Here is a 54,817-nt window from a genome sequence, read left to right as displayed (position 1 = left end):
GAAGAATTCCATTATAGCTCAGTGAGGGCCCCAGAATAATTTAGCAATATTATATATAACATCTAACTGTTCAACAAGTTACTAAAACTTTGTTACTTTATTTAAACTTCACTGAGATCATTTAAGGTACAAATTACTATACAGTATACACCTGAAAAAACCTGAGATTCAAAAGGACACTGCATTCATTCTCCAAATATTTATTAAAGGCCTACTGTGTGCCAATCACTGGGTCTAGAGTATTGAGCAAAATTAATTCCCTCCAACTATAAAAAGAAGGGCATATTGTACTTTAAATGTCCCCTTACCAAAATGAGAGGCACAGTAGAGCAAGCTGCCTGGAGAGAAAGACCTCTTGCCAGCCAGGCCTCGTTTTAAATATAGAAACCCCCTAAAAATAGCCGCCCATGCAAGGGACTCAACAGGTGATTGGCAGGAACAGAGGGGAGGGGAACCGAGGCCTCGCTGAAGGAGAAGGAAAGGACAGTGGCCTTGTCCCCAGCTTCTGCCACCGACATGGCTTTGCCTCTGAGGTCCTTGAGTCGGGGCTTGGCCAGTGCGGCCAAGGGAGACCATGGCGGGACAGGAGGTGAGTGCAGCTGGGGCCTGACCCTGTGGCTTCCTGACCTTGTCCCTCGGTTCCCCCCACCCCCTGCCCCTGGGGCCTTCCAGGGTCCAGGCCTCCCCCTATCTCTCTCTCACCCCTGCCTTCCTCCCCCACCCTCCGCTGCAGCCCGCACCTGGCGCTTCCTGACCTTCGGGCTGGCGCTCCCGAGCGTGGCCCTCTGCACCCTCAACTCCTGGCTCCACTCGGGCCACCGCGAGCGCCCGGCGTTCATCCCCTACCATCACCTCCGGATCCGCACCAAGGTACACCGACCCCTTGCGGACGCGCGCAGGCGGCTGAGCCAGGGGATGGGGGACCCCCAGACTGACATCTCGCTCCCCTTCCCTCTCTCTCCACAGCCCTTCTCCTGGGGAGACGGCAACCACACTTTTTTCCACAATCCCCGGGTCAACCCTCTGCCCACGGGTTATGAAAAGCCTTGAGGCTTGGCTGATGCCCCCAGACACAATAAAATTGTGGAAGCTGTGTGTCCGCGGCTCCTTGGGGACCACGGGGCAGGGCGGGGCTGGTTCTAGCTGGGCGCATGCGCACAGTGCAGTGGGTGCTCCACGTGCTCTTCCCGAGATCCTGACTCCCGAGGGATTCGAGAGAGAGCATCCTTGATGGACAGGTAGGAGACAGCCCCTGCCCTTTCACCTATTCCTAATTAGGGCTCCAGGTTGTAAAAGGCTTTCACATACACTGATTTCTCATGATAACCCTGGCAGCAAGGTATAATTTCGATTCTCTTTTCTCCAGAGGAGGAATTTGAGATGCTCAGAGATAAAATGACTGAAATTCAGGCAGCTCACAAGAGGCCCGGAGGGACCTCCGGGCTGCAGGCCCTGAAGTACCACATGGTTGCCAGACACGCCCTGAGGGCCTCTCTGAGTTCCCGCTGTGTGGAGACAACAGTGATTTCAAACACAGATCTACAGCCCTGCATGAGAGGCTTCATGAGCTAATTCTGGATTTGGGATATTTCAGTCATGCTCTACACCATCATTCACGGGTCTTCTGTATTATTTGGGGGATGTTAGATGCTCCCTTTCTGGAAGTGTGGTTCTCCTAGCTTCCGGGGACCCCATTCAAGGGTTCAAGCTCTGGATATTTCTTTCAACTTCTGGGACAGTCAGCTCACTTGTCGTTACCAGGGAGCCTGAGCGGAAACCCATGACCAACACACACACACACACACACAAACAGAACTACTCTTGGCCTCCTAACACTGCTTACAGTGTGCTTATGCTCACAGGTCCCAATCAACTGAGAGAGTAAGAAAACATCTCTATTCACGAGCAGCCCCACCCGCCTAGAACAGCGCTGAGGTTCCCGGATTAGAGCTCTTCCTTACAGCATAGTTATCTTATAAGCATCCTCATTTAATGTGACAGTTCTTATACATAAGAGAATTCACACTGGCGTCATGCCTGCTTCTGTGAAAAGTGGGTCATCACCGAAGAAGTCTGGTGGATATGGAAAAATATAAAAATCCTTTGACCCCTTGGGAAGATGACTTGGCACCTGGTAAGATGCTTGGGCCAGTCCCCGCAGAAGTTATTTTCCCGGAAGTGGATTGGTAGGTGAAGCCAAGGTCAGCCAATGGGAATAGACATAAATGGGAAAGTGGATTATTCGGACAAAGGTGGATCTGGGGTCTCACTGTGGATATCTTCCCCGTTGAGTGCAGCAGTGTCTTCAGGCTGGTTATCCATCATTTCTTTGTATTGACGTTTGAAGAAGCCACACTACGAAGGGAAATAAATCAGAAAATCTGGATAAGAGGGAAGAATAGGAAGTTGGGAGTAGGAGGAAGCTGAGACAGAAGGGAACTAAGCAGCCTTGCATTTGTGTGTCAGAACACTTATGTGAACAACAGCTATCACCGATTGAGTGTTTGCTGTGTGCCAAGCTCTGATGTGTACACATCATTCATAGATTCTGCATATGCTGGCCTCATTTCTGTCTTGTTTCAGCCATTCTGTGATGTAGGCATTATTATCATTTCAAAAATGAAGAAAGAGGCTCAGAGAGGTTGGGCAACTTGCCTGACATTAAACAGTGAGTAAGAGCCAAAATGTGTACCTAGACCAGCCTGACTCCATTGTCTGAGTTCTTCCCTCTGTACGATCCTGTCTATGGGAGGGCAGGGTGGGATGCTGGCGGTCTCAGGAGTGGGGTGAAAACACTCACCTTGTACAGTAGGGCTGTGATGAGGGCCAGGAGCAGCAGTCCTCCCATGGAGCTGCTCACAAGGAGGGGCATGGGGTTGTAGACCTCATACTCTTCTAGCACCATCTCCACCTGATTTGGGGATTTGGGGGTCAGAAAGTATCAGGCCTCCCACATTCCCATTTTTTTTTCTAAACTGTGTCATACAGCATGGGGGCTCTTAGCTCCCCAACCAGGGATCGAACCCTCTCCTGCTGCATCCATGCATTGGAGGTGTGGAGTTTTAACCGTTGGACCACCAGGGAAGTTACTCAGTTTCCCAGTCCTTAACTCCCTTCCTTCCTTCATCAGGCTCTGCCTCAAGAGGTGACATACAGAAGCCCTCATGGGCTTAGGGATGATCCCATCCAGGGGCCTCCATCCATCCTTCCTCTCTGCAAACTTGCGAGCCCTGCCCCGCCCCCCAACCACTCAGCATCACAGACTTAGCATCAGGAGCCCTCTGACCAGCCCGGCCACTGCCTACCACACGGTCACTACCTGGGCTCTCAAAAATGCCTCCTGTCCTGAAATCTGGGTGTACACAGATCTGTTGAATGTGACTTCAGCCATACTCACGACCAACGTCTTCTTCTGCAGCAACTGCAAAAGAGAAGGGGAGAGCTGGGAACTAGCTCTATAGGGGGCAGGGGGCACGCAGGCAGCTCAGGGATAGAGAAACACCCTGGCTTGAGGGGGCCACAGACACTTCAAGCCCCATCTGAGTCGAGGAAGGACATACCTGGCTGGCCCAGCCGAAGCTGAGTTTGCCCTTTAGGATGAAGTCAAGCTCCTCCTGGATGCCGAAGGAGGGGATGTCACAGCGGAACCTCAGGCAGTCAGCGATGGAGCAGTTCTGGGAACAGGAAAGGAGTGAAGTTGAAGATCTTCACTTAAGCAGGAACCACAAGAGAGAATGAAATCTAGCTGATTTGGGGATGGGGAATAGATAAACCATTGGAGGATGTAAACATGGCTCTGAAGCTTAGCAATCCATTTCCCGGGAGCCTAGCGCCCAGCTGGTCTTGCGGTGGGACCTTTCTCACCAGCACAAGACTGCTTGGCATCTGGGTCTGGAAATCCGGCTGCTGGGGAGGTTCCCTCTCTGACACACAGGGGAGACTCTAGGGAAAGAGAGAAATAGCTACAGGATGATCTGCTGGTTGGAGGGTATGGGCATTGTGGGATCAGACTCTGGGGAGTGACAGAAGGGAGGCAGGCACCTGTGAAGGGGCCACCAACGCCACATCCCACACGGCCACACCGTTCAGCAGGACGGGGACCCAGAAATGAACGCTGATGGCCAGATCACGCTGACTCAGGTTATTCACCTGCAGAAGACAGAGACAAAACATGACTGTGGTCCCTGGAGCATCCCAAGTCCCACCCCTTTCCTGGCTCCTGCTCCCAGCTCTTCTCTATCCTTCCCGCACCAGCTCCCTCTGTCCCCACAGGAGGGGCAGACATGGATACTCCCTGGCCTCTCACACGATATCGATGCTCAGCTTCTCTTGTGCTCTTCTGGTCAGAAGTTGAAAAATTGAAGTACTTGGTGGATTCTTCTTGCCTGGAGAGAGAGAGGGCTTATGGGTGAAAACAGCCCGGGGACCATCCTTGGTTGCACCCTAGTCTGCTGGGAAGGGACCCAGTGGGTGACCCAGGGGATCGATGATGGTCCCCATGTGCCTGTGCAGCCTCAATTTTAGCCTCAGTCAGGGAACTAGATCTCACACGTGCAACTGACAGATCCTGCATGCCACCACTAAGACCCTGTGCAGCCAAATAAATAAATATTTAAAAGGGGGGTATAACAATATCATAGACCTAATAGGAGGGTTGGGCTTCCCCGGTGGCTGAGATGGTAAAGAACCTGCTGGCAATGCAGAAGACTCAGATTCGACCCCTGGGTCAGGAAGATCCCCTGGAGAAGGGAATGGCTACCCACTCCAGTATTCTTGCCTGGACAATTCCATGGACAGAGGAGCCTGGTGGTCTACAGTCCTTGGGGGTCACAAAGAGTCAGACACAACTGAGTGACTAACACTGCTACTAATAGAAGGGTTAAATTATGTAAATATCTGTAAAGTACTTAACACGAGGCCTGGCATGTCAGAAGTATATAAATTGTAAGCTTTCATTGTGCGTTTTAGTGTTTTCCCATGGATAGAAGGGGAAATTCACACATAGAGTTTGGAAGGGCAATGACACTGCTTGACCCCCTTTTCTAGTTCCCCTAAAAATTGGTACGTCAGCAGCAGCATCGAACTCTGCCCCATGGCAATATTATAAGCTTCTGACCAACTCTAAAGTCTCTGGAATTTAGCCAGGTAGGCGAGGCCCCTTGTCTTGCTTCCAGCCTGGCCTGGCCCCGCTCCCTCCCCACTTTCAGAACCGGAGCAGCAGGCCTGCACCTGCCTTTCCTGTGGCCTGCTGAGCCTGTGCTGGTACAAACCATCCCAACAGTTTCTCACGTCTCTGTTCTCCCCTGAGTTGTGTGAAAACCTGACCTTTCTTTGATCTGTGTGGTGACAGACCATATCCTGTTGGAGACAAGCTCCCCACTTCAGAGTATTCAGAAAAGCCTCAGCTCTTAATCTAGTAGATTCAGCTCAGCATATTTGTGTTTGGCCCAAAGGCTAGAGTTGGCTTCATGTTAAAGGAAGTCTGCACCTTGGAGAGGGAAGAGGGGATGCACAGGGGTGGCAAGGTGTGTGTGTCCCACCAGCAGGTCAATTCATCAGAGGAGAACCGAGAATTATGGGATATGGTGGTGCAGTGGATAAGAATCCGCCTGCCCACGCCGGGGACACAGGTTCAATCTCTGGTCTGGGATGATCCCACATGCTTTGGGGCAACTAAGCCCGAGCACCACAGCTACTGAAGCCTGCATGCTATAGGGCCTGTGAACCCGTGTGTGTCAACTACTGAAGCCCATTTGTTTGGAGCCTATGCTCTGCAACAAGAGAAGCCACAGCAACTAGAGAGTAGCCCCTGATGTCCAAAACTAGAGAAAGCCTACAGGCAGTAGTGAAGACCCAGTGCAGCCAAAACTAAACAAATAAATAACAAATAAATATAAGTAAAAAAAAAAAAAGAATTATGGGACATGGTGTGCTTAATCGCTTAGTTGTGTTGGACTCTTTTCAACCCTATGGACTATATCCCACCAGGCTCCTCTGTCCATGAGATTCTCCAGGCAAGAATACTGGAGTGGGTAGCCATTCCCTTCTCCAGGGGATCTTCCCAACCCAGGGATCAAATCCAGGTCTCATGCATTGCAGGTGGATTCTTTACCGTCTGAGCCGCCAGGGAAGCTATGGTGCTATGCTGCAAGTATATGGCTGATCAACAAGAATTCTTATGTGAGAAATCAGAGGGGCTAGCTTAGATACCCATCCTCAAAAGAACAGGCTAGCTGGCAGGGGGAGGTACTAGGTTTGGAGGAAGGTCCAAGGGGAGGACAGGGATTAAGTACCTGCTGATCACTGTGTAGACAGCATATTTCACTGGGAGCTCCAGCTGGGAGGTAGTCTTGTTGGATGTAGGTTTATTATTTTCACTGGAGGGAGAGAAGGGTGCCTGGTTGGGAAGGAATCCAGGAAGAGTCTCCGGCTGGAGCATGGAACAGGAGAGAGAGGGACACACCCTACCTGGCCTGAGCTCACCTGCTTACATTGGCCCTGAGATGCAACTTATCTCCTAGGGTGGCCTTGTAGGAGACATCAAATGTGACCATGAAGGTGCCCTGAGGGAGAAGAAGGAAGGGTTGAGGAGAGGGAGGGCCACGGTGGAGAGAGGGAAGGAAATGGGGTCAGGATGAGGGAGAAGATCAGTGAGAATTGGGGGAAGCTCCGACCTTAATGCCCTCACGGAAGATGGGGTGGTTGATGCTACAGCTGCTGCTCTTCAGGCCCTCGTTTCTGGTGGGCACTGCTTCACATGCCAGGCGCAGGGGACGCTGACCAGGTTGCTTCAAAGGAGAAGGAATTTTTAAAACCTTAGCCACATGCATATACAGGCTTGATGCAAAACAGTGGTGGCATTGCAAAGTCGTAGGGGAAGCTCTCAGTAAATGGTTCTGGGAGAATTGGCCCATACAAAACAAGCAAAGAAATGAACAAACACTGGATCCCTACCTCACTCCATACATTAGAATAAACCCCAACTGAATTAAAGACTTAAATGTAAAAGGCAAAATTATAAATCTCTTAGAAGATAATAGAGGGGAAGGTCTTTACAACCATAGAGTCGGGAAGTACTTCTTAAACATGATACACACATAAAATACTAAATACAAAGGGAAGGTTGGATAAAAATCAACCACAATCAAATTAAGACCATCTAGGGAAGGAAAGTCAGTTAATCCCAAAGGAAACCAACCCTGAATATTCATTGGAAGGACTGATGCTGAAGCTCCAATACTTTGGGCACCTGATATGATAAACTGACTCATTTGGAAAAGACCCTGATGCTGGGAAAGGAGAAGGGGGTAGAAGAGGATGAGATGGTTAGATAACATCACCAACTCAACAGACGTGAATTTGAGCAAGCTCCCAAGAGATAGTGGAGGACAGAGAAGCCTGGTGTGTTGCAGTCCGTGGGGTCGCAGAGTCAGACATGCTTTAGTGACTGAGATCTAGAGAACAAACTAGTGGTCACCAGTGGGGAGAAGAATGAAGGGAGAAGCATACAGATCAAGTGTCAGAGGTGCAGACTGCTGTTTATAAAATAAAAAAGATGCAAGGATATATTATGCAGCACAGGGAATATAACCAATGTTTTATAATAATTTTTAATTGAATATAATCTATAAAATACTGAATTGTTATCTTGTACACCTGAAATTAATATAAGATTGTAAATCAACAATACTTTAAAAGTTTCAGAAAAAAGGAACATACAATATGTTTCCTTATGGCAGAAAGCGAGGAGCCTCTTGATGAAAATTAAAGAGGAGAGTGAAAAGGCTGGCTTAAAACTGAACATTCCAAAAAACAAAGATCATGGCATTCAGTCCCATTGCTTCATGGAAAATAGAAGGGGAAACAATGGTAACAGTGACAGACTTTATTTTCTTGGGCTCAAAAATCACTGCAGATGGTGGTGCAGCCATGAAATTAAAAGACACTTATTCCTTGGAAGAAAAGCTATGACCAACCTAGACAGCATATTAAAAAGCAGAGACATTATTTTGCTGACAAAGGTCCATCTAGTCAAAGCTATTCTTTTTCCAGTAGTCATGTATAGATGTAAGAGTTAGACGATAAAGAAAGCTGAGTGCCGAAGTATTGATGGTTTTAAACTGTGGTGTTAGAGAAGACTCTTGAGAGTCCTTTGTACTGCAAGGAGATCAAACCAGTTAATCTTAAAGGAAATCAGTCCTGAATATTCATTGGAAGGACTGATGCTGAAGCTCCAATACTTCGGTCATCTGATGTGAAGAAATGACTCATTGGAAAAGACCCTGATACTGGGAAAGATTGAAGGCAGGAGAAGGGGATGACAGAGGATGAGATGGTTGGATGGCATCACTGACTCGATGGACATGAGTTTGAGCAAACTCTGGGAGTTGGTGATGGACAGGGAAGCCTGGCGTGCTGCAGTCCATGGAGTTGCAAAGAGTTGGACATGATTGAGTGACTGAATTGAACTGAACTGAACATGGTTCCATTTATATAAAGTTCAAATATTGGCAAAACTCAACAGCATTATCTAGGGATATATTTATGGGTGGTAAAGAAATACAAGGAATTGAGTATTACAAGGCAGAATAGTGATTACCTTTGCAGAGAGTATGAGGTTAGGATGAGGAAAGTTATATAAAGGGCTTCTGGAGGTTCTAGAAGTGCTTTATTTCTTTTCTTTTCTTTTTATTAATATTTTGACTTTGCCACACAGCATGTAGGATCTTAGTTCCCCAACCAGGGATTGATCCCCCGCCCCCTGCATTGGCAGTGCGGAGTCTTAACCACTGGACCACCAGGAAAATCCTCCCATCTTTTAAATGTATTATTATTTTAAAAAATCCTTTGGAGTGCTTTATTTCTTGATCTAGATGTTAATTGCATAGACGTTTGCTTAATATTTAGTTATTAAACTATATATATGCCCTGTGCACTTCTCTCTTTGTGTGTGTTGTATATTTCATCATAGAAAAAATTAAAGGAACCTATTATAACCCGGAGCAGGAGAGAGGTCCCAGCCACTGAAGGCCAAGGAAGCTGTTTACCTGGATTGCTAACGTGCGTCGATAGGACAGCCCTGCTGGGTAGTAGAAGCTGATCACTGTTCCATAGGAATCCTCGCCCTCATTGGACACCATCGCTATCACATTGAGCTCCAGGGAGCTCCCCACCACCAGGATCTCCAACCTGAACAAGGAAAGACAAGATTGGGAGAGAGACTCCGAGGAAGTAGGTTGGAATTGAATCAGGAGTAGGGGCAGGGCTGTGGGAACGCATGAGCTACATGCTGATGACCTTCCAATCAAAAGTGGATTCATGTTAATATATGGCAAAACCAATACAATATTGTAAAGTAATAAATAAAAAAGCACTTCTTCGTTAGAAGGAGAGGCAAAGGGAAACAGAGGGACTTCCCATCCTATGAGAATGGGGGCCCCCAAAGCTTTAGTGTATGGCTATGAAAGGAGACGGCACTCACTCACCCTGAGAAGCTCAGGTTGACACTGAGGTCCCCTTCACAAAGGTGATCTTGCCCACAGTTCTTCTCAAAGGGGAGCTGCAGCAAAACAGTACATTCTCTTCCCATCCGTGTCTCAGTCCATCCCCAGTCTCATTAGGAACACTCGTCAGCACTGAGCATTACTGAGCATCTACCCTGGGCTAGACTCTGTTCTAGCACTCACTGTCCTAGACTCTGGCAAAGAGGTGAGGTGGACAGTGCGGGAGGGGTAGTTAGAATATATATGAAAGAGAAGACAAGATCCTTGGCTTCAAAGAACGTAACATTTAGTTGAGGAGTCAAATTCAACTGGAACAAGCATTCAGCAAACATTATTAATAGTCAATAACGAGACACGTTCTGCACTCGGAAAGGTGGCAACTGCAGGTGAATTAGACATGGTGGTTCTTACATTCAAGGAGCCTACAGCCCCGAGGGATCCACAGAAGTAGAGGCAGATGGCTATCAGCACTGGTATTTGGCCTGGCATCACCATGACACGGTAAGAGGCCGGAGAAGAAGTGACAGGTGCTGAGCAGTGGTTTTCAAAAGAGAAGGAGATAAGACTGGGGCTCTGGGGAGGAGAGGAGATCTTTGAGGTGGAGAGAAGATGTTTTTCCAAATAAGAAATATGACATGCAGGAAAGGTATAGAAATCAACTGCCAAACCATGTCTTCATCTGCTTGTTCTGTTGCCCTTACTAGGAACACTGTGAGCAATTACAGGGACCTGTAGTCACTTGATGGTGCCTCCTCTTGAAAACAGAAAGGAGCTGTAGCATGAAAAAGAAAGACAGACAACATGGACAAAGACACAGAGGTAGAAATGAGAGAAGTTGGGTGACGTCCCCAGCAGGCTGATGGTCAAGACTCCATGCTTCCTGTTATATAACACAGGGGGCTCAGCTTGGTCCTCTGTGATGACCTAGGGAGTGGGATGGGAGGGCTGGAGGAAGGCTCAAGAGAGAGGCGGTATATGCATATTTATAGCTGATTCGTGTTGTACAGCAGAAATCAACACAATACTGGAAAGCAATTATCCTCCGATTTAAAAAATTGCATCTGACTAGAAATGATTGTGAAGTCACCACCTGATATCACTTATATGTGGAGTCTAAAATATGACCCCAATGAACCTATCTACGAGACAGAAACAGAATCAAAGATATAGAGAACAGATTGGTAGTTGCCAAGGGGGAGAGAAAGGGAGAGGGTTGGGTTGGGAGTTTGGGATTAGCAGATGCAAACTGGTATATACAGAATGGATAAACACCAAAGTCCTACTGTGTAGCACAGGGAACTATACTCAATATCCTGTGATAGACCATAATGGAAAAGAATATGAAAAGCGTGTATATGTATGGATAATTTGAGTCGCTTTGCTGTACAACAGAAATTAACACAACATTGTAATTCTACTATGTGTGTGTGTGCATGCTAAGTCACTTCAGTTGTGTCCCACCCTTTGTGACCCCATGGACTGTGGCCCTCCAGGCTCCTCTGTCCATGGGATTCTCCAGGCAAGAATATTGGAGTGGGTTGCCATGCCCCCTCTCCAGGGGATCTTCCCAACCCAGGGATTGGGAAGAATCCTCGTCTTCTACATCTCCTGCACTGGCAGGCAGGTTCTTTACCACTAGAGCCACCTGGAAAGCCCAATTCAACTGTACCTCAAAAGAAAAAAAAAAGATTCCATAGTCCACTACAGGGGGTGCAGGTTTGATCCCTGGTCAAGGAACCAAGATCCCATGGGCCAAGTGACACAGTCAAAATTAAAAAAAGATTAAATAAATTAAAATGTGAGCTTAAAAAAATAAAAAGTTTGAAGGGTCTGCAGAATGAGAACCAGAGAGTTTATGTTGGGGCAAAGTGGATAATCAGCTGAGATGTGGGTAGGGCTCCAAGCTGGGCCGGGCTGTGGTAATGGGGTGGAAGCATGTTAGATTTGATGTGGTTTCGTGGGCATCTGGGAGCCACCCTAGGTTCTGCAGCACACAGAGACACAGCGAGAGTCAGAATGTCCCTGGGACTTCCTAGGAAGACTCACGGAGGCCGTGAAGAGGTCCTGGGAGCCCACAGCCAGCACGGGGCGGAGGTTCTGAGATGAGGCGATGGGCTCCCCAACCAGGGAGAAGTTGAGTCGCAGGATAATGGGGTTCACCATGTCCTCCACACAGTCCTGGAGAAGAAGGGGCTTTAAAGACCTGTTCTCCTCCTCATTACTGGCTACACCACATCCACGCCTCAGAAACCCGGTTCCGCAGCCCCAACTTTCCCCTCTCCGCCCCAGGCTCCCCGCCTTTCCTGCCTCATTCAGGAGGGAGTGGAGGTGTCAGAGGCTGGCCTTGGGCTCCTTCCTCCCTCTCCCTCAACCCTCAATCCTCACTGGTAAAAGCAGCTTCATGGAGTCACAGTGCTCTCCCAGCCCTAGGGTTTTTCTTCGAGTCAAAGTCCAGTTCTTGGTCTCACCAAAAACAGCACGAGAAATCAGCCGACCTGGATCCAACGCCAGATCATATGTGACAGAGCATCGGACGTCACCTGAAGCAGAAGGGACGGAAGATGGAAAGTGAGAGAAACGTGAAGTTTCTGTTTTCATTTTTTCATGCAATGGAGATTCACTGAGCACTTTCTGTGGGCCATGGACCGTACCAGGTGCTGGGATACAGGTGGAGAAGATGGAGAAATATGGTCCCTGCCCTCCTGAGCTCGCAGCCTAGAAATGGAGACCAGCACAAAGGACATAACATCACAGCGTGATCCCTGCAAGGGCCAGATCCTCAGTGGTACCAGAGAGGGCTTGCTAACTCAGATCTGGCGATCAGAGATGCCTTCCTGGATGGACCTTGTCTGAGCTTTAACCTAGAGGATAAGCAGGGGTCAGGTGAAAAGTAGGGAGGGGAAAATCCCATATTTGGGGAACGGTGTCTAAGACCAGAAGGGAGAGGGAGGCTAGTACATTAATTAAAAATTATATGGAGGAGGGCTTCCTGGGTAGTTTAATGGTGAAGAATCTGCCTGTCAATGCAGGATACACAGGTTTGATTCTTGATCTTGGAAGATCCCACACACTGTGAAGCAACTGAGCTCATTTGCCACAACTTCGGAAGCCCTTGCGCCCTAAAGCCTGTGCTCCACGCCAAGAGAAGCCTCTGCACTGCAACTAGAGAAAAGCCCGTGCAGCAAGGAAGACCCAGCACAGCCAAATATAAATAAAAATTTTTTAAGTGTATGGACAGAATTCCCCTGCAGACCAGTAGTTAGGACTCCATGCTTTCACTGCCGGGGGGCCAGGAGTTCGACCCCTGGTCAGAGAACTAAGATCTAGCAAGACCCGTGGTGTGGCCAGAAAAGAAAAAGTGGGGGAGTGCTTGGAGTAAGGGAGGTTGGAGAGGCAGAGGGGCCAAATCAGCGGGCTCACAGTGGGCAAGAATTTTAGTCTTTATAAATGCAACGTGGGAGCGGGTGAGGAGTGGTGAACTGTGTTCAGGGCCAATCAAGGTAACTACACCCGGTGCAGAGTGGGTGGGGGAGAGCAAGAATAGCCACGGACACAGCTCAAAGTGGGTGGGAGGGAGAAGCCTTGTCCTCTGGGAAGGTGGAAAAGAGGGCAGACCTCCGATGTATCCTGGAGAAGGAACCTAAAGGCCTGGGTGTGGGAAGAGGGAGGGAGAGGGGCAGTTGGGTGGATGTGGAGGTGAGATCTGGGTTCCAGGCTCCATCCTGTCCTGAGGATAGGGCTGGGGGGGGGGCGCCTCTGGGAGGTAAGGGTCTGGTCTACCAGGAGGAAGCTCACCTAGGCGATCCTGTGAGCTTTTGTGGATGGTGAGACAGACTGTGGCGTGCCCAGCTTCCATGGTGGTGGTCAGCTCATCCCAGCACTGATACACAGCCTTTGTCACCTCCGGGGGTGTGAATTTCATAGTCACGTTCACTTTCAGCACCGGCAGGCTCCTGAGGGTGCATGAGGGGCTGAGGACCACCCTCTGGCCTCCGGTGGGGAGAACAAGGGAGAGGGCGGCTTGGTGAATCAGGCACAGGGGACAGGTGGCGGGGAGGGGGAAGTGGTCACCTGAGCAGCAATGCGTGTCCCCGGGCCCCCACAGCAAGGTCCACCAGCCCATCCTTCGTGAGGTCCTGACCCCCGCTCAGCGAACGCCCGAAATACTGGAGCCCGAGGGAGAGCTGGGAGCCTGTGATCCGCTGGCCGGAGAGAGAAAAAAGAAGTGCAAGTCAGGGGAAGGGGATGGGAAAGGTTTGAGAAGGAAGATTTGGAAAGGATACTGAATAGAGTGGTTGAAGAGAGTGGAGGGGACATCCCTGGTGGTCCAGTGGTTAAGATTCCACGCTTCCAGTGAAGGGGGCATGGGTTTGATCCCTGATTGGGGAACTAAGATCCCACATGTCACAGGGTACAGCCAAAAAATAAAGTAGTAATAAAAATAAAATTTAAAAAAAGGAGGAGAGGAGTGGAGAGCAAACAAAATGAGGTCCCCAGGGTCCCAAGACAGAGATCGGAGCACTTTTGGTCCAATGAGGACCTTGAGGATACAAGTTAATGACAAAATCAAAACATAATGAAGAGAGCATAACAGATTCATTTACTCATCCTCTATACGTTCATTCACAAATATCGGAGGAATGGACAGTTTAGTGCTGTCCTCGAGTTATCTTTACAAGAAGTCAATGGAATTTGCTCATCTTTTTATGTTTCACAAAAGGAAATCAAGGGTTCACAGAGGCCAAGTCAGTCACTTGCCTAAAGCCACACAGCCCACAGGGCTGGTCAGGCATTTGACCTGGGGCCTGTGATCTCTTAACCGCTAAGCGGCTCATACAGTTTGAAGTCTGTTTGGAGTCAAAGGAGAAGAAGAGAGAGCATTTATGCTTAGCTGGGCCAGGGGCAATTCAGGGAAATAAACCACTAAAAGGGGCAGGGGAATGGTCACCGCTGAGACTGGACCAGAGGTGGCATCAAGTGAACCTAAGACATGGGAAAGGAGGTGAACAGAAGAGGTTGAAGGCTGGGGGGCCTCACCTGGCTGTGAGAGGGGCTGATGCCCAGTTCTGAGGTTCCGTGGAACAGGTAGACAGCACCCTGGTTCTCCTGCTCTCCCGGGGCCCCAATGGCCACATCCACCAGCCTGTCCCCATTCACATCCCCCATCGTTGTCAGGGCTGCCCCAAAGCGGCTCCAGGGGTGGCCGGGCTCCCCTCGCAGGACAGCATTACACTTCCACTTAGCTCTCTGCAGAATGAGAATGGTGTCAGGGCTCAATCCAGGTGACCCTTCCACCCACACCCAGATCCCACCCAGCCCGGGTCTCATCAGCTACTCACCCGCCCGGGAAAGGGGCACACAGACACCTGGCCCCCCTGGGTCTGCTCGTAGAAATGGGGGGCCCCGATGAGGACCAGGTCAGAGCTACTATCTCCATTCACATCCACGGAGCAGAGGGAGGCCCCGAAGTAGGAGCCGATCTGGAGGGCAGAGTCTGGAGTCAGCCTGTCTGCCCTCTGCCAGGGGCATGCTCCCTGGGCCAAGTCCCACCTCTTCCCAGACACCAACACCTCCCCCATAGGCCCTGCACCCCCTTCCTCTCCTCCTCCTCTGCCCCTGGAGACCCCCTCCACACTCAACCTGGCTCCCTGTGATTTCAGCCTTTTGCTTCCATTGCCTGGACTCCTGGGTGAAGAGGACCACCTTCCCGGTGTGCTGATGGCGGGGGGCCCCCAGGATCAGGTTCTGTTGCCCCTTCCAAAGGGCCAGCTCTGTGGAGTAACCTGAAGGTGCCAGGGCTCAGCACCGAGGCTTCCCCAGCCCTGTCCCCTCATCCCCCACCCCCGGGCCCCTGTCCTTCCCAGGCAGCCCATCTCCTGCCCAGCCCACAGCCGCAGCCTTGTCTCACCCAGGTAAGAATCCCTCATGTCCACGTGCTCCTGGGACATGTTGATGAAGGTGGGGTTCTTATTTTGGGGGTACAAGAAGGCACCTCCAGACCAGCTGAAGCTCCCCACAGCCCCCAGAACAGGTCCATCCTGGGAGGAAAGGATTCCAGGGTGAGCAGGTGGGAAGAAGACAGCCTATTCGGAAGAAATGCCTGCCGCTGACTCCGCCCACTCATCTGGAATTCTCTCTTGTCATTTCTAGCTCTCATCAGCAACCTCGTGTTCCTGACTCCTACATCTCTCAGTCCATCCCCACTGCCACTGTCAGAGTCACCCCAGCGCCTCTCACCCACTGTCTTTCTGCCTCCTCGCTTGTTCTCCTCTGCTTCATCTGCTGTCCCAGAGTTGAGCTTTTTAAACCCAAATGTGCAGCCGCTACCCTGCTGGCAAACCAAGGTGACTCCCTGTCACCAAACCACCGAGGGTGGCATTTAGTATCCTTCGCAATCAAGTCTATGGAGTTACCCTGTGTTCCAGAACACACCAACCCTCTGACCTGGACACTCCTCTCTCCTTTTTCTGGGACTCAGCTCCTCTCTCCAGAAGAGTCAACCTCAAAGTTTCGTCTGTGAGATGTTCCTGGGCTCCCTCAGAAAGTGCTAGGCATTTCCTCCTCTGAATACTTTGTTTATTGCCTTTTCAAACTCTTGATTATGGCTAATTTAGGACATATACAAAAGTCAAAAGGAACGTGTAATGAACCCATTAGTACCTGTGACCTGGCATCACTGATTAATCCATGACAAACTTTGTTCCATTTCTCCGTCCCCCTCAATTGCCCTCAAAATTATTCTGGGTAAGGAGCTTCGCTGGTGGTCCAGGAGCTAAGACTCTGCACTCCAAATGCAGGGAGCCGGGGTTCATTCCCTGGTCAGGGAACTAGATTCTACATGCCACAGTTAAGATGTGGTGCAGGCAAATAAATACATCAATAAAAATTATTCTGGATAATATCCTTCTGGAAATTTTGAACACATACCTCCTTTCAGACAATTGTCTGTCTCTATCGTTATTTTGAACTGAACTGACCGTCACTTCTCTGGTCTTCATGACCTGGTCTTTCTTAACTCTCCAGCCCTCTCTCCATCCTGCCACTAGCTCCCTCTGCTCCAGCTGCGCTGGCCCTTCTCTCACTCTAGTGTAGTAACCCCATTCCTGCCTCAGGACCTTTGCACCTGCTGTTTCCTCTACTTGGAGCAATCTCTCCCTAGATATTTCCAGGCCTCACCCTTTCGCATCATTCAGCCTCAATGGTTATTCCTTAGCCCTCCTCTGATCACCTCTTTTTTTCTGTGGCAGTGCTTAGCACTGTCTGAAAGTCTTTCATTTCTTTGTTTTTTATCATCTCCTCCCACTAGTTATGCACTCCAGGAGAGCAGGGACCTCAGCAATCCAGTTCTCTGCTGTGCTTCTAGCACCTATATTCGCTGCCTGCCTGTCTCTCCCAGACTAGACAGTGAGCTTGAGGATTGAGTCCACTTTCTTGTTTATTCTGAGTCCCGGCTCCCAGCCCCAGGCTGGTGCCTGAGACTCTTAATCAAGCACACGCTCCACCCACCATTGTGAGGATGGAACTGAAGCCTTCTTGAGACATCTCATGCTGGAAGGAGCTACTTGCCGTCGACTGGGTTCCTGTGGGGGAAATGGGTCATTCAGGCTCCCAGAGACCTAGAGACCGTGAGGATTCAGAGCAGAGAGAGGAGAATGTGGTCTGGGGCTTGGGTTCTGGGTAATGATTTGGGGCAAGCTAGAGTAGGGATCCAGAAGGAAGACTCTTGGACTGCAAGGAGATCGAACCAGCCAATCCTAAAGGAAATCAACAGTGAATGTGCACTGGAAGGACTGATGCTGAAGCTCCAATACTTTGGCCACCTATGTGAAGAGCCAACTCATTGGAAAAGACCCTGATGCTGGGAAAGATTGAGGGCGGGAGAAGAAGGGGGCAACAGAGGATGAGATGGTTGCATGGCATCACCGACTCACTGGACATGAGTTTGAGCAAGCTCTGGGAGATAGTGAAGGACAGGCAAGCCTGGAGTGCTGCAGTCCACGGAGTCGCAAAGAGTCGGACACGACGGAGCTACTCAACAAGAACAACACAAGTAGGGACAGATCCTCGGGACTGTGGGGGACAGTTGGGTCTTGGCTCTTTCAATTTCGACACCTAAACTCACTCCCCATTTACCCTCAACTGCAAAGATCTTCTCCTGAAGCTGCTTTTGGATGCTGCTGAGTGCTGCAAAGTTGTCCACCATGAACACGTGCTCATCCGAAGGCTTGGAGCCAATGATGTCCAGCTCCTGCCTGGCAGTGTGTGCCTGGAAAGCATCTCCCACCTGCGGCAGAGAGGCACATGAGGAGGAGGGGCCCGCCAGCCCTTCTTCCTGGGGGAGGCGAAGGCTGAGTCTGGGGGAGCCAAGAGGAAGGGACGCACCCCGATGGCGTAACGGATGATGTTGGCTTTCTCTGCCTCAGGGATGACGTCGCTGTATTTCAGGGGGTCTTTAAATTTCTCCCCGTCTGTGATGACAATGATGATTTTCCTGGCATTCGTACGGGCCCCATTCCTTCTGTGAAATAGTTCTCTCCTGTCAAGGAAGAAAGAGGGGGGTGACTCTACTGAGCTCTGGGAAGCAATCATTTGCAGCACTAGAAGCTCCTCTGGAGAGACCCGGGAGGCTTGGTACCCTGAGACTCAGGCATTCATATTGACAAAAATTACTGGCCCCAGCACCTAAGCCATTTTCTTCCTGGGCCACCTGGCCCCCAGTGTTGGGCAGTATATAGAGAGCAAGAATGGATGAGGGATGAGGAAGAGAAAGGAGCTGAGTGGGGAGAAAGGTGCAAAGAAGACACTTGGCGATAATTCCTGAGTCCCTTCCAGGGAGGTAAAGAGGAGCTGCATTTTTTTTTTTTTTTAAATAAAATCCAAAGCTGTTTATCTCGCACTTCTTGGGCAGAAGCACTGCGCTCACGTTATCTCGTTTAATCCTTCCAACCAAGTTGTGAATTTATCCTCATGTGACAGTTTTCCAAGACTTAGAAAAAGCCGATTACTCCAACGGTGACCCAGGTAGCAACCTGGGAGCCAGGATGGGAACGGAGAAGCAAACCCAGATGGGCTCAGAGTCCAGCCAATCCAGAGCCAGGCAAAGGGGAAACACACTGCAGAGGAGTCCGGCCCTCACCCTGGCTCAGGGTGCAACCAGTGATGGGACCAGAAACACCCCAGGAAGACTGCCTGCGGCCCCCTCACTTCCCCGTGAGCCCTTTCTCCAGATCCTCCTTCAAACACTAGAAAGGGCTGGGTAGACCCAGCGCCAGATAGCGGAGGGGAAGCCTTTCATCTTCAGGCAGCGGGGGTTGGAGCTTACACCACTTTCTGGATACCGGTGGCTGTGAACGTCAGACCATTCAGCTGGGCGATGGGATCCACCAGGCTCCGAGAGCTCCTAGTGGTCTGAAATTGGCTGAAGGTGAAGTGAGTCTTCATAAGGTTTGAATACTGCATCAGCGAGAACTGTGAAGGCCAAGAAAAGGGCCGTTGAGTTCAGGAGTTGTTTTTTTTTTTTTTTTTTTTTAAGGAAGTTTTAAATTTTGGAATAATTTTGCACTTACAAACCATGTTCCACGTGATTTTGAGGCCCGACAAGTATATATTGAAACCCAGAAAAAGAAAACTGGAAAATCAGAGCTAAATACTGCTTCTTTCATAGTTTACAAAGAATAACCTTGCTGACTACCATATTTGTTAAATTTAGATTAAAAAATTTTTTTATAATATACAAAATCAATTTGAAGTCTATATTTCCTTGTTTCTCAAGAATTTATGGGCTTCCCAGGTGGCTCAACGGTAAAGAATCCACCTGCCAATGCAGGAGACTCAGGAGACGTGGGTTTGATCCCTAAGTTGGGAAGATCCCCTGGAGAAGGAAATGGTAAACCATTCCAGTATTATTGCCTGGGAAATCCCATGGACATTTGGGCAACAAGAATTTATACAACACACACCACACACACACACACACACACACACACACACACTGGTTACTGGGAAATAAAATAATAAGATAAAGAAATCATGAGTTATATGGAAAACATGATAAAGAATTTGGCCAAGTTACCTTCAGTCAAATTTCACAGCAAAATTATTTGATATTTCTTTCAATGTATTTAAATAGCAAAAACCTATTTCCTGTGGCATGTGGGGAAATAGTAAGTGTGATGGGGGAACCTCCTCTCAGGTCAGGTCTCCAACTGGCCCTGCATGGTGACCATGCCTTGACCTTGGACCCTAGCTTCCTCAAGGCACAGGCCTATTGATCCAGCCCCCAGTGATGCCAGGCAGCCTCCCAGGTTGGCCTTCCCAGAGGTAGACCCTCACCCATCCCACTCCCCAGGCCTCAGAGGGCCTAGTCCTCACCTGCGTGTCGGTGCCCTTGGACAGGTCCATCACAGCTCTGACAAAGTCCTTCATTCGTTTAAAGTCAGCTCGGTCAATGCTGCCAGAGCCATCAATCAAGAAGGCGATGTCTATCTCTTGATTTGGACACTCTGCAGAGAGGGAGAGAGGAATCAGAAACACATGTTTGAGGGGACTTCCCTGGTGGTCTGCCAATGCAGGGGACATGAGTTTGATCCCTGATCCGGGGAGATTCCATATGCCTCGGGGCAACTAAGGGGTGCATCACAACTAGTAAGCCTATGCACCCTAGCCTGTGCCCTGCAACAAGAAAAGCCACTGCAATGAGAAGCCTGCACACCACAACTGGAGAGCAGCCCCTGCTTGCTGCAACTAGAGAAAGCCTGCGTGCAGGAACAAAGACCCAGTTCAGTCAAAAGTAAATAAATAAATTTTTAAAATAGAAACTCATGTGTGGGTCGCAGCCACTTCCTGGGGCCCAGAAACCCTTTCTGCCCCACAGAGTCAGGGAGCCATTCTTGGCGCAGAGACCAACCCCCACACTATTCACAGAGGAGGTCCAAATTTGTTGTCTCAGCCCCTTCTCCCTTTAGCAGAGTCCCTGTTTCTCCCCTCCTCCCACAAGGCTTACAAAACGGGAGAAAGAAGTAGAGTGTGGGGGCCGGGTGGGCCCCTCACTCTGTTAGTCAACAAATATTTATTGATTACACACGTCAGGGATACTGTGGAGCATGCATGTGTGTGCGCGCGCGCGTGCGCTAAGTCGCTTCAGTTGTGTCCAACTCTTTGCGATCCTATGGACTGAATACTGTCCATGGTATTTCCCAGGCAAGATACTTAAACATTGCCATTTCCTCCTCCAGGTGACATTCCTGACTCAAGGATCGAACCCCTGTCTCCTGCTTGGCAGATGGATTCTTTAGCACGTAGCCACCTGGGCACCCATGGGATTATCGCGAAGATAAAAAGAAAGAATATGTCAGTGCCACTCTCTCCATTCGTCCCACCCTCTCCTTCCCACGCTGTGTCCTAATCAGCACAGGGATCCCTGCTCAGCGCTCGGCGATGACCTAGAGCGGTGGGGTGGGGGAGTGGGAGGGAGGCTCGGGAGGGAGGGGACACATGTATAGGTATAGCTGACTCACTTTACAGCAGAAACTAACAGAACAATGTAAAGGAGTCCTACTCCAGTTTAAAAAAGGAATGAATATGTCCATAAAGTACTTAAGACACAGGGCTTGGCGCCCCACAAGGGTAGTTGTTATGACCATCATCACCATATTCCAGGCATTTTTCTGTGCCCAAGGACACACTTGGAGCAGATGCTAAGGTGTGCTCCCAAGACCTGTCCCCCATCAGGATGGAGGTGCTCATTCCCAGCTGTAGGGAGTTGGCTGTCAACGGCTCCCAGTGGAGTTTCTCCTAGGTGTCACCCTACTCAAAAGGGAGGTGTCTTGCCCAAGGTTAAACTTCCTGCTCCAGGGGGCAACCTGTACCCAGCCATTCTCCAAGCTCCCGGTGGCGAGACTGAGGCCTCTCCCAGTCTACCCTCTCCATCTCCTCAGTCCTGCTTCCCTCATACTCTTATGGGGGTTGCTCCTGAGAATATTCTCAAGGGAGCCTCAGAGTCCATCTCTAGGGAAATCTGATTGCAGACCAAAGCTTTATAAAAAATCTCATTCCTGCCCTTGTGGAGTCCACACAGTAGTGGAGAGACACAGTATATGCACATGAAGAAAATAAGACATTTCAGGCTGTCCCCAGACTTACGTAGGGGGTTGTGGTCTCCGTGCAAAACCCAGCTGATGCCTCTACCAGCACCCCACATCCTGTGTTGGTCTCGGGGTGCTGGGAGATCAGGCCACCACAGCGTTGAGGTGTGAGGCTGAGCTGTGGCAGCTGGCCTCAGGTCACTGAAGCAAAAATGCCTTCTCCCAGCTCCTCACTCCTCCCCCACCCTGCCTGCTCAACCATCACCAGTGCTGAGAAGAAATGGAAGAATGGAAGGTCACTTTCCTCCCCACTTCCTTGAAGACTAGGAAATCCAGCCACTAGGAAATCCAGCCATCCACACGGCAGGCTGAATGTGTGGTCAGGTGCTCCCAAGCTGGGTAGCTGGTGTTTTCTGCAACCATATCTTGTACCCACTGTTTTAGCTGCATGACAAAATCCCCCTCCCCTCCACATGCTCTCTCAGACCAGGCCTGTGGCCAGTTCCCTTGCAACATCACTTCTGTTTCTTGCCCTTTTTATTGTATCCCACAGCAGGCACCTGGCTGTAGCTGATTGCCTTCTGGAAAAAGAACCAAGCCAATCAGGCAAGGTTGGTTCAAGCTCTGGACTCTGCCACTTCCTAAAGTGGAAACTCATCTCTCTGAGCCTCAGTCTTCTCATCTATAAAACGGGAATCATCCTGGCCTCCAAGAGGATCTTATGAGGACCTAGAAGGTGATGCACACCCAGCACCCAGTACCCAACACTGCCTGGCACACAGTCCTTCCACATCTAGTCAAACTTGCCTTGTCTGCACCAGCTTTACACAGGTATGTCCCATTTTCATCAGACATCACACCTCATGAGCCCCTGAAACATCTAAGAGAAGACATTTACCACTTAGTGTTCAAAGCCACCTCTCCTGCCCTGTTGCAGACATCCCTGGTGGGGTCTGGGACCCACAAGAGTCTTGGCCACTCTCTCTGTCCCCTCTGTAGACTCTACCCTCACAACTTTGGGGGCTATTTCTGCTGCTGCTTCACTTTTGGCTAAAAGCCCACAAAGTCTGGGTTTGTGTTTTCTCTGGGCCAAAACATATGCCTTGGGACTCTCCTGGTGGTCCAATGGTTAAGAATCTGCCTGCCAATGCAGGGAACATGGGTTCAATCCCTGGTCCGGGTGGTAAGACCCGCATGCTGTGGGACAGCTAAGCCTATGTGCCACAGGTCCTGAGCCCAAGCTCTACAGCCCGTGCTCCGCAACAAGAGAAGTCACTGCAGTGAGAAGCCCACACACCACAACTAGAGAGTGACCCCTACTCAGTGCGGCTAGAGAAAGCCTGCGTAGCAGTGAAGACCCAGTGCAGCCATAAATAAATGGATAAGTAAGCAACAACAACAACAAAACATGGGCCTTGTGTGGCCCCTGGCTCTCACTGGGGGCCCATTGTTTCCTTTGATGCCATGCACGGGGCTGTTTATCTGTGCCTGCCTCCTGGTCCAAACAGATAGTCTTCAGTTAGAAAATCAGTCCTAAAGGCAATCACATACACATGCCAGGCTGGAGTCTAACCACTTAGACATGTATATTAAACCTTTTTAATCCTAATAACCACCTCAATTATTAAGTTCCATTTTACCAATGAGGAAACTGAGGCCCAGAGAATGAAGCCACTTGCCCAAGGACACAGAAGATGAACTTGTAAAGACTGACCCTCAGAGGACTTTGCTGGTGGCTCAATGGTTAAGAATCTGCCTTGAAATACAGGATACTTGGGTTCGATCCCTGGTCTGGGAAGGTTCCACATGCCTCGGAGCAACTAAGCCCATACACCACAACTACTGAAGCCCGTATGCTCTTGAGCCTGGGAGTTGCAACTACTGAGTCCATGTGCTGCAACTACTGAGATGTGTATGCACTCTAGAGCCCATGCTCTGAAACAAGAGAAGCCACCACAGTGAAGCAATAAAGACTCAGCACAGCCATAAATTTAAAAAAAGAAAGAAAGAAAAAAGACTGACTCTCAGAGAGAGAGACTGCTGCAGGGACCACCTAGGCACCATTCTCTGTGGGAGACATCAGTGCTGGCAAAACTGTGCCTCACACTCCCTGTGATCAGGTCCTTTTCTGCCCTTGTAAGGGGAAGAGTGAGTCTGGGGGTGTCTTGGCAGCCTAGCAGAATGCCCCAGGACTGCCTCCCTCTTGGATTCTTGGATCTACGGTCCTCACCTCACGTTTTCACCACCCAAAGCCCTTCCTCTGGAAACCAGGAGGCACCCCAGCACCTGTTGGTTGATGTGGGACCCTCATGGCTCCTGCAGCACCCTGAGGCTTCTTCCCACCCCGTCAGAGTCATCATGGCTCGCCCAGCTTAGGGGTCCTGCTGTGACTACACCTCCTGTCAGGCCAGACTGTGCCCCCAGCCCCTGCTGAGCTTGCCAGGCCCTCTGGGAGGGGGCCCGGGGCACAAGAGGCCCAGGAAACAAAGACTCAGGAGGTGGAGACCCAAGTTTCATGCTCTGTTCGCATGAGTGTTTCCAGCACGTGCTCCACCCAGAACTGGCGCCTCTGGGGGACATACCTGGCAGGGCGGCGGGGACCGTCCGGATGATCTGCAGGTGGGAGTCCAGCAGGAGGCAAGTGCCTTTTATGTACATGTTCACCCCACAGGCTTTGTGCACAGTCGGGCCGCAGGCCTGGGGGCAGAGGCCCGTGTGGGTGAGGGGGGCCCCAGAACACGCCCCCTCCTTCTCCCTCAGCCCCAGCCTCCTCTGCCCGCCCCGTCACTCTGTTTCTCCCTCAAGACCCTCCAGGGACCCAGAAACACTCACCAACAGCTGGGAGAGATGGGTGGAGGCCGCCAGGGACAGGCCCAGGGACATGTCCACAGCCTCTGAGGTGGCTGAGAGGGCAGACACACAGGGTCACACCCACGGGTACACCCTCACCTGGGGGGACAGTCTGGGCTGGAGGCTGAGGAGGGGGCAGTCCGGTGTAGGAGGGTTGAAGGACCCAATCCCTGGGGCGAGTCACTCACTGTTCAGCGAGATGGGCTGACAACCACGGGTGGCAGGCGTGCAGTCGTACAAACGTCCCGTTTTGTTGACTGTGACCACCTCCAAGGGGGCTCCCACCACCAGTCTGGAAGTACAACCAGGACAGACAGTTGCGGGAGGGGTGGGGGTATGGGGCACTTTGGGTGAAGAAGTGTCATGGGGAAGTGAGATTTCATGAGGGGAGCTCTTGGCCCCAGCTTGTGTGAGGCTATTCAAAATCAGAGCCTGAGTCTAACCCACAGAGGCTGAAAGGCCATGCTGGGCTTTCTGTTTGTCTGTTTGGGTACATGTGCGTATATATAAATATACATGTATTTGTGTATGCAAATAGTTTGAGAGTTTGTGTATGTGTGTGTTTTAACATTCACTCAGAATAAAACTGTTCAGAACAAAAATAGCATTTCCCAACCTCAAGTCAGTGCTGTTTGTCTCCTTGGAGCCATCATTCTGAGAGAGCCATTGTTCCAAGAAATAGGTCACCTCAAGTTAAATGGAAAAATGTCCTGAAGCCAATAGATAATTCTGTAATTATTGGACTATTTATTTATTTATTTACACTTTTATTTATTTATTTGGCTGCTCCAGGTCTTAGTTGCAGCAATGTGGGATCTAGTTCCCCGATCAGGGGTTGAACCTGGGCCCCCTGCATTGGGAGCATGGAGTCTTAGCCACTGGACCACAAGGAAATTCCCAAATTGAATAATTTAAATATGATAAACAATTTAATTTAAAGCAGCTGTATCAGAAACTGCTTCATATCATTTACATCCATTTATAAATGCAACTGTTTATTTGCAAAACACCTTGAGAGGAGAGAATTTTTTAATTTGGAAAAATGTTCTCATTACCAACAATCTCGCTATTCAGATGAGGGAACTAGACAAGTACTAATGTATTTTAACTGATTAGTCACTCAAGACTTGTTGAATCGGCATTTAAAGATTCATTCTAGAGGACCATTCCCTTATGGAAACCTGAAATCCTTGTTTGTCTAAGATTTGAGGATGACACTGAATCAGGTGGTTGGAGACGTAGCCATTTGGTTTCTTCTGGCACAATCGGCTAAATAAACTTTTAGTCTTAAACTATTGACCTACAGGTTTTTTTCTTTTTATACCCCAACCCATTCTTTACATGATAGCTCAAGCTTTTCATTATCACTCAGCAGAAACCAGGAAAAACAGTAGCTTTGTAGCAATCAGAATGTCATCCAATATATATTATATACTTGATTGGAAAGTCACTCAGTTGTGTCCGACTCTTTGCAACCCCATGGACTAAAGTACTGGTGAACAGCAGACAATCAAGAGTTTCATTTTTTAAAAAAATAGGGCCTGAACACAAATTGACGGTAAGTGGGACAGAAGCTGTCTGGATTTGTTGGGTGTTGTGTGGTCGTGTGGGGCTCAAGGGAAGCCAGTGAGGGGAAGTGCTGGAGAGAGTCTACATCTTGTTCTAGGTGGTTGTTACCTGGATGTGAAAATTTTATGTGAAAAATTTATTGAGTTGGACCTTCTAGATTCATGCATATCAATCCCTGTTCAAAACAAAGAAAACAAAACTCTAGGGCCTGACGTCTGCTTCCAAGTCCTCAGCCTGCCAGTCGAGGGAGAAAGGAGCAGGGATGTACATGTAGGACTCAACGACCTCCGTGTGCTCCTTCTTGGCTAACTGAAATTCCTGTGCTCTCAGGCTCATTGCCAGTGCCACCGCCTCTGTGAAGTCCTCCTGGAATTCCCTCCTGGGTTTCATGTCTCCCTTCCTGTGGCTCCCAGACTTTGGTTATGCTCGCCTCACATTGTGACTTCAACTCCTTGGGTCCCTGTCTCTGGGACCCGAGAATGTGCCCTTCTGGAGGCAGCGTGGGTACATAATTTGCCGATTCCAATGCAAAATAAAACTATGAGGCCTCCTGTTCTTGGAAAAAAGATTTTATCTCCCTTTCTTCTACGGGCCCTCCATCTCTGCTGTCATTGTGTTTCCTATTTGCTATTTAGTGTCACACTCCTTCATGCACCAGGAATACAGCATAAATCCTTAGAGGCTGGGCAAGCCAGGTACAGCAGACCTAACCTTGCCCGCCTCATGCAGTTGTTGTGGACAGGTTTGTAGCCCAGGCGGCCCTTCCTCCAGGTGGTAGCAATCAGAATGCCAGCCTGCAGGCCAAGGGGGCGGAGTTGGGGAAAGTGGGCGGGGCCTACCTAGATTTGTCAAACTGGACCACGCTCTGGCCAAAGCTGGCTCCGTCCTCTTGGAAGACCAGGGGCTCCTCCACATCCAAGTTGAATCCATGATAAGAAGCCAGGCCTGAGGAATACCGGGAGGTGGGGTTGGGGAGAACAGTCAGAGAAGCCCCTTCTCCTTTGGACCCCTGACTTCTCGGGGTCCTGACACCCACCATGCTCAGCCTTGGTTCCCCATTTGCCCCGGAGAAAGGCATTCTGATTATTGCCACCTGTGTGGTTCCCGTGTCTCCTTCTCCCTTAAAAATAGTCTAATCACAATACAGAGGGCAACCATCCAGAGAAATACGCCTCACCCACAGTCTGAAATTAGGCCAGTCACCTCCTGGTAGGTTAGATAGAGCAGGAATATTCCTTAAAGATAAAGTGACTGTACAATTTATTGTCTAAACTGGGACCTTCCAAGAGGGAAGGGGGCACCATTAATAATTATACCAGGGACATTGGTACCACCTCCAGGCAAACTAGGGCGTATGGTCATTCCACTTAAAAACCGTCCTGCTGCATCTTCCATTAGGCTTGGGGAACAGACTTAGAATTCTGTGACTTGTTATTTGTCATTTTGTATTCTCCATGTCCTCATTCCTGGTGCCCGGCTCTAAGGGGACAAGGACAACTGCACCTCCCTTGTCTTGGTGCCCGGAACCGTGCCCGGCCCTTAGCAGGTGACTTTAGCATTTACTGACTGACTCTGAACCACGCAGCAGGTCACTGACACAGCTGGGATTCCAATTCAATCTCCAGATTCTTGACTCATCCCAGAGGCTAAGCTAGAAAGCCCCAGGGGCAGACACTTTACATTTCAAGAGCTTTTCCCAACCGCTTCTCCCACAACCAATCACCTTTCCTCTCCATTCCTCCTAGAAGCCTGGTTGTCTCTGGATGGAGGAGCTGACTCCAACCCCAAGAGTAGGGAAGCTTTAAGGAGACCAGGCATCAGGCCAGGCAATGACAAGGAGGGTCCAGACACCTGAACCCTGGGGCTCTGGGCAGAGGCCAGATGTTTAGGGTGCTGGTCCTTACTGAGGCCACATGCAAGGGAGCCTCACATCCAACATCTTCTTCACAAAGGGTGATTCTATTCCTAGTCTGGAAGCAGCCCCTGTGATCTGACAGGTAGAGGATACCAAGGGATGCAGACTCAGGTGCCTCAGGGGCCAGGCAGGTAACATCAAAGAGTGAAGTGGGCGGGTCTGAGCCCCAGGAGATAAAGGGGGCAGCCATTCCCAGGCTCTGGTACCCAGAGCAGCCAGACCTTCCCATTTCTCAAGAGAAGCTGGAAAGACTCAGGAGATGTGCAGGACCAAGGAGGTGCCATCTAAACTAAAGTCTTCCCATCTCTTGTGGATGGTGTGGCCTCCCCTCCCAGGGGCCCTGGGGCAGACACCCCTCACTTCCAGCACCCACTCCAGGGCCCCCAGGAGAGGAAGGGAGAGGGAAGCCATGGGCAACCTGGAGAGCAGCTCACCTTCCACCCAAGCATAACCCATGAGCCCACTTCCCTCAGCTTTGCCCGGCTCCTGCCCCTCCCCAGATTCCAGGCTATTCCTCCCACCACACTAGACTGGACAGAGTCCTCTCCTTTTCCTTCAGCTCCTCCTGCCTGCCCTGCCAGGCAGAGACCACTGCTCCCCCCACCCACAACAAGGCTTCTCACAGCCCCGAGGACCCCCACTCACCAGTCAGGAACAGCACAACGGCAAAGGCCATCCCCAAGCAGCTCATCAGAAAAAAAAGAAGAAGGCCGGGCAGCAGAGCACTGGAGGGTGCTCAGTGTTTCGGGGGGAGTTAAAATAATGAGTCAGGGCTTGACGTGGCAGGAGGAAGGCTCGGTGAGGAAGTACTTGGTTATTTATAGAAAGGCTGGGGCCCAAGACACCTTGCGGAAAAGCTCCCATACTCCTTCCCATTCTACCTCCAGGGAGTTGGCTTCCCTGGCTGTCCCAGACCACCCTCTCCCCCCGCCCTTAAGACTCGCTTGATGCCCAGGGTCCTGGGAGCTCTCTGGGGCCTCGGGAATCAGGCTGCATATGAGTGGAAGAGGCAGGACAGAGAGCGGAGAAGGCCCTCTGCATGGACATGAGCCTGGAGAGGAGCAGACCACTGCCTGGGTACTGGGGGTACCCAGGAGTAGGGTACTTGTAGGGGCTGGAGCATGGCTAAGGGTGTTGTTTAAAGAATCAGAGCCCAGGGACTTCCCTGTGGTCCAGTGGTTAAGACTTCACACTTCAAATGCAGGGAGTGAGGATTTGACCCCTAGTTGATGAACCAAGATTCCCACATGCTGGGTGGCACGGCTAAAAAATACTTAAAAAAAAAAATCATTTGTAAAGAATAAAGAAGCAGAGTCCAGCAAGAGGAGAATGGACAACCACACTGGTAAATTCCTACAGTGCATTTACTAGTCAGCAATAAAAGAGAGCTGACCAAAGATATGGGTAACAACGTGGGTGAATTTCAACTTTGTCATAAGTGGAAGCAGACAGACACCAGAACTGCATAATAAGAATCCTTTCATAGGAACAGGTGAAATTAATCTAGGAAGCTGGAAATCAGAAGAGTGATGGCCTCTCGAGGGGTGGGGATGTCTAACGTGTTAAATTTAACATTCAACACACAATATTTTAACATCTGTTACACTGCTAAGTCACTTCAGTCGTGTCCGACTCTGTGCGACCCCATAGATGGCAGCCCATCAGGCTCCCCCGTCCCTGGGATTCTCCAGGCAAGAACGCTGGAGTGGGTTGCCATTTCCTTCTCCAGTGCATGAAAATGAAAACTGAAAGTGAAGTCGCTCAGTTGTGTCCGACTCTTCGTGACCCCATGGACCGCACCCTACCAGGTTCCTCCATCCATGGGATTTTCCAGGCAAGAGTACTGGAGTGGGGCGCCATTGCCTGGGGAGGGGTAAATACATGGGTGGTTGTTATTTTCTCTGTAGGTTTCTCTCTCTTTCTGGTGTGTTTCCATTGAAGTATAGTTGATCTACAATGTTGTGTTACTTTCAGGTATAGCAAAATGATTCAGTTATACATACATAGACATCTATTTTTTTTTCAGGTTATTTTCCCTTATAAGTTATTATGAAATATTGACTATAGTTCTCTATAGTGCTATATAGTAGGTCCTTGTTGGTTATCTATTTTATATATAGTAGGGTCTATATGTTAATCCTGAAGTCTTAATTTTATTGCTTCCCCCCCTTTCTCCTTTGGTAACTGAATCTGCGTGTGTGTGTGTTTGTATTTTGGCCAAGCTGTGTTCCCCACCCAGGAACTGAACTCATGCCTCTGCAGTGAAAGCACCAAATCCTAACCACTAGGTCACCAGGGAACTCCCCGTGTGTGTCTTTAACATTCCACAATAAATGAATATCTCTCAAAAAGCCCAGGAGGAGACCTAGAAGGTTAAAATACGTGACAAAAACCCCTAACTGGGGCATACTATCTCATGTATATATGTGACAGTCATTTGAAGCACTTAAAATGTAGATTAAATGTCGAGTACAGTAGTACACCCCTTACCCTTGATTCAATTTCCAAGAAAATATGAAATAAGAAATTTCAGAAATAATTCATATGTTTAAAATTGCACCCTTTTCTGAGTTATGTGACGGAATCTCCTACCATCTACTGCAACCCGCAAAGGACATGAATCATCACTGGTCCAGCATATCTTGCCCATTAGTCACTTATTAATAGTAGCCAGCTCAGTTATCAGATTGATGAGGTATCCCAGTGCTTGGGTTCAAGTGATCTTTTTTTTTTTTTTTTTTTTTACTAAAAATGGCCCCATTGTGCAAGAGGAGTGACCCTGTCAATTCAGATGTGCCAAAGAGAAGCTGTAAAGTACTTTTTTAAGTGAAAAGGTGAACATTCTTGACTAAGCAAAGGAATTAAAAAAATCATATGCTGAGGCTGCTAAAACCTACAACAAGTACACCTCTTCTACCTGTGAAATTGTGAAAAAGGAAAAAAAAATTTGTGTTAGTTTTGTTGTCGCACCTCCAACTGCAAAAATTACGGCCATGGTGCATGGTAAGCCCCTAGTTAAGATGGACAAGGCTTTTGAAAATCTCTGCAATTAGGGGCTTCCCTGGTGGTCCGGTGGCTAAGACGCCAATGCCCCCAATGCAGGTGGCCCAGATTCAATCCCTGGTCAAGGAACTGGATCCCACATGCCACAACTAAAGACCTGGTGCAGCCAAATAAATTAATTAAATAAATAAAAAGAATTTTAAAAATTTGTTTTACCATTATGTTTTCTTTATGAAAGCTATGTTTCAAATAAAATGACTCCAACAGACTTATAAGAAAGAAATTGGTAAGTGCAGACAAACAAAAATTTAAGTTCTGTTACCCTAAGAGAAAGCATTGTGTTCTTGACCCCTCAGTCATGTCCAACTCTTTGTGAGCCCAAGGACTGTAGCCCACCAGGCTTCTCTGTCCCTGGGATTCTCCAAGCAAGAATACTGGAGTGGGTTGCCATTCCCTTCTCCAGAGGATCTTCCTGACCCAGGGATAGAACCCAGGTCTCCTGCATTGCAAGCAGATTACTTACCATGTGAGCTGTAGGGAAGTTCCAAAACAAAGCTTTAAAATGGGACAAAAGGGGGTACTCTTTTGCCCCCTTCTGATGCCTATGTCAGAAGCTTTCTCTATCTCCTTTATACTTTAATAAAACTTTATTACACAAAAGCTCTGAGCGATCCAGCCTCGTCTCTGGCCCCGGATTGAATTCATCTCCTCCACAGGCCAAGAATCCCGCGTCTCATCGTTCAGTAACAACCTTTCATCTTGGGGGCTCGTCCGGGATCCTTCAGGACAAGATGGGAGCTAACAATTCCAGCCTCACTCCTTTGAACTGTATCCTGAAAAACTGGGATAGATTTGATCCCCAGGGCTTAAAGAAGACACACCTGGTCTTACTATGTGATACTGCATGGCCACGATACTGAGGCAACTTACTCCGTGCTTACTGAAGCCCCTGGCCCACTTTCTTCCCGATCCGCTTCCGTAATGGGACTGTCTGGAGGAGCCAAAAGATGGGCCCGATAATCTATGTGAGCCTACTTCTGCTGACTCCAGAAATCCTGAGTCTGCCGTTTGATCCTCAAGACAATGCCTTCCTGTCCTGGGCTCACTCCTATGCTGCATTCCACAATCGGTCTAACTGCTGGGTCTGCGGAGCACTCCCCTCTTCATCAGTGGAAGGCGTTCCATGGTGGACATCTCCACTTCAAGGAAAGGACTTTCTCCAAGTCTGCAAGTAACTTCAACAATCGCATGTGATACCTCTTCTTAAACTGATGACATCTAACAACCTTAAGATGGACTGATGTAACTATGGACATAATGTGACTTTTCATTTTGATTTTAACTTGGTTTAATGACTATTTTGCCTTACGTCTGTAACTGTATAATGGGGTTTTCTAAAAGTCTAAAAGCTTTTAATTTACAAATAGTTGTCCAAGCTCCTATGAGTGCCACAGCCTCCTCCAACTATTACTTAGAGCCCCTGGATCAGACATCCTCACTATGAGGATTAGGAGAATATGTTGCCTCACCAATTTAGGGACAACGCCCCTGTCAGCTCGGAAGCAGTTATGGAATGAGAACGACGCCCCTTTTCCCTAGGCAACATAATTCTCCTAAAAGAAAAGGGGGGAATGAGAGAGTCATTTCCTAGGCAGGTTGATAAGAAGTCTAAGGGTCCCCAAGGAGAGAGAGGTCTGGGATATTCAAGGAGGAAGAAAGGACAAACTTTTACTTTTTTTCCTCTACATTCCTTAGGATTATATAACAATAATGTATCCTGCCTGAGGACAGTCTTTGGATTAAACCCTCTGGCTAATTCTGTTATCTTAAAACATAAATTATGGGAGTAGGTCTGGTCTTTACAAGGATGTATCCTGCCTGAGGACAATCTTTGGATTAAACCTTCTGGCCAACTCTGTTATCTTAAAATGTAAATTATGGGAGTGGGTCTGGTGAGGTCTTTGCAGCCTCCAGACATTCTTTGGATTCATTGGAGAGTATATAACTCCATTGCTAATACTAGCAAAGGGGGTACTCTTTTGCCCCCTTCTGATGCCTATGTCAGAAGCTTTCTCTATCTCCTTTATACTTTAATAAAACTTTATTACACACACACACAAAAAAAAATGGGACAAAAGTAATCATGAAGATGAAAAGTATAAGCCACAGTAAAGAAATTACACTCACTTTTGCAGGATAAATGACATTGCAGTAAACATTATCACTGGGGATATAAGGCATTGAATCTTAATAATAAGGTATTTTGAGAGGGAGAGAGACCATATTCACCTAACTTTTATTACAGTAAACTGTTAAAATTGTTCTATTTTATTATTAGTTACTGTTGTTAATCTCTGGATGGCAATAAAATACAGTATTTCATTTGCATTGCATGACAAATGGTTAACATCCTCAGTCATAAATGGGACTTATGGAACTTCTCTGGTGGTCCAGTGGTTAAGCTAATGAAAGGGATGAAGGTTCGATCCCCAGTCGGGGAGCTAAGATCTCACATGCCTCGCTGCCAAAAAACCAAAGCATAAAACAGAAGTAATATTGTAACAAATGCAATAAAGACTTAAAAAATGATCCACATAAAAAAAAATCTAAAAATAATTAATTAAATATGTTCTTAGAAACCAGTAACAAAGACATTGCTATTCTGAGAGAAATGAAAAAAAAAAAAAAAAACAGAAGAAAATGAAATAACACAAATGACTAGTGAGGTTTAAGCCTATGTGAAGATGCCTGAGCTGAACAATAACAGAAGAAAAGCAATTTTGTTGTAATATCATACTATCAAAGATTAAAAATCTAATGTTTGGACAGACCCCCATAAACACTGGGGCACAAGATTAATGAGGTCCTATCTATATAGTGGGGGAAATATCGTTAATCTCTTACTGGGCCTAATTTATAAATTAAACTCTATCACAGGTATGTAAAGTGAAAGCGAAAGTCTCTCAGTGTCTGACTCTTTGCCACCCCATGGACTATAGTCTGCCAGGCTCCTCTGTCCATTGGATTCTCCAGGCAAGAATACTGGAGTGGGTAGTCGTTTTCTTCTCCAGGGACTCTTCCCAACCCAGGGACAGAACCCAGGTCTCCTGCATTGCAGGCAGATTCTTTATCATCTGAGCCACCAGGGAAGCCCAACGAGTATGTAAGTATAGGAAAAACATATAATACAGAGAGCTCAGAACTCTACAAGGTTGCAGGTAGCCACGGAGGGTCTTGGAACAGAACCCCCAGGGATATGAGGAATCCTGTAGAGACAATATCAAATAGTTTTCTAAACAAAAATTCTAGCTTTATTTACTTAAGGTGACATTTAACAGTGGGAAGAAATTAATTAGATGCTAAGAAGGACATTGCTGATGCCCTTGCAGGGAATGGGGCTGAAGATCATGAGTGCTGACTTTGTACTTCCTGCAAAGATGGTCAAGGCCAAGTTGAGCAATAGCCTTCTCCCTCTTGTGCTGAGGGGTCAGTAACAAACAGCTCCCCGTCATCACTTCTGCAGACCTGGGAACTTCTCTCTGTGTTTGGAACCACAAAAATAATTAAAAAAAATTTTTTTTTAGTTTTTCAAATGAATTTATTTATTTAATTTTGCCTGTGCTGAGTCTTCATGGCTGCTCAAGGGTTTCTCTAGTTGCCCTGGGCAGGCTTTTCATTGCAGTGGCTTCTCTTGCTGCAGAGCATGTGCAGGCACTGTAGTTTAATTGCTCTGCACAGCATGTGAAGTCTTCTGGGACCAAGGATCGAACCTGCGTCCTCTGCAAGGGCAGGCAGATTCCTAACCACTACACCACCAGGGAAGTCCAGGGATGATTTTTTGACAATCCTCCTCAATCCAAAAAATCTAAAGTTCTCTTCGTTTCCTCCATCTCCATCACACCTCATGTTTTAGAAACATTCTTGAATGTATCATATTTTATATGTCACCTTTAATTTCAGACTTCTCTTCACAAGCAAGGCTTGAGGTTAATTGCTCCAGCGACTGTAAAATTTCCAATTTTGCTTCAATTGTATTCTTACTTGTCTCAGCAGAAGTCTTTTGTTTTTCACTCATTTTTAAACAACAATTAGGGCAACTGGCAAAAAGATACTCAAATATTTGTTTGAGTTGCCACCCACACGTTGCCATGGAAGTACTTTCTGCCAGGCCTGATGCTGTGGGTGCCAAGATAGTGAGAGATAAAGATATTTATGTTAATGAGGCAACTTTTGGAAAGCAACTAAATATGGGGGCTGGTAGCCAGTGGAGACAACACATGATTATGGGTTTGGAACTTCCAGCCCCATCCCTCAGCTTCAAGAGGGGAGAAGAGCTGGAAACTGAGTTCAGTCACCAATGACTAATGGTTTAATCCATCATGTCTATGTAATGAGATGGTGGCTCAGTGGTAAAGAATCCGCCTGCCAATGCAGGAGACTTGAGAGACGTGAGTTCGATCCCTGGGTGGGAAAGATCCCCTGGAGGAGAAAACAGCAACGCACTCCAGTATTCTTGCCTAGACAGTCCCATGGACAGAGGAGCCTGGTGGGCTACAGTCCATGGGATTGCAAAGAATCGGACATGACTGAGCAACTGACCACACAAGTCAGCTGACCACACTAGCCTTCTGCTCAAACAAGACTAGCTGCAAATGAGGGTAAAACTCCAGATACAGAGAGCAAACTAGTGGTTACCAGTGTGGGGGACGGGGGAATGGCAATATAAGGGTGGCAGAGTGGGAGGTATAAACTACCAGCTATAAGGCTGCAAGCATGTATTTTAAAACAGAGGGAATAGAGTCAAATTTTGTAATAGCTGTAAAAGGAGTGCAACCTTTAAAAATTGTGTTAAAAAAAGTAATAGTTCTTAAATCAAACAGAATATGATACCCATTTTAATTGGTATTCCCAGAAGAATATTTTGAAATCCTCAAATAGCTTCCTTGAAAGTTTCATTGCAAGAAACTAATAAAATATTGAAGAAATAAGATGTACTTAAAAGACTATGAGATGGATCCTACTGCTTCCTTTTCCCCGCCTTTAATTTTTTTTGGCCAAGTGGCATGTGGACCTTGTTCCCTGGCCAGTGATTTAACCCGTGCCCCCTGCAGTGGAAGCATGGAGTCTTAACCACTGGACCATCCAGGGGAGTCCCTTTCCTCCTTTAATTTGATATCTTATTCTAATCCTCTATCTGAATTATCTTTCCACTCTGAAGAGACTACAAGGCCATAAACAAAAATCTACCAAGCTAATGGTGTTGAAGGAGGGCTCCCATCCAGAGCTGATGAGACCCTGAGAGATTTTCTGGTAAACTACTACATTATTCTCTTAAACAGCCAAGTGGGAACTAAAATTAAAAGTAGTAAGTTTTTAAAGTTGCCAGAGATTAGAAGCTGATATTCAGAGGCTGATAGGAATTTATTTTAGGCCTTCTCCCCTAAACTAAAATAAAGCTATATACCCAGAGGGAGTAGACAAGTTGGGGATAATGTAGTTGGGTGGGCTTATCAAGCTATGATATCGTTTAAGTGAAGTGAAGGGTTTGTCACTCAGTCGTATATGGCTCTTTGCAACCCCATGGACTATAGCCCACCAGGCTCCTCTGTGCATGGAATTCTCCAGCCAAGAATACTGGAGTGGGTTACCATTTCCTTCTCCAAGGGATCTTCCCAACCCAGGCATCGAACCCTGATCTCCTGCAATGCAGGCAGACTCTTTACTGCCTGAGCTAAATCCTGCATAAAGTGAAAGAAGCTGTCTTTATCTTACACATCTTTATAAAACTGTGAATGCAACTCTAGAAAACTTTACCACCCCCTCAAAGTCTTCTTTTTCATTTTTATTTATTTATTTTTAATTTTTTAAACCTTTTGGCAGTACTGAGTGGTCCGTGGGATTTTAATTCGCTGACCAGGGATTGAACGTGTACCCCTTGCAGTGGAAGCGTGGAGTCTGAATCATTGGACCCTCAGGGAAGTCTGTCATCTTTAAATGCTTACAAATACTGTAAGAGATTGGGACACTGGAGACAGAATGTGTCCTACACTTAAGAAAAGAAGGAAAGTTTAAATAATAATTACTCTAGGACTTTGATAACAGGGAAATAAATCCCAAAATTTCTTGAAGAAAATTTGGACGTTTTTTCTATGCCTTTGTAATATAAATTTTTGGCCCCATTTTCTCTAGGACCAGATAGTCAATTCTTTGAAATGAGAACTGTGGGGAGAAACTTCTTATCAGAAAGAGAACAGAATGAAAAATAGGTAATAAAAAAATCTTTTAAGTGTTTCTCCACAAATATTAGTGAAAGGCTTTAGCCATCTGAGCTGGTAATCTTAACTTACTCTATCTGATAGAAAAATGACTTAGATCTAACTTGTTTTATAACTAGTACATTTTACATTCTTATGCCTGTTTCATGACTAAAATATTAAACTGAAACTGCAAGGTCTCTTCTTGCATGTCTGTGTGTTCATAAGTATCTATATATATGTGTTGTAGATATGTGCTATTTTTCACCTGCAGTTGGTATTACTAAAATTAATTTGTAAAAAGAGCTCTATTTAATTGGTTTAAAAATAAAAAGCACTAACATGAGTTTAAATTTAACAGAAACTTGCCCAAATGACTTTCACGTTTACTTGATGTGAGATTAATCTTGACTAAACAAAAGCTAGTTTATGGTTTGTGGTTAAATTAAAACAAGCATGTCTTTAGAGTGATCAACAGTGATCAACATGTATCATGTAGACATACAACTTTTATTCCATTCAACTGGGTTTATTAATCAAAACAGTTCATGTTTCTTTGTCACAAAATTTGTCAGCAAGAAAAATAACTTGGTATGACAATATTTACATAGATAAACTAAACAAATGAACTAAATGGTTGTAAGTGAGACAAAAAGTTTCTGGGTGAACTTTTAAAATAGTTTCTCCAAATCTTTTTGGTAATCTGAAACCTTAAAGATATGCTAAGTTAAATCAAATGATGGATGCATGCAAAATCGCTTCAGTCATATCTGACTCTTTGTGACCCTATGGACTGTAGCCCACCAGGCTCTTCTGTCTATGGGATTCTCCAGGCAAGACTACTGGAGTGGGTTGCCTTGCCTTCCTCAAAAGGATCTTCCCAGTTCAAAGATGTTCTTATGTCTCCTGCATTGGCAGGTGGGTTCTTAACACTAGTGCCACCTGGGAAACTCTAAGTGATGGCTAGTCACTGACTATCTAGATCATTCTCAAATAAGATAAAATACTGAAACATTGATTAGGGAACGCAGGTTTATATACTTTTGGCTTCCTTTTACATGAAAACTTACAATATTTGGGTGCCGTGCTGAGAACTTTTCTATGAGAAAGCACCTATTTCTAGAAATTATAAAAAGTACTTATAAGTCTGCCAATCCCCAAAATGCTAATGGAGAAGACAGTTCATGATTGCTTACTTTTTAATTTTCAGTAAAAATTAAAGATTTGTAAAGGTTAGAAATTTTAATATATGTGATTAAAGCCAAAAGAAGTAACAGAGAAAACATCTCTATATGCAAGAAAAGTAGGATGTGTGTTTTGAGTAAAAAAAAAAAAAAAGATTTATGAAAAAGAAATCTTTGGAAAGGGATTTTATGTGTGGTCAGGACTGGCTAAGATTGTAATGAAATAAAGTAAATGTGACCCAGGTCAGCCTCACTTCTGCCCACACCTCCTCCCCGGCCCCCACGCGGTCCCCCTCCTCGGTGACCACCTCCCATTTCTGCCTCCTCCCCAGATCACCTTCACGGTCAGCTTTCACGTCGCCCCCACGGCCACCCTGGGAGACAAGCTGCTTCTTGCCGCCAATGTAAGCAGGTGAGCTGGGACAGGCCCAGGGCAGTGCCCCCTCTATCTCAGTCTCCTCCCCTGGGGAACTTGCCAGCTGGGATTCTCCTCTTTTCCCAGTGAGAATAACAGCCCCAAGCCGCCTTCCAGCTGGAGCTGCCAGTGAAGTATGCCGTCTACACCTTGATCAGCAGGTGCCACACCAAGGGGTCCTCGCCCATCACGCTGTGGGGGCGGGAGGAATTCTCTCTTTCTGTAGGAGCTGAACAGTGGCCAAGTTTAAGTTTTATTGCCACCCTCTCAATTGGTAGATGTCACTACTAGCAGCACTTACTAATCAATCAAGTGCTTATTGTGGGCTATTGATGATAATAATAATTGTGAAATTATTATCAATACATCCTACATCTATTAGAGGCTAAAGTTCTCAGAAGCCTTTCTTAAAAGCCTCAAGATTAGACTTCCCTGGTGGTCCAGTGGCTAAGACACTGTGTCCCAGTGCAGGGAACCCAGGTTGGATCCCTGGTCAGGAAACTAGATCCCACATGCCACAACTAAAAAGTTCACCTTCTGCAACTTAGATCTGTTTCAGCCAAATTAATAAATCAGTATTTTTTAAAAAGCCTCAAGATTGTCCCAGGTCCCCTAAGATGCCTGAGATGTGACCTTGTTTTCAAGGTTCTTACTGCCTTATGGGGGAGCAGTGTTACCCTGATGCAAGGCAGAATCTCATCAGGGGCCTCCCCGAGGTTCTGTGTCCTGAGGCTGTGTGAGTTTCCGAGGAGGTGGGGAGGGGGCCCCTGGGCCTCCTGTCATGGAGGTGGGGAAGCTTCAGCTAAACATTGACAGGTCTATGGCTTTGGGCTTAACCCTTGGCATCAGGGCAGGATGATTCCTCATCCCAAGAACAGATTGACACCCGGCGGGGCATTTATAACCATCCCTCCTTCCTTTCCCAGGCTCCTTTGGGAAGGACAGAAGGAGATGACCTGCTGGTTGCAGAGGCTGGGGATCAGAGAAAAGTTGGGTGAAAGGAAAAGGGCTTCCGTGCTGCCCAGGGAGGGGCGCACATGGTGTGTGACGCTAAGGGGTCAAGGCAGGGGCTTGAGCAGACACCTTCCTTCAACAAGTACCTTCCTAGCAGCTGCTGTGTTCCAGGCAAGGTGCTGTGATGACTTTCTATAAATTCACTTGTCATTCAACAAAGAGATATTGGGCCCCTATTGTGTGTCATCGACACCAGACGCAAACCCCTGCTTTTGAGAGATCTATGCACTTGTGACATGAAACAGGCCCAGGTGGCTTAACCCGGGTCACCCCACCCCCACCGCTGGTCCCACCACAGGCCTCCTGGGTGACATCCTCCTGCCCAGGGTTTCACACTCTCCTTCAGTCCTGCACACCCCTCAGCCCAGGCAAGTGCAAGCTGGGAGCCTGCTTGCTGGAGTGTATGCTGGGGTTGTCACACTTGCTTGCAGGGGACCCACAAGTGGGACACACCATGCCTGTGAGTCTACGGCTCAGTGGGATTGTTCAGTTGTGACTTTCTGGGTAGAGACACTCAGGGGACAAGCTGAGGTGTCTGGGGGAGCCCTTCTGAGGGTCTAGAATTTGGATAATGCTGGCAAGGGAGTGAGTGGAGCAGAAGTGAGACCAGCCAGCCAGGGAGGGGCCAGGCTGGTCACCAGGTCTCCAGATGGGCCTGGGCAGCCTCAGGTGGGGTGCCTACACTGACCCCCAGTGATTTTCTTTCCCCTTCCTCCATCAGCAGTTTGGTTTCTTCAAACGTCAGCGCAAGGAAATAATGAAGGGAGCAAACGGACAGACTGTCCTAGAAAATGGAACAGGAGACCCCCAAGTTGTTCAATAAGATACTACCTCCTGTTGTCCTTTGGATCTGCGCTGAGAGGTTCCCTGGCCTTCTTACTCTCACCCCAGTCAGGCCTGATGGGGAAGAAGCATTCCAAGCGAGGGGAGCTGGGATCAACCGCTTTCTGCCTTTGGGAGGATGCAGTGTGTTTGCACAAATCACCTTGCCAGGGAGGGGGCATTGGTCTTATCAAGGCTCCAACTGGAAATCCCAGGACAGGATCCCTGTTGTGCCCTCTGAGGACCTGACTTGGAATTTCTACCTAGAAATCCATGGACAAGAGCCTCAGGTTCCAGTCTCCGTTTGTCTGCTAACCACTGATGACCTCTCTAAAATACAGTTCCGAGCCAGGCGCTCATCTTCATCCATCTTTGGTGGCTCCCCATCACTTGAAGTGTAACTTCTGAACTCGCCAACTTGATGTTAGGAATCCAATTCCCTTTCTAAACGTCTGGCTTTGGAGCACACAGCATAAGCTGATCTTGCCTCTCCGTCACCTTCATTTCTACAGATGAAATGAAGCGGTTCAGCTGAGAATCTGAGTCCAGATTTCCGGAATTGAGTTGGGAATGAAATGTCTGCATGTTGGAACTCGTGAACACGGACTGGTCAGTGTTGGAGGGTTGAGTGCCCCTGCCCCCAAGAAGGGGCATGGCCTTGATGCCACTTGGGCTCAGATAGCTCCAGAGTCTCCCGGAGATTAAAAGAGGCTCAAGATTGGCCAGCCTGCAGTACCTTCTAAACTCAGCCCTTCATTCTGACCTCAGACTCCACGCTGGGAACTGCTGGCAGTTTAGTCTTTAGTTCCCCATTTGTTTGGAATCTGTTTGCAGTCCGCATTCTTTGAAGACTGTTGGTTCAACCCTTTCCCCAGTTCCTAGCTTTTTTTTTTTTAAAGAATGCTTGTTTAAAAAAAAAAAAAAGGCTGTACTGGGTCTTCTAGTTGCAGCAAAGAGGCTTAGTGGCCCCTTGGGAGGTAGGATCTTAGTTCCCTGATCAGGGATTGAACCCGTGTTCCCTGCATTGGAAGGTAGATTCTTAACCACTGGACCACCAGGAAAGTCCCCTCCACCAGTCCCTAGTCTTTTGACTACTGGTGGTGTCCACAGTTCTAGGTCCTCACTTACTGTCGGTTTCTGTTAGTGAGCACAAGAGATAAAGACTGCCGGGAATCTCAGAAGCCAAAAAGTTGCAAAAAAATGGTGGGAACGGATCAAGCAGTTTCCTGCCGCCTAACTCAAAGATCCCAGTGTCACATATGGCAGGATAAGTTGGTCACGGAACGAGTTAGGTTGACAGTAGTTCACCTGCCAAAACGTCCAGAAAATTTTTATGCAGTGAGGCAAACTGTTCATTACTGCGTGATCTCCAACCAAGTGACATATCCTTTTAGGTACTGGTGTGGCTCTGAGATACCCAAAGACTTAGCTAATAAATAAATAAACTTGAGAGAGAGATGCATAGACTCAGCTATGGCCCGATACAGACTCAGCTGTGACCCGATAGCTTGAAGGACTGCTTGGACTTTGGCTTGACCTTCCTGGCCTCGAGAGTTTTTTAAAGTCCATTTGAGGTTCCTTATAAAAAGTTCCAGCAAAGCAGTCTTAAACTTACATGATCAATGACTACTGTTTTTTACTTATTCATTTTTGGCTGTGTTGGGTCTTCGTCGCTGCACCCGGGCCTTCTCTAGTTGTGGTACTCGGGCTTCTCACTGTGATGGCTTCTCTTATTATGGAGCACAAGCTCTAGGGCATGTAGGCTCTGTAGTGGTGGCTCCCAGGATCTAGAGCACAGGCTCAGTAGTTGTGGCGGGATCGAATCCGCATCTCCTGTATTGGCAGGCAGATTCTTTACCACAGAGCCACTTGGGAAGCCCATGGACGCCAAATGAACACCCCAAATGAAGCAGCTGATATATATGAATGTAAACCATGTGAGGTGGGCTTTGTGATGACTGAGATATTTACCTGATGAACAGGCCCATTACCCAAGTCATGGTAAATGCTGTGGTTAGAAGAGACCCTTTCACACGGGCACCCCATATAATGCAATTGTTGCAAAACCAAAATACAGTGCAGGAAGCTTTATTGAATTTCCTGTCCCAGCTTTCCTTCATAGGTCTTACAGATGCAACCAAGTAAAGGGCTCAGGTACCCACGGCGCAGAAAGTCAAGCTGTGACAACAGGTGTTTGCAGCAAGGTAAGGATTTATTGCAGGGCACCAAGCGAGGGAATGGCAGACAAGCCTCAGATCCATTCCAACCTGGTCTTTGAATTAAAGGGTTTGGTTTTGTTGTTGTTGTTTTTTTTTTCCCTAAGGTGACGAACAAAGAAGCTGGGATTAATCATTTCTTCTGACATTTCTGTTTAAAAAAATAATTTTAAAAATGTATTTATTTTTGGCTGTGCTGGGTCTTGGCTGCTGCACGGTCACTTTCTCTAGTTGTGTGTGAAGCCTTCGAATTTTGGTGGATTCTTTTGTTGTGGAGCAGGTGCTCTAGAGCGTGCGGGTTTCAAGAATTGAGGCACACGGGCTCCGTAGTTTCAGCTCTCAGGCTCTAGAGCACAGGCTCAGTAGCTGTGGAGCCCTGGCCTGATTGCCCCGTGGCATGTGGGATCTTCCCAGACCAGGGATCGAACCCGTGTCTCCTGCACTGGTGGGTTTCTTACCACTGAGCCCTTGTGGCATTTCTTAATCATAGTTTTGGAAGTTGGGATGTCTCTGGTGTAGGATTCTCTGGTCAGGAGGTCCATATGACTCGGGAGTCTGTTAGCTTATCTTGCCCTGGAGAAGCAACCTGAGTTTGTACATTGATGATTTTATCTATAATAACAATTTAAGTACATTAACAATGTTATCGGCAGAAGCCAAATTTTAGTCATGTGACTCTGGCTGATTCGTGTTCGGTTAGCACAGAATTGAGGTTCTCTCTCTTTAGTCACTAAATCCTAGAGGGCACGAAATGGGAAATAAAGTTTTGCATTAAGAGATTAATCAGTAAGGGAATTTGGAAGACTCAGTTTCACAGATGGTAATAAAAATATTAAATTAATTAACAAGAGAATAAGAAGAGGCTGAGGAGAGATTCAAGGGACTTCCCAACAGAGTGAAAAAATTTAAGCAGTTATTAAGAATTAAGGTGAATAAGCAAATATTGATAGGAAACAAATGAAGAGGAAACAGAAAGGGGAGAGTCATGAGACTCGTCCCAGCAGAAGGAAATCCTAAGATGATTTTGGAGAAGTTGATAAAGTTGGCAACCATCTGGCCTAGAAACATTAAGCATAAATTTTTCAATCTGTGTTAAATATGGAAGGTCTTATCTACATGGATTTGATTACAGAAACTAACAAAGTATTCTCTAAATAATGAAAAAAGAGAAAAGAGGGAAAAAGGAAAAAGTCAGATTGCAGAAATGATGATGAGAAGCCTGACCAGTCATTGCTTGGTACAGTGGTTAGATGGGTTTATCAATTTAAAGATTGACAAAAGGGCCTTGCTTCAATCCCTCACCAATGACCAAAAGCCTTTGGCACAAGAGTGGGCCAAGTGGTCAGAGGGTGGAGAAGGTTCCAGGACTCCTTGAGACGGAAACCACATCAATTGGTGAAGCCCCTACACAGGCAGCAATTAGATGATGAGAATGTAAACTTGTAATGATTGATAGGATTATGAAAGTTGGAATGCTGAAACAGGCTTTACATAAAGAAGTTGTGTCTCCCTCTATGGGACTGGATATTACCTTTGGCAGTAGAACACTTCTCCTATCTAGAATTGTGGATGAAGTCCTAATGGAGGCTGCAGTTAGGAGAGCAAATGCTGTTGGGAAAATAGTGCCGATAAATATATAACACACAGGGGTACCACAAACCTTCAATTTGCTAAAAAACAAACAAACAAACAAACAAAAAACCTTTCAATATTTGCAATGCACAGTGAAGTACAATTTTTTAAAAAAGGAATGTAAGGTAAAAGTTTGTAGGAGAACTGGTGGGTTTGAAGTCTTTATAGTGATTACTTTTTTTTTTAATTTTTGGCTGTGATGGGTCTTAGTTCCTGCTCCCCGCCTTTTTCTAGTTGCAGTGAGGGGTGGCCACTCTCTAGTTGCAGCTCACAGGCTCTAGAGCATGGGCTCCGTAGTTGTGACACATGGACTTAGTTGCTCCATAGCATGTGGGATCCTCCCAGAGCAGGGATCAAACCCATGTTCCCGGCCTTAGCAGGTGGATTCTTAACCACTGGGCCACCAGGGAAGTCTTGTTTAAAAAAAAAAACAAAAGTATGTATTTGGCTGTATCAGGTCTTAGTTGCAACAAACGAGATCTTTATTGCAGTGTGCAGGCTTCTCTGGTTGTGGCATATGGCCTCCAGAGTGTACAGGCTCTGTAGTTTCGGCTTGCAGGTTTAGTTGACCCACATGTAGGATCTTAGTTCCTCTACCTGGGATTGAACTAGCATCCCCCAAATTGGAAGGTGGATCCTTAACCACTGGACCTCCAGGGTTGTATTCCCATGTTGAATCTCATAGGAATATTTCCCCAACTAGTATTGTGTAAAATAGAAGACATATAAATCTTCCCTTCAAGTAATGCTAATTGGGCATGCTAAACGGAAACCAGGAAGATTCCCTGAGCCCACACATTGTACAATAGAAGCCAGGGTGTTGGTGGGGGCAGATTCTCCCTATGATAGCCCTGTGTGAGATAACCCTGCATGGAACCTAGCTGGGGCTTATGGAAAAACCCTATGAGCAATGCCTACTGGGACTTAGGCCTAGAGAGTTAAAATAATCTAACGAACACGGCCATGCCCAGGATAGCTTCCTCTGTTCAGTTCAGTCGCTCAGTCGTGTCTGACTCTCTGTGACCCCATGCACTGCAGCACGCCAGGCTTCCCTGTCCATCACCAACTCCCAGAGCTTGCTCAAACTCATGTTTGAGTGGACCATGTCCACTGAGCCAGTGATACCACCCAACCATCTCGTCCTCTGTCGTTCCTTCTCCTCCCACCTTCAATCTTTCCCAGCATCAGGGTCTTTTCCAGTGAGTCAGTTCTTCACATCAGGTGACCAAAGTATTATAGCTTCAGTCCTTCCAATGAATATTCAGGACCGGTGTCCTTTAGGATGGACTGGTTTGATCTCCTCGCAGTACAAGGGACTCTCAAGAGTCTTCTCCAACACCACAGTTCAAAAGCATCAATTCTTCAGCACTCAGCTTTTTTTATGTCCAACTCTCACATCCATACATGACTACTGGAAAAACCATAGCTTTGACTGTATAGACCTTTGTTGGCAAAGTAATGTCTCTGCTTTTTAATATGCTGTCTAGGTTGGTTATAGCTTTTCATCCAAGGAGCAAGCATCTTTTAATTTCATGGCTTCAGTCACTATCTGCAGTGATTTTGGAGCCTAAGAATATAAAGTCTGTCACTGTTTCCACTGTTTCCCCATCTATTTGCCATGAAGTGATGGGACCGGATGCCATGATCTTAGTTTTTAGAATGTTGAGTTTTAAGCCAGCTTTTTCCCTTTTCTCTTTCACTTTCATCAAGAGGCTCTTTACTTCCTCTCTGCTTTCTGCCATAAGGGTGGTGTCTCTACATATCTGTGGTTATTGATATTTTTTCTGGAAATCTTGATTCCAGCTTGTGCTTCATCCAGCCTGGCATTTCACATGATGTACTCTGCATATAAGTTAAATAAGCAGGGTGAAAATATACAGCCTTGATGTACTCCTTTCCCAATTTAGAATAGCTTCATAGTAAAATGGATATTGCTTATCTAGGGTCTCAGTTTGGGGGAGAATGTAAAGAAGAAATAAATTCACCAGCAGGGAGACTTTCCCACACCCCCACTGCTCCAGGATTGACTCTGGAACCGTGTGAGGAGCTGATGGATTCTACTGTCTCTTGGTCAGTGCCCCATACACAGCTCTCCACTGACAGACAAAGAGCACTTTGGTTTGTGGATGGCCGTTCCAAGATAAATGGACAAGATTCTTGTTGGAAGGCTACCGGTCTGATTGAAGAAGGTAAGAGAACAGCCTGGTATGTTGAATTGCATGCTGTTTTCCAGGCAGTGATGGAGGAGTTGACCCATGTTAAAAAGTCCCTATGTTTGGGTTTTTGTTTTGTTTTCTTAAATATTTATCTATTTGTTTATTTGGCTATGCCAGGTCTTCGTTGTGGCATATGAGATCTAGTTCCCTGACCAGGGATTGAACCCAGGTCCCCTGCACTGGGAGCAGAGAGTCTCAGTCACTAGACCATCGTTTGGGTTTTTAATGCCTCATAGGCAGTGGTCAATGGCCTGCCCGTTTGGTCGGGTGGTAGATTAAAGGAAACCTGGCCTGTTAAGGGGACGCTCATAAGGGGTGTGATCCTATGAAAATTGGAGGAATGCATTAAATCAGGATATGTCTATGCCCTGGAAGAACTACTTTCCAAGTTTGGAAAGTGACTGTAATTGACAAGCAGATATCCCCATGTGATCTCTTGAGATGGCCATTGGGTCCAGAAATGAGGGGACGTGAGGGCGCTGTATCAATGCAGAGATGGGCTGAATCTAGACCTGTTTTTGTAGCTGTTCAGTAACAAAAATTCAAACAAGTAAATTCTAAAGATCTAAATGACTTTATAAAATGATTCTTTCCCCTTCTAAGGCCTCACCAAAATGGCCAAAATGAAGTTCAATCCCTTCGTGACTTCTTACAGAAGTAAGAACTGAAAAAGGCATTTCAGTGCACCTTCCCACATTCTCAGGGAGATGATGTCTTCTCTTTCTAAGAGCTGAGACAGAAGTACAACGTTCGATCCATACCCATCTGAAAGGATGATGAAGTTCAGGCTACATAAGGGCACAACAAAGGGCAGCAAATTGGCAAAGTAGTCCAGGCTTACAGGAAGAAATACATCATCTACCCTGAACAAGTGCAGTGGGAGAAGGCTAATGGCAGGACTGTCCATGTGGGCATTCAGCCCAGCAAGGCGGTTATCACCAGTCTAAAACTGGCAAAGACCGCACAAAGATCCTTGAACATAAAGCCAAATCTTGTCAAGTAGCAAAGGAAAAGCGTAAATATAAGGAAGAAACAATTGAGAAGATGCAGGAATAAAGTCATCTTGTCAATAGCTTTCATTAAAAACTGTTAAAATGGGAAAAAAATTCATGAATCAGTCAGCATCTCATCTAGCAATAGAAAGGAGCTTCTTCGTCAAGCTGCAGATAAGAAAAGGTTTCAAAATCAGAGCGGGAACAGAAAAAAGGAAATTATCATAAAAGAAAGACTTGTTTTAGGCAAGGTCATCCTTCTAAGGGGAAACAGAAGGAGTTTATCAGCAGATTTATTCCTAACGCTGATTAGGAAATTCCCGTTTGGCTGGTTAAAGGTTGAATTCCTGGGGAAGATTGAAACTGTAATTAGTTATGTTTTAAGTCTTGATTTGCTGATGTGGGAACATAACAAAGATGACTCATTTGGGGACTCCTTTGTATCATACCTTCTAAGGCATAAAATGTCAAAAAGATTGTTCTGTCTGCCAGCAAGAGGGACAGAGACCGCAGATAGTGTTGTGACAGCTTCCCTGGTGGGAAGGTGCTAAACATAGCTGGTAAATCAGATGGATGCTGGTAACCCTGGGGGCAGCAGATGTGTCCTGACAAGAATAGATTGATTCTGGATTGGGCTTTGCTAACTCGGTGGTAGATGAAAATGCTTACAGCATTATGAAAGAACTGGAAGAGAAAATATTGCATCAATATGGATGGCTAATTGTCATTTCCCCAGACCAAGGAACTCCTATGATGTCCAACAATGAGCGGAGAGATGCCCACCTTGGAGTGCTAGTTTGACAGAGAATTGGAGCTGGCAATTAAAACATTGGTTATCAGAACTTTCCTGGTGGACCAGTGGTTAAAACTTCGCCTTCCAATGCAGGGGGCATGGGTTTAATCCCTGGTCAGGGAGCTGAGATCCCACATGTCTTGCAACCAGAAAACCAAAATATAAAACAGAAGTAATATTGTAACAAATTCAATAAAGACTTTTAAAATGGCCCGCATCCAAAAAAAATCTTTAAAAAAAAGTTGGTTGTCTAAAAACACCTGATCTCATCACTTCATGGCACATAGAAGGGGAAAAGTGGATGCAGTGACAGATTTTTCTCTTCTTGGGCTCCAAATTCATTGTGGACAATGATTGCAGCCATGAAATTAAAAGACACCTGCTCCTTGGGAGAAAAGCTATGACAAACCTAAACAGTATTAAAAAGCAGAGACATCACTTTGCCAATGAAGGTCTGTATAGTCAAAGCTATGGCTTTTCCCAGCAGTCATGTACAGATGTGACAGTTGGATCATAAAGAAGGCTGAGTGCCAAAGAACTGATGCTTTCAAATTGTGGTGCTGGAGCAGACTCCTGAGAGTCCCTTGGATAGCAAGGAGATAAAACCAGTCAGTCCTGAAGGAGATCAACCCTGGATATTCATTGGAAGGATTGATGCTGAAGCTCCAGTACTTTGACTACCTGATGTGAAGAACTGACTCGTTGGAAAAGATCTGATGCTGGGAAAGACTGAGAGCAGGAGGAGAAGGGAACGACAGAGGACAAGATATTTGGATGGTGTCACCGACTCAATGGACATGAGCGAAACTCTGGGAGATCGTGAAGGACAGGGAAACCTGGCATGCTGTAGTTCACGGGGTCACAGAGGGTCAGACACAACTTAGCAACTGAACAACAACAAAGCAGAGTGGAGGGTGGGGATAAAGGCATGAAAAGCTAGTTAAAATGCCTTCACCAGTGTGTACTCACATTCAACACGATTATGAGTGGGGCTAAACAGAAAGATAAAGAACTTTACAGCATACTAACACATATATATGGAATTTAGAAAGATGGTAACAATAACCCTATATGCAAAACAGAAAAAGAGACACAGAAATACAGAACAGACTTTTGAACTCTGTGGGAGAAGGTGAGGGTGGGATGTTTCAAAAGAACAGCATCTATACTATCTATGGTGAAACAGATCACCAGCCCAGATGGGATGCATGAGACAAGTGCTCGGGCCTGGTGCACTGGGAAGACCCAGAGGAATCGGGTGGAGAGGGAGGTGGGAGCGGGGGATCGGGATGGGGAATACGTGTAAATCTATGGCTGATTCATATCAATGTATGACAAAACCCACTGAAATGTTGTGAAGTAATTAGCCTCCAACTAATAAAAAAAAAATAAATTAAAAAAAATGTTTTAATAGAAAAAAAAAAATGAGTGGGGCTAAAGTTGTGTCCCCACTGGGTAGATTTCTCTGCTCATCTACCACACAGCACAGCCAGTCTGCTGACACTGGGTTGTGGTAGAGGGAAAGTACAGCATTTATTGCAGGGCACCAAGCAAGGAGAATGGACAGCTTGTGCTCAAAAGACGTGAACTCCCTAATGACGTTCAGGGAAGGGTTTTAAAGGCAACACTTGGGGTGAGGGGTGTAGCTCCTGAACTTTCCTCCAATTGGTTGGCTGTGAGATAGCAGGGTGATGTTTCAGAAATCTTAATCATCAACCTTCTGGTTGCAACCAGCTGGAATCTACGTGCTTGTAGTCAGCATGTGGTCACCGTCCTCTGCCTGAGTGGGTGTCTTAGTTTCTGCAGAACAACTCAAAGATATGTGTCAGATCATTAGGTATATTCCTTGAGGAGAGACAAGGACTCTGTTTTATCCCTGAACTATTGTTTTACTGTTGTTGTTGATTTTTAATATTTATTTATTTGGTCGGACCAGGTCTTAGTTGCGGCATGTGGGATCTTTTAATTGGGGTATGTGGGACCTAGTTCCCAGATCAGGGAGTGAACCCAGGCCCCCTGCATTGGGACCACAGAGTCTTAACCACTGGCCCACTACGGAAGTCCCTAAAATGTGATATATATGATGGAGTATTATTCAGCCTTTAAAAGGAAGGAAATTCTGATAGTTGCTACAACGTGGGTGAAGCTCAAGGACATTATCCTAAGTGAAATAAGCCCAGTCACAAAAAAGACAAACACTGCTGTAACTCCACTTATGGGAGATACCTAGAGTAGTCAGAGTCACAGATACAGAAGGCAGAATGTTGGTTGCCAGGGGCTGGGGAGAGGGGAGTTATGAGGAGTTGTGGTTAAATGGGTATTGAGGTTTGATTTTACAAGATGAAAAGAGTTCTCGAGACGGATGGTGGTGACAGTTGCCCAACAAAGAGAGAGCACTTGACACTGCTGAAATTTACATTTAAAAATAGCTAGAGGGTAAAATTTACCTTCTGTGCATTTTACTACAATTTAAAATAAAAACAAGACTTCCCTGGTGGTCCAGTGGTTAAGAATCTGTCTGCCGCTGTAGGGGACACAGGTTTAGCCCCTGCTCTGGGAAGATTCTGCTGGTCAAGGAGCAACTAAGTCCGCGTGCCACAACTCTGAAGCCTGCGTGCCTAGAGCCCGTGCTCCACGATGAAAGAAGCCACAGCAATGAGAAGCCCGTGCATTGCGACTAGACAGTTGCCCCAGCTCACTGCAATAAAGTCCACTCGTAGCAATGAAGACCCAGGGCAGCCAAAAATAAAAATAAAATCTCAAATGACTATATTTCTCCCTGACATCCCTTTAATATGAAATACCCATCCCTCCTCACAGCACTGCAAAGATGAACACAGTGGCCATGACTTGATCAGATTCACAATTCTCTCTCTTTCCTTCAGCACCAAATCAAGGTCGAAAGGTGTCTTGTTAACTGCACCCCCTCCCCAGCCTCCCCCCGATTCTCTGCCAACCAAGGGTACGTAGACCAACTTCTTCAGGCCAGCACTCCATCAGCACCCTTTTCCGGCCACTCAAAGAAAACATTAATTCACAGGATGAACATTAGTTACAAACAACCGAATCTCATTCTCAGTGACTCAGGTTTTCAGTGGTAAAAATTTAGCAAGCACATCTGCCCCAAAAATGCGCTGCAGAAAAGCCCAGGGCTGATTCAGACTTTCCACATCAGTGACTTCATCCAAGTATAAAGTGATATGGTTCCTAGGTCACACACGAGTTAGTCATCGCTACCTCATTGTACAGGCTTCCCACGTGGGGCAAGTGGTAAAGAACCCTCCTGCCAGTGCAGGAAATGCAAGAGACTTGGGTTCAATCCCTGAGTCGGGAAGATTCCCGGGAGTAGGAAATGGCAACCAACTCCAGTATCCTTGTTTGGAAAATTCCATGGACAGAGTTACTGGTGGGCTACAGTCCATGGGGTCACGAAGAGTTGGACACAACCGAGTATGCATGCAAGCACCACTATTTATAAAATAGATTAAAAAAAACAAGAATGTACTGTACAACTCAAGGAACTATATTCAATATCTTGTAATAATCTGTATGGAAAAGAATCTAACAATATATACCCCTTACATACAAAACTGAATCACTTTGTTGTACATCAGAAACTAACACAATGTTATATATCAAATATACTTCCACAAAAAGGAAAATAAAAGAGTACTAGTCCTGGCTTGTCCTTCCTTAATGTACTGCTTTAGGGCCTTCCAATCCCCTCCCTGGAGTGGTGATACCCCCACCATGCCAGTCTTGACCAAGCTGAGAGGGGCAGCTGCCCACATACCCAGCAGCGCCCCATGGTCCATGGTGAGAATTGGGGTGATGTCCATCTCTCATGACTCCCATACATTTAAGGCATTGGGTGTCTCAGCAGGGTTCCCCAGTCTGGCAGATGGGGCGAAAGGCCCTACTGGTTGTCATTCAAGTGTATTGAAGGCTGGGACAGTCCTTTAATCCACCTGACCAAGGTGGTTTTACCTGTTAGTAATTTAATCTGCTATTTTAATATTTCATTCTTCCACTTCTACCAACACTTCTGCCTGCAGTTTGTAAAGGAGACAGAACCCTCATTCAATGTCATGTTCCTTCGCCCAGTCTTGCATATCATGACCTTTGAAATGTGACCCCCATCCCTGCCTACTCAGTGAGGGTATCTGTCCCTGGTACCCAGCCTCTCTAATTCCCTAAATGCCTGGTTTACGCAGCCACCGGGGAAAACTTGGGTCAGGCCAGATGCAGTGTCTACACAAACCAAGGCATGTTTAGAGTCCTCACTCAGAGGGAGAGGCCAATATAATCAATTTGCCAATTCCTCACCTGCTGGGAGCTCCCTCCCAGTGGATGGCCCTAGAATCCTTTGGTTGTTTAGAACATACAAGACATGCTGTATCTGCATTAACCAAGTCAGTGTATTTCATGGGCAATCCAGCATCATTGACAACACACCATCCCACGTGGACACCACAACTGAAGTGTGCATTGCTAGGGCTCATATCCGGGCTACAGCATCAGCTTCCTGGTTGCCAGGGGCGTCAACATCCTCTGAGCCGGGACATGGAGGACAGTGAGAACTGACTCAGGCTCTTGCAGGCAAACCCAGATGTCTTTCCACATATCCTGATCCCATCAGTGCTTATTCATGATCATCCACCCCCCAGCTTCCCATTTTCTAAGCCGTAGGGTTAGAACAGTCCAACTGTCAATGCAAAGTGTTAACGGCCAGAGCTCAAGAGCTCTCTTGAGTTCAGCCCCCTGGTAGCTGTGGTTCATGCCTGTTTCCCTCCAGATGGTGTCAGTGTTGAGCTGAACAGTGACTGTAGACCGGTCACCCCAACCAGTACACGGGGCATCAGAGGGAATCTCCCCCACTCCCTCCCTATAGACCACAGGGGCAGAATTAGGGGCAGGGGATTTTGGAGGACAGGGTCCCCTCTGCTGCAGAGGGGTAAGCCCCTTAGTCAAAGTGGGAGTTAGTGCTACAGCAGACGTGGGTGGGTGACACATAGTTATCAACCTGCCCCTCAATAGGAAGGGAGGGTCCTACCATGATTGCTGATCTTCGTGAGAGACTTCATCTGGAGGAACGCTGCGTGCAGTGCCAGGAACTGCTGCTCTCTGCGGGTTTATGGGATTTGTGCCTCCTTTCAGAACTGGGACCAAAATCCTAGGGGTACTCCCTTTTGCTGTCTGCGACTGTCCCCACCTCATACCTTCCAGAGTCACAGAGGCATCTACCTCCCAGGAAGCCTTGCTTGGGGGATGCCCAGAGCTTTAATCTGCTTCACTAGCGTCTTGCCTTCTCAAAGGTGGCTCGTTACTCTGATCCCCGTGAACTGCAGCACGCCAGGCTTCCCTGTCTATCACCAATTCCTGGAGCTTGCTCAAATTCACTTCCTTTGAGTTGGTGATGCCGTCCAACCATCTCGTCCTCTGTCGCCCCCTTCTCCTCCTGCCTTCAATCCTTCCTTTAGCAGGTGGTATAAGAGATGGAGGCACTGGGCCAGGTGGGGAATAGAAGTCCTCCAAACCTCAACCCCCCACAAAGTCTTACACTTTCTTCATATTCTTAGGGGTTGGAAAGGCTTGCTCCCCATCCTTCACAGCTTCTGGGACAGTATGCACCTTACCGAAAGTGAAAATAGCTCATTTGTGTCCTACTCTTCGCCACCCCATGGACTATAAAAATCCATGGAATTCTCCAGGCCAGAATGCTGAAGTAGGTAACCTTGCCCTCCTCCAGGGGATCTTCCCAACCCAAGGATCAAACCCAGGTTTACTGCAGGGGGATTCTTTACCAGCTGAGCCACAAGGGAAGTTTACCTGACCGTAGGACTCCCCAAAACTACATGGTGATGCTTGGCCTTGCCTTTTCTGTGGATTCACCACCCATCCTCTCCCTCAAACATGTTCCAGCAGAGTCTGCAGAGTGTCCTGAGCAGAGACAAGTCTTCCTCTCTTAATACTGTATCATTGGGACTTCCCTAGTGGTCCAGTGGATAAGAATCTGCCTGCCAATGCAGGGGATATGGGTTTGATCCCTAGTCTGGGAAGATCCCACATGCCTTGGGGCAACTAAGCCCATGTACCACAACTACTGAGCCCTTGAGATGCAGCTAAAGAAAGCCTATATGCAGCAATAAAGACCTAGAGCAATCAAAAATTTTAAAAATAAATAATAAAAAGATAGTCTATCATCAATGTAATGAGCCCATTTTACTAATGTAGGGAAGGAGAACAGGAACAGATCTTGGGCTACCAAAGACATACAGAGGCTGTGCAGGCAGCCTTGAGGAGCACTTGAAAGGTGCACTGTTGCCCCTCCCATGTGAAATCAAATTGATTTTGAG

General features: G+C 47.1%; 2 protein-coding genes and 1 pseudogene across 2 annotated transcripts; 2 read left to right on the top strand and 1 right to left on the bottom strand.

The window, feature by feature from the left end:
- The first annotated feature begins 429 nt into the window (after positions 1-429).
- Positions 430-1,095, top strand: LOC122433259 (cytochrome c oxidase subunit 6A2, mitochondrial). The gene is made up of 3 exons (XM_043455995.1): positions 430-589; positions 734-870; positions 967-1,095. The coding sequence occupies exons 1-3, from the start codon at positions 517-519 to the stop codon at positions 1,048-1,050; spliced, it is 294 nt and encodes a 97-aa protein (XP_043311930.1). The 5' UTR covers positions 430-516; the 3' UTR covers positions 1,051-1,095.
- An 873-nt stretch (positions 1,096-1,968) lies between these two features.
- On the bottom strand, positions 1,969-28,713 carry ITGAD (integrin subunit alpha D). Its single transcript, XM_043455994.1, has 30 exons — positions 28,566-28,713; positions 26,845-26,950; positions 24,625-24,728; positions 24,419-24,489; positions 24,169-24,283; positions 19,875-20,005; positions 18,826-18,971; positions 17,886-18,039; positions 17,637-17,787; positions 17,010-17,083; positions 15,412-15,541; positions 15,144-15,286; positions 14,843-14,983; positions 14,541-14,750; positions 13,575-13,705; positions 13,299-13,456; positions 11,889-12,043; positions 11,550-11,681; positions 9,486-9,559; positions 9,048-9,189; positions 6,675-6,788; positions 6,484-6,563; positions 6,294-6,377; positions 4,307-4,385; positions 4,042-4,149; positions 3,865-3,942; positions 3,561-3,674; positions 3,320-3,421; positions 2,801-2,911; positions 1,969-2,355 (listed from the first exon to the last, which is right to left on the bottom strand). Exons 1-30 carry the CDS (start codon positions 28,609-28,611, stop codon positions 2,239-2,241), a joined length of 3,501 nt encoding a protein of 1,166 aa, XP_043311929.1. The 5' UTR covers positions 28,612-28,713; the 3' UTR covers positions 1,969-2,238.
- A 12,089-nt stretch (positions 28,714-40,802) lies between these two features.
- LOC122433257 lies at positions 40,803-48,640 on the top strand (annotated as a pseudogene).
- Positions 48,641-54,817: the final 6,177 nt, after the last annotated feature.

The sequence above is a fragment of the Cervus canadensis genome, chromosome 32, assembly GCF_019320065.1.
Source record: "Cervus canadensis isolate Bull #8, Minnesota chromosome 32, ASM1932006v1, whole genome shotgun sequence".
NCBI lineage: Eukaryota > Metazoa > Chordata > Mammalia > Artiodactyla > Cervidae > Cervus > Cervus canadensis.
Note: the sequence above shows the minus strand (reverse complement) of the source record. Positions and strands in the feature narration are given on the sequence as shown.

Coding starts and splice junctions, on each gene's coding strand:
- LOC122433259 (XM_043455995.1), top strand. CDS start 517: ATGGCTTTGCCTCTGAGGTCCTTGAGTCGGGGCTTGGCCAGTGCGGCC. Junction 590..733: donor AGACCATGGCGGGACAGGAG/GTGAGTGCAGCT, acceptor CCTCCGCTGCAG/CCCGCACCTGGCGCTTCCTG. Junction 871..966: donor ACCTCCGGATCCGCACCAAG/GTACACCGACCC, acceptor CTCTCTCCACAG/CCCTTCTCCTGGGGAGACGG.
- ITGAD (XM_043455994.1), bottom strand. CDS start 28,611: ATGAGCTGCTTGGGGATGGCCTTTGCCGTTGTGCTGTTCCTGACTG. Junction 12,044..13,298: donor AAGCTCACAGGATCGCCTAG/GTGAGCTTCCTC, acceptor CTTCTGCTTCAG/GTGACGTCCGATGCTCTGTC. Junction 9,190..9,485: donor GTCAACCTGAGCTTCTCAGG/GTGAGTGAGTGC, acceptor TTCCTTGTTCAG/GTTGGAGATCCTGGTGGTGG.